General features: G+C 40.0%; 3 protein-coding genes across 6 annotated transcripts; all 3 read right to left on the bottom strand.

The window, feature by feature from the left end:
- Positions 1-1,597: 1,597 nt before the first annotated feature.
- On the bottom strand, positions 1,598-5,122 carry LOC119809441 (tripartite motif-containing protein 43-like). The gene is made up of 5 exons (XM_038322250.1): positions 4,712-5,122; positions 4,052-4,147; positions 3,294-3,524; positions 2,501-2,523; positions 1,598-1,688 (listed from the first exon to the last, which is right to left on the bottom strand). Exons 1-5 carry the CDS (start codon positions 5,120-5,122, stop codon positions 1,598-1,600), a joined length of 852 nt encoding a protein of 283 aa, XP_038178178.1.
- Positions 5,123-23,539: 18,417 nt separating this feature from the next.
- Positions 23,540-29,924, bottom strand: LOC119809440 (tripartite motif-containing protein 43-like). Its single transcript, XM_038322249.2, has 6 exons — positions 29,284-29,924; positions 28,641-28,736; positions 26,648-26,878; positions 25,831-25,853; positions 25,332-25,429; positions 23,540-24,039 (listed from the first exon to the last, which is right to left on the bottom strand). The coding sequence occupies exons 1-6, from the start codon at positions 29,692-29,694 to the stop codon at positions 23,540-23,542; spliced, it is 1,359 nt and encodes a 452-aa protein (XP_038178177.1). The 5' UTR covers positions 29,695-29,924.
- Positions 29,925-42,448: 12,524 nt separating this feature from the next.
- LOC119810426 (zinc finger protein 73-like) lies at positions 42,449-60,095 on the bottom strand. 4 transcript variants are annotated; one of them, XM_038323886.2, is made up of 7 exons: positions 59,669-60,095; positions 59,390-59,494; positions 56,475-56,539; positions 55,204-55,375; positions 49,751-49,877; positions 49,419-49,511; positions 42,449-46,414 (listed from the first exon to the last, which is right to left on the bottom strand). In XM_038323886.2, the coding sequence occupies exons 4-7, from the start codon at positions 55,216-55,218 to the stop codon at positions 44,838-44,840; spliced, it is 1,812 nt and encodes a 603-aa protein (XP_038179814.1). In that variant the 5' UTR covers positions 55,219-55,375; positions 56,475-56,539; positions 59,390-59,494; positions 59,669-60,095; the 3' UTR covers positions 42,449-44,837. The 4 variants fall into 4 exon arrangements, with proteins under 4 accessions (XP_038179814.1, XP_038179813.1, XP_038179817.1 ...); XM_038323885.2 differs by lacking the exon at positions 59,390-59,494; XM_038323889.2 differs by lacking the exon at positions 59,390-59,494 and having other exon boundaries at positions 49,428-49,511.
- Between the last annotated feature and the right edge of the window lie 11,994 nt (positions 60,096-72,089).

Below are 72,089 nucleotides of genomic sequence, written 5' to 3'. Positions count from 1 at the left end.
TCTAAGTTCTCTGGGATTGTGGTTTGTAGGCTGGCTTTCTTGGATTTATGTTTAAAACCCATCTATGAGTGAGTACATGCAATAATTGTTGTTCTGTGTCTGGGTTGCCTCACTCAAAATAATGTTTTCTAGCTCCATCCATTTTCCTGCAAAATTCAAGCTGTCATTATTTTTTCTGCTGTGTAGTACTCCATTGTGTAAATGTACCACATTTTTCTTATCCACTCTTCAGTCGAGAAGCATTTAGGTTGTTTCCAGGTTCTGGCTATGACAAACAAAGCTGCTATGAACATAGTTGAGCACATGTCCTTGTGGCACTATTGAGCATCCTTTGGATATATACCCAAAAATGGTAGTACTGGGTCTTGAGGAAGGTTGTTTCCTAATTTTCTGAGGAATCACCACACTGACATCCAAAGGAGTTGTACCAGCTTGCATTCCCACCAGCAATGAGAAGTGTTCCCTTTTCCCCACAACCTTTTCAAAAACACTGATGACAGTGTTTTTGATCTTGGCCATTCTTACTAGTGTAAGATGGAATCTCAGAGTTGTTTTGATTTGCATTTCTCTGATGACTAAGGATATTGAACGTTTCCTTAACCGTCTTTCAGCCATTTTAGATTCCTCTGTTGAGAGTTCTCTGATTAGGTCTCTACTCCAATTTTTTTATTGGACTATGCGTTCTTTTGGTGTCCAATTTCTTGAATTCTTTTTATATTTTGGAGATCAGACCTCTGTTTGATGTGGGGTTAGTGAAGATCTTTTCCTATTCTGTAGGCTGTTGTTTTGTCTTCTTGACCATGTCCTTGGCTTTACAGAAGCTTCTCAGTTTCAGGAGGTCCCATTTATTCATTGTTGCTCTCGGTGTCAATGCTACTGGGTTTATATTTAGGAAGTGGTTTCCTGTGCCAATGTGTTCAAGTTTAATTCCCACTTTCTCTTATATGAGGTTCTGTGTGGTTGGCTTTATGTTGAGGTCATTGATCCACTTAGACTTTAGTTTTGTGCATGGTAATAAATATAGGTTTATTTTCATTCTTCTACATGTTGATATCCAGTTATGCCAGCAACACTTGTTAAATATGCTTGCTTTTTTCCATTTGATATTTCTTGCCTCTTTATCAAAGATTAGGTGCTCAAAGATTTGTGGATTGATATCCGGGTTTTCTATTTAGTTCCATTGGTCCTCCTGTCTGTTCTTATGCCAATACCAGGATGTTTTCAGTACTGTAGCTTTGTAGTAGAGTTTGAAGTCAGGGATTGTGATGCCTCCAGAAGTTCTTTTATTGTACAGGATTGTTTTTGCTATCCTGGGTTTTTTGTTGTTGTTTTTGTTTTTTTGCTTTTCCATATGAACTTGAGTACCGTTCTTTCGAGGTCTTTGAAGAATTTTGCTGGGATTTTGATGGGCATTGTGTTGAATCTGTGTTCATTGCTAGTTCTTTGTTTGCATGTAAAATGATCATGTGAATAAATAAGATTAAAATGTGACTAACATAGAAAAATTTGGGGAGAGCTATATTTGTGTTTGCAAAGGTTATCTCATTGTTGAAAAGTACCTTTGGTCATTTCATAAATGAAGACACTCACCTTGGAACTAGTTGAATCTTTCAGTCAGTCCACTGAGGGCAAGGGCATAAAGTTCTGGTTTCATAGCCAGGGGCTTGCTCAGTTGAATTGACTCACTCCTGCAAGGAAAAGAAAATATTGACTTGCATGGTGCTAAATATATCATCACAATGATTGGGGAAAAACCTCACTCCAGGTCAGCCAAATAGCTCAGGCAATAAATCCCTTGGTACACAAGCATGACAACTTGAGTTTATTCCTTGGAACCCATGGTGGAAGGAGAGCACTGTTTGAACCCTCAAAGTTGCCCTCTGACCTCCACACACGTGCAATGGCTCTTGTACATTCACATGAACAAACATTCACACACTCATCAATATAACAAATCAAATAAAAATATCCTGTAGTGATGTGACGAGCTGGCCTGCTTTTCATCCTGCCCGGCTCACACATGGCTAGCTTTACACTCGAAACAACAACACACAAATTGTATTCTTTTAAACACTGCTTGGCCCATTAGCTCTAGCCTCTTACTGGCTAACTCTCACATCTTGATTAACCCATATTTAGTAATCTGTGTAGCACCACAAGGTGGTGCCTTACCGGGAAGATTCTAGCCTGCATCCATCTTGGAGAGGAGAGTCATGGCAACTGCTTCACAGTGGTTGCCTCACTTCCCTTCGTCCCAGCATTCTGTTCTGTCTACTCCACCCACCTATGTTCTGACCTACCTGGCCAAGCAGTTTCTTTATTAATTAACCGATGAAACAACAGATAGATAGAAACACTCCTATATCAACATCCTAAACACATCATACACAAACAATTGAGTATCTTCCATATAAAATATATCTGCACTTTGCTAAGGCACCTTAGTCAATTTTATAACATATTTCAGAATATCATGGCTTGCACTGATAGGTAAACTCACCTTCTGAATATGTCATCCAAATCCTGCAAAGAAAGCAAGAAAAATTAGATTACTGAAGAAATGGCATACAAGGTTTGTTTACAAAGTTCAGATAAATGTCAATCACCATAACAATAACCATCCCCTATGTGCCCTGAAAATTTTATTATGTCTTAGGATAATGCCAATGAAGCTAATTAGCAGAATTTGAATTCTTAATGAAATCAGATGGTAAGAACAAAATTTGAGAAGTACATTGGTATTAAATGTACATTGCTTTTGAGCCCCCAAGTATCTGCAAAGTTAATATTCCCTGAGTTTGAACACAATATATAGAGGGATACTTTAACTAAGGGTACTTCAGAAGTATGATGTCACACCTGCGTGGTGCCTCATGCCTGTAATTCTAGAATTGGGGGATTAGAGGCTAGATTACTGTTGATTGGAGGTTAACATACACCACAGAATAGGATTGCATCTCAAAATACAAACCTCTCAAAGAACTCTCAAAACACAGCTTTCAAACAGAAGAAATTAGTTTTCTCTAAAATTGTTCAAATAACCAAGTAGAGATAATGAAGTGTTAAGACAGAAAGCCCAGAATTTGACTTTCTGAGAAGCAAGCTACAAAACCAACATAGTCCTTGACACTGCTTCAAAATGTGTGTTCTTACAAGATTATTACAGAATTTAGTGTCTCCAGATAGTCATGAAAGGGAAATCCCCTAACAGAAATTCAGGGAATATTGGAAGCTATCTTAAATCAGTGTTGGCTTAACGCAATAAAGCCTTTTCCTGCAAACCTCATGCTCACCTGGAGCAGTACCACACACGGCTCCTGGGACATCGCCATCAGCTCTCGATACACTTCTCTTAATTCTTTGCTTTTTTGGACCATCATGGCTTCACTTTTTCTGAGTTTCTTTAAATAATAATTGGCTTCTTTTTTCATACACTCAATATGTTCTTCTTCCTGTTTACTGGGGAGTGGATACCATCTCCTGTACTTTGCCCTTATCATTTCTTCTCTTATAATCAAGCGGATCTGAAAAAAGGACATTATCAATTATATTAGCAAATATTTTTTATCCTTCTAATTTGACAAATGATTTATATCACCATGCTCATAGACTCTGGTGGACTGTGCCACCACTTACTAGAAAATGTAAATTCCTGGGTTTCATTTCTTTCTTCTTCATTAATTACACAGACAACAAAATCCTAAGCATTTTTGCCTATATAAGAGTTCCAGGGTGCCTGAAGATATTTATTGATAATTCATATTTTACTCAAATATGAAACTCTGCATGTAGCAATTACAATTCACAGTACGGTCCTAGAGTCTAATGCAGCATGCTGAACTGTCAGCAATTCACTCATTAGTCTCAGACTCTTCTGCCACACAGCCAGACCATTATTTCCACATGCAGAGGTATATTTTACTCTCAGAATTAGAGAGCGTCAGAAAATGTTTTCCTAGTATCACATCCTATGCCTTATACTCAAATCTTGAATGATGATTTTTGAAAATAACTGCCTCGACCAGAGTTTCTGCATGAATCTCATACTCACCTTCCACAGAGTTATCAATCTTTTCTCTGCCTCCAGATTTTCTTCATTTTCTTGGATCTTCTCCCATAATGATTCCATTTGCTTCAGAAGTTTCTCCTGTAAGAAACAATGAATATCAAATTTTGATAAACATTAATGATGGACAGACTCATGGACAATAAATACAATAACTTTAGTGAAAGAAGAAGGACCACAATGGTTTTTTTTTCTACATTGCAACTGAGAGTTTTCAATTTAAGAACATAGAAATAGAAAAAAAAATGCCTTTTGCTCAGGTAAAGGGATTAATAACTATGACTATTATCTGATGAATTTGCATACAATTGGGATTCCCAGATGTTTCTCCCTAGCTGACTCCAACATACTTTTTCCAATTTAGTCTCTAGTCTCAGACAATTTAAGTATATTAATAATATTAGTATATATTAGCATTTCACTTCCCAGAGACTTGGGCAAAAGGTATCATAAAATACAAGAGATCTTTACACTCATGGGTCTTCTACGAGATGTTTACATTTATAGTCACTCTTTCTTAATTAGCTTTTAATAAAATCTCACCACTCAGAAAACAGTGGCTTTGTCATAATCAGGACCAGCATCTTCCTGTAGTCTGCTAATCCTCACTCTTCAGATTTCATGTTCTCTAAAAGCATCACTCACCAATTGACCCTCAGCAGCTGCTTCAATGGGACAGTGTCTGTGACCTCTGTGCTCATGGGAGTCAGAGCAGAGCTGACAGAGGTAGATCCTGTTCTCCATGCAGAAGATCCCCTTGGTCTCCTTGTGGGTCACACACTGATGCTCCTCAGAGCTCAGATACTTCACGAGGCCGGCTTGTCTGGCAATGGATACCAACTTCTTCAGAACAATGCTGGTTCTGAAGCCCTTCTGCTGGGATGGTTCCCTACACATAGGACATTGGAAAGGGAGCTGGCTGTCTTCCCAGGAAAGGTGGAGGCAGGCGCGACAGAAGCTGTGGCCACAGCTTATGGTGACTGGGTCTGTAAGGTAGCTCATGCAGATGAAGCAGGTGAGTTCTTCCTGGAAGGCTTGTGAGAGGCCTGACTCCATCTTTCTGAAGGAAGAAAAGCAGAATTGCTATTATTGGACCCCAGAGAAGGAAAAAACTGCACCAAATTTGATTCAAGTTGTGATTTGATTCTGTGTATGTCAAAACAGGCTTGATTTTTCCATGACAAAATTTCAAGTTAAGTATAAGATTATAGTTACTAATATTTCTCTTCTTGACATAAATACAAATTGATCTGATAACCTTCTGTGCTCTAATATCTTCATCTTTTTTGGAGACTTCATTAAGTTGTCATATTTGTTAAATTTGTTAAATAACAGGCTCTCTCAGTAATTATGAAAAATATACACTGGAGTGAACACACTCCTTCAATTCCAGGTGTTCACCTTCACTCCAGATATATATAGGTTAAACACCTCACTTTTTTTGTCTTTCCAAGAAAATACTCCCTACTTCACAAAATACCTAGTAAATAATTTACTTTGGATTTTTGGTTTTAGCATCTTACTCATTCACATCCCATTTTCCCAACCCTTGATACATGAAGCCAATAATAATTACTTGTGTTCCTTCTGCTGCAAATACCTAACATGAATAAGAATTTATTTTACTCATAATTCAAAAAATATTGCCCATCATGGTGGGGAATAAATGGTGCAGGAGTCTTAGATACCTGGTCTTATGGCCTCCAACATCAGGAAACAGAAAGCAAGCAACACTTGTTTATTCAATTCCTCCTCCCTTTTTTTCTTCAGTTTTTTTCTCTAACCATGGAATTGTGAAATTATCTCACAAGTGTTTAGTGTGGTTCTTCCAAATGGCAGGAAATCTATCCCAAATAATTCTTCACAGACATGCCCAGAGGTTTCCATGTCTATATTAAAGCCCATCAAGTAGAATACTAGGGAACTCTCTGGGGAGACTTGTATGCTTACCAAAGATACAATTCCTGCTTGAGTTTATAGGATGAATCCTCTCATGACTATTTGAATCTTGGTTTACTATTCAACAGGTGCCCATTCCCCTTCTCTTTGAATACCTACACAAATCAAGAATCTTGGTTTGAATGAGGCAAATATTCCAAAATAACTTAAGCGTCCAGGTTCTAAAGCAAATAGAGTCAGTGGCTTTAGTTGGTTGTCCTGGGTGCCTCAAAATCTAGGACTCATACTCATTATAGAGATTAATTTAGAAGAGACTGTGATTCCAATGCTGCCTTGCTTGACTGATCGTCATCCTTCAGAATTCTATGCACTGTAATAGGTACTTCAATCCAAAATAATTTATAAGCACACAGATATAATGAAAAGTGAACACAGAATTGAAAAAGTGTGCCAGATTTTAACTAGACTCTGCTTTCATGAATAGAATAGTGTGATTAGTTTTCTCTATTAAATTAGAGACATAAATCACACGTATAATTACAAATTTATAAATCAATCACTAGCAGGAAAAGCCACTTCTTCCAAGATGGTAAACTCTAACAAGCATTATTTTATACTGTGGTATTGCCCTATAGTTTATAACAGAAAAATACAAAAAAAAATCTTAACTAAATCTTGAGTTTTCACTTTTATGAATAACATTTATGGAAAATATCTCTAACTACTAATAGTTTTCAATCCATTCATAGCATTTAATTTTTATATATTATATGTGTACACTTAATTTAGAGGTATTGATACATCATGCACCTATGACGTACATAGCGAAAGGCTCTAAAAAGTCTTAGAATTTGGACAACGATCAAAATTGAAAAAGTTGCACCTAAGCACCTCTGAGCATAGTACCTCATGACAACAAAAAAAAACTGTATAAGGATAAATCTAAAATTTATCTATCCCTGTAACTCACATTATATTTACAAAGAAAAATGACCAAATGTGAGCATTATCTTTTTTGGTAAGTAGCAAATGGTCATTCCTTTTAGAAACCTCAACTTGGTAATAAATTTTTAAAAAGGAAATATCCTGCTATAAACTGTACACTCACCCAAGGAATTGTATCTGGCCTCAGCAGGGTTTACTGGGGACAATACAATATTAGCTCAGCTCTGCGGTTGGATCCCTAATGTGTGGGGTGATAGATCTAGCAGTCTCTGGGGCCAGAATGTGTAGAAACACACTCTGCTTGTTCTGGTGAAGAATGGACCTGGCTGGGCCCTGGAGTGTCCTTATATAGTCTCTAAGGACCACACCCACTTCCTTCCATGATTGCTTTAACTAATGCTTCCAATTGTTAGTTGTTGACCTTCTGTGAGTAGCAGTATTCTGAATGGATGGAAGATTGAATTAACTCTGTGTTAATTAATGTTAAGGCAGTAGGAGTTTTAGTTCAAGGCCTGCCTATGATATACAGTGAAAACCTACCAAAGAAAAGTTAGCAATTTTCATATATTTCACTGTATGTTAATATTTTGAAATCATTTTTATTTTCCTCTAGTTAGTATAACAAATGATGTCATCAATCTGTGAATTTAGCAAATATCAACTTTAAAAAATTCATAATAATTCTTTGAGACTTTTGTACACTTGTTTTGATCATATTCACCTCAAATGCAAGTCCTTCCACATCCTTCCTCTTTCCTACACACTCAACTTAATCTTTTTAACAAAAAACAAAAATAAAAATCATTCCATATACATCATTCTAACTCAGTTCCAATGGGGTATAGTGACATCAGATTCCAAATATGCCTAGCTCAGACTGTCCAGAGTCCAAGTTAACCAACTAGAGAACTGTGTGGAAATTCAGATGTGAAACAGTTCAGAGCCTGCAAAATTTGTTTTAGACTGGATTTTTCAGTGTCACCTTGACTTTCCTGGAACTAGCTCTGTAGATCAGGCTGGCCTGGAACACACAGAGATCTGCCTGTGTTTGTTTCTGAAGTGCTGGGATTAAAGGTGTGTGTCATCACTGCAAGGTAGAACCTGCAGGATCTCAGCCAGGCACTATCAATTGCTTTGCACCCGAATGCCTCATTGTCATCCTTTATTTCTAATGTGTTGTTAGTTGAAGTCAACTTACATCATTTTCTCCCCCTATTACTTTTACACATCCTTGTTCTAGCATGGCACCAGAAGGTGTGGCCAAATATGTAAAGTAGACTCTCATACTTCAAAAGACTGGGATTTATGTGGTTCTGTTCATTTTAAACAATTCAACCAAGAAAACCCACTTGGCAGGGCGTGGCGGCACACACCTTTAATCCCAGCAGCTGGGAGGGAGAAGCAGGATGATCTTTATCAGTTTAAGGCCAACCTGGGCTACAGAGTGAGTTCCTGGACAGCTGATGAACAGAGAAAGCCTGCCTTGGAAAAGCAAAGAAGAAAACAAACAAACAAACAAAAACCTAATAAACAAAATAAAAAAAAATCCCACACAAGCTGTCACCAGAAGGTATGGTGGAAATTTAGCTCCAAAGATTTGAATTTAGGTGAATCTGTCAACTTCAAATGATTTGATCAAGAAAAATCCCTCAAAAGAAAAGTCACAGCTTCTTGGGTTTTAGTTAATTCCATATATAGTCAAATCACAACCAAGAATAGTCATGTCAAGAGCTCACCACACTGATTGTGTAAACAGTGAGTGATCTCATCCCTGATAGAGCTTACTTCTTGGTATACCGGTGAATCTCTTCAAAAATTTCCCACTTCTACACATCATTGTTCTTTTCGATTTATGAAGCCATTTTTAGGAGAGAATTTCATAGCAGACTTCCTGGTATTCTGGCTCTTATCAACTTTATGACCATTATTCTACAATGATTCTGGAACCATTGATGCAGGAGCTAGAGTATAGATACATCATGGGGGTTGGGATTCCTGTGATCTGTCGATTTTTTGCATTATGTCCAGTTATGGTGTTGGACCCTCGAGTCCAATCACTGAGAGGGAGTTGCCCCAAGAAACCATCTCTCACACCACAGCTGATGTAAAAGCATGAGGATTTTATTAATTCCATCATGACAGGGTCTTTCAGCATTAGAAGCCAGAAAGACCCCAAATAACTGGTACAGGCTACTTTTAAAGGAAAAACCCACAGAAGCAAGTGGGGTGTCTGGGGGTTGTTCTTTGACTATTATGATTGGCTTATTCAAAAGAGCTATTACCAATAATTGGCTGGAGAGCAGTTGCCAGGTAAGAGGGAAACATCTGAGGGTCACTTTGACCCCTTTCCCAGGGGCTAAGTCAAATCAAGTCTCCGGGAGGCCTCCCACCTGGCACATACATCAGGAACTGAGTCAACAACTTAAAGGTTATCTTGCCCCAATTTCTGGAGAACATTCACAAAGATTAATTGTTAGATTTCTGGTTCCCGGGGGGGGGGGGAGGGGGGCACTACTGTTGAGAGGCCTCAGAGTTGTCAGAAATGGCTTTAGAGTTATTTTAGAGTTCTACAGTCCCTCCTCTTTTTTGTCAAAATTCCAATCTGGAATTTTAGTAAATTTGAGGGACTAATTGGATCAGTACACAGAAATTAGCAGTAGAAGTAGAAACACAAAGGGTTAAATCAGAGCCGGGCGGTGGTGGCGCACGCCTTTAATCCCAGCACTCAGGAGGCAGAGGCAGGCGGATCTCTGTGAGTTCGAGGCCAGCCTGGTCTACAAGAGCTAGTTCCAGGACAGGCTCTAAAGCTGCAGAGAAACCCTGTCTCGAAAAACCAAAAAAAGAAAAAAAAAAGGGTTAAATCAGTGTTTTAGGCCCATCATACCAGGTACCAATTTCCTGTTGTCCTGGGACATGGGAGAGTTAGGTTACACAGGTGTAACATTTTTGTTGCCCCCAATTACAGGATGTATGAGAGGTGCTATTGTTGAAACTGCCAGATGAGGTTATTTCCTCATAATAAAGAGGTCCTGCTGACAGGCATAGCCAGCAAGATTGTCACGGGCTCTCTGCATGTCCTATTCCTTTTCTAGGAACCTGTAAACAGCATTGCTAGGCATTTTTTCATAGATTTGCAATCTCAGGTTTTGTTTACTTTTGTAGCAAACTAAATCAATGATACATTAATGTATGAGAGATCATGAGATCAAGGGAATGATAGGTATGACTATTAAGGGAGGCTGTAGGGAAAACAACTTATTATTACTTATGTGGTATGTCTGGTTTTAGATTCAGTTCTGTTTAGAATTTACGGACCAAAAAAGCTGTAAGTATGTTATTGGATCACCATGGCTTAAAATTAGAATTCTACAGTAACACTAATTTCGGAAAGCCCACAAAGACATGGAGATTGAACAATGCTCACCTTAATCACCAATGGGTCAAGAAAGAAATAAAGGAATTAAACACATCTTAAAAATCATCAAAAATGACTGCAAAACATACCCAAACTTATGGGACACAGCAAAAGCATTGTTAAGAGGAAAGTTCATAACACTAAATGCATACATACAGAAGCCGGAAAAAAATCCCACACTTGCAAGTTAACAGAACACATGAGAGCACCAAAACAAAAAGAAGCAAACTTGATGTGGGATTCCCCTCTGTATGCTGTGACTACCATTGGTTAATAAAGGAACTGCTTTGGGCCTATAGCAGAGCTATAGAGAAACAAAGCTAGGCAGAGAAAACTAAACTGAATGTTGGGAAAAAGAAGGGAAGGAGTAAGAGAGAAGCTGTGGAGCCACCAGAGATAGACACTGAGAACTTTGCTGGTAGGTCAGGCTGTCCTTGAACTCACAGAGGTCCATCTGCCTCTGTCTCCTAAGTGTTGGGATTAAAGGTGTGTGCCACCACACCTTGAACTCACAGAGATCTGTCTGCCTCTGCATCCCAAGTGTTGAGATTAAAGGTGTGTGCCACCACACCCAACTACTCTCTGTCTTTTTTACTTCATCTTTTATCCTTTTTTTCTTTTCTCTCCCAAGCCTACATATATTTTTAACACAGTGTAAACCATTTAGAGGTTTTCTTCATCTTTGAATCTCTCTTTACTGTATATCTCTCTTTTTCTGGCCACATGAGCCTTTAATTTACTAAGTGGTGTGGCTAGTATTAAAGCCGCAACTTTGATGGCTGGATTCATGCCATTTTTTTAGCTTTCTGAGAGCCTAGCTTCATGGCAGAGGTACTGGCTGGAGCCATGTTTATTGCCACAATTCTGTGCCATTTCCAGGTTCCTGCTACCACCAAAAAGCATGCAGTCATTTTTTTTATCAACACCATTCAAGTGTTTTGTGACAGGACCCCTGCAAGGTTTTCCAGCTAAAGCTGAGTCAGGTAGCCTCTTTTAAATGAGAGAGCTTGTCTCTAGCAAGCAGAGACCACCCGAGAAAGTGCTACTATCAAGAAGCCATGCTTAACACTATTATTTTGTTTCTAGAATTACTTCCCATGCTCTCTCAGGTTTTATGTGGATGCAGTTGTCCATACATTGGGCACCAATTTGTTGACTGAGTTTTCTGGCCTGCCTGGTTCCCGCAGTTGTTAAGTCCCAAAGAAATCACACAGATGTTTACATTAATTATAAACTGATCGGTCTAGTGTCTTTGGCTTCTTATTAATTCTTATAACTTATATTAGCCCATAATTCTTGTCTGTGTTAGTCACATGGCTTGGTACCTATTTTGGAGAGGCAGTCACATCTTGCATTCACTGCATCTAGGTCATAACTATAGAGTTTTTAGCCATTTTGGGCAAGAAACTGCTCTTGCTTGTACTGCTTCATGAACTGGACATGCAGGACCTACAGAAAAATGACTACTAAACTTGCCTAAAGGTGAGATGATCCTTCTGGATTCCTGCTTCATAAAAGACTCTACTAGACATTCTGCAGGATACAAAAGAAAGTGACTGGCAAACTGTCAATATAGGCAGAACTGTCTTTGAAATTTCCTGCTTCATGGAAAAGTCTTCTGGATACTATGGACCTGTAGGCTAAAGATGGATGCCCCAATGATACAAAAGAACTTTAGGTGACTGTCCAAGCAGCAAAATGTTTCTGTTAATTCTAGAGTTTTGGAAGTTGTTTACAATACACTTCTGTTGGACCCTAAAGTCCACTTACCGAGGAGGAGTCGCCCCAAGAAACCACTCTCACACTGTAGTTGCTGCAAAAGCAAGAGGAAGTTTATTGACTGACACATCAGGATCCCTCAGCCTTGGGAGGAGAAGGACCTACTTTTAAAACAGAAAACCGCAGGGGAGGGGGAGGTAAATGGGAGGCAGAAATTTTTAATATAAAAAGTAATAAATAAATAAATAAATAAATAAATAAATAACCACAGAAGCAAAGGGGTAGTTCAGGAGTTATTTGTCAACTATTGTGATTGGCTCGTTTAAAGGTCATGGCAGAGGTACTGGCTGGAGCCATGTTTATTGCCACAACTCTGATTGGTCTTGACTATGATTGGTCAAGGCCATGGTGGGACAGGAGGTTGCTGGATCAGGTGAGCAAAAGAGGAACATCTGCAGGTCATTTGGCCCCAGTTCCAGGAACTGAGCCTATAGGGAGAAAACCCACAGAGGGATGGAAAGTACTCGATGTTTCAGTACACGTGTAGATAATTATCAGGTTTCTGGTTCCCAGGAAGTGGGGACAGTAATGCTGAAATGCCCCAGAGTCTTTCACTTCCTGTTTACTTAGGTAATATTATATCCTTCTAGAGTCTTTCACGGAGTTACAGAATTTATAATTATAGTTTTCCTTAGTTATGATAAATGATAAAATAGATATAAATATTGTTATTTTAATTCTTGCTTGATGCCTATTTTGTTGTATGTAATCTTGCTATGTTAAAGTTAAAACCTTCCTTTTTTATTTAAACAGAAAAGGGGAGGTGAGGTGGGATTTCACTCTGTATGCTGTGAATATCATTGGTTAATAAAGGAACTGAGCTAGGTGGGGAAAACTAAATAAAATGCTGGGAGAAAAGAGGAAGAGTCAGAAAGAACAATGCTGAAATTCATGTAGAAAAATGGAAAACCAGGATAGTCAAAGCAATCCTGTACAACAAAAGAACTTCTGAAGATGTCAGAATACCTGACTTCAAACTCTACTATAGAGCTACAGCAATAAAAAAACAGGTTGGTATTAGCAGAAAACAGACAAGAGGACCAATAAAATGAAATCAAAGATATGGATATCAACCCATACACCTACAGCAATAAAAAACAGTTTGGTATTAGCAGAAAACAGACAAGAGGACCAATAAAATGAAATCAAAGAGATGGATATCAACACATACACCTACAAACACCTGATTTTTGACAAAAAGTAAAAAATATACAATGGAAAAAAGAAAGCATATTTAACAAATGGCATAACTGGACAGCAACCTGTAGGAGAATGCAACTATTTACATTCATAGATTCATATCTATTGCCATGCATAAAATAGGACTCCACGCCCAGCCACTGTTCATAAAATCCATCGAGGTCTATCCAACAATCCCAGAGTGCATACACACACACACACACACACACACACAGAGAGAGAGAGAGAGAGAGAGAGAGAGAGAGAGAGAGAGAATCCCTCTTCTGGTTTTCTGATTTACCATAGCCCAGGTTGGATCTAGGGTCCCCAGGTTAAATACTACACTGCCCACTAACACTCTGTAAAGCTTGCTAAGCAGCACCAGCCTGTACCCACATTTTGGGTTCCACAGTAGGGCACACAGCCCCAGCTGTCTTACCAGAGGCCAGACTGAACCCCTCTACTGGGCTCCATATTCTTCACTGAGGTTTCACAGGATACCATGCTGGTCCTACCAACACAGGAAATGCACTGCTTTCAAGGACCAGCCAGGGTAGAGGCCACGGGGATTTAAAAATATATTAAAGAATATGAAGACATGAATGAAAATAATAAAATGGAGTAACATGTAGAATAGTATTGAGAAGGAATTCCAGAGAGTACTGAAATTTCACCTGTATTTAATTTTCAACTGCTTAAAATACCCCTAATCACAAAAGGTAGGAGTAAGACAAAAGACTACATTAACATGATACAAAGAAATGAACATACAAACTGAAGGTTGTGGGCTAGAACATGCATGGGTTTGTACATGCTAGAACAAAACAAGTCATGCTCACACATTAGACCAAAACATTTTGTAGGCTAACCACACCCTGGGTTGAATACCCGGTTATCTCCAGAAAGGCAACTGGATCTTAGTTGAATCCTTTAGACTCTTGTTTGAGGTAGGAACAATCACTTCTCAATTCCTGGAGTACAAGGTTTGGCTACTAGCCACATCTGTTGACAGTAACTTTAAGAGAACAGGACTGTCTGATCTGCATCTAGGTGGAAACCTTGTTTGAGGTAGAAGCACAATAAATCCACAGACTGCCCACTGCCCACCACCCACAGAATTTCTTTAAGCCTGCCCAACAACCCCAGACTGCACAAACATACACACATAGACACACACACACACACACACACACACCAGGATCCATATCCTGGTCTATAACTTTGGAAGAAGACTTCTGCTTTACCAGACCACATGTGGGATCTTCAGACTCCCGTTATAACAATTTTACTGGAATACCATGTTAGTTGTAGAAACCCTAGAGGCCAGATCTAGGGACCATCCTAGGCCCAAAATCCTAGGCAGGATTCTCTACTATAACTGGATACTTGCTAGTCCCCAGAACCATTAGCCATTTCAGCCAGCAGGCAAGAAAGGAAAGAGAAACGAAGCAATATACTACCCATCCAACAAAGACAAACATCATAATCAGTACCTAGACCTACAATCATTCCAAGTCCGGATGCCAACACCAGTGTAAGAGCACAGTCATAACAAAAAGGGCAATATGGCAGCACCAGAGTCCAGCTATCCTACATGAACAATCCAACACAGCTGAAACACAAGAAAATGACCTTAAGATGACTTTATAAAGATGATAAAGATCCTTAAAGAGGACATAGAAGAAACTCCTTTGAGAAATTGTGGAAAAGACAAACAAGAATTGCAAGAAATCAGTAAATCTTTAGAAGAAAGCCAAAAAAAAAACTCCCACACAAACAAAGGAAGGAAACTGTTCAAGATCTGAACATGGGCCATCCACCCAAAGGGGTCAGACTCTGGCCTCCAGGCAGGTCTGAGGATTCCTGCGGAGGGGTGCGGGCTCCTTCAGATTGTGCTGTCAGTGTTTTCAGGTGTCCTGCTCCTGTACTAAGGCCATCCACCTAAAGGGGTCAGACTCTGGCCTCCAGGCAGGTCTGAGGATTCCTGCAAGGGAGTGTGGGCTTCTTCAGATTGTGACGCAAGGAATAGGTCCTCCTCTGGCACTGGGGAGATCCAACCAGATTCAGTCACAGCAAAGATTGGTCTAGGACACCAAGTGCCTCCCAGTTCCACTTGAAGGAAGAGATGGGCAGGGGGCAATGCAGGAGCTCCTCCAACAACATGAAAGGCAACATGACGTCACCACAAGCCAGACATCCCGAAACAACAAGAATTGAACACCCTACCCCAGAAGATATAGAAAAAACCGACCTTAAACAGTACTTTATGAAAATAATAGAGGACCTTAAAGAGAAGGTAAAAAACTGCCGTAACCTGGACCTGGGGGGAGTTGGGAGGACCCTGGTCTTAGCATAGAATGGGGAACCCTGATGGCTCCTTGGCCTTGAGAGGGAGGGAGGGGAGGTATGGGTGGAGGGGAGGGAAGGGGGAGAAGGAGGGGAGGGGAGGGGAGGGGGAGGAGGAGGGGAGGGAGGGGAGAGGAGGAGGGAAGGAGATGGAAATTTTTAAATATAAAAAAAAAATAAACCATGAGGAAAAAAAAAACTGCCATAAAGAAATGGAGATGACAAACAAAAAAGTAGATGAAATGAATAAATCTCTCAAAGATAATAAGAAGGTGAACTCCCAAAAAAAGATATAGTAATCCTCCTGGATATTGGAAGTAGACATGATCGCCAGGCAAAATTGGGAACTTGAGGGTTGGGCAAGACTGGGCCAAGGGAAGATGGGGAGAGAAAAGTGTGAAGGGGAGAACGGGGGGAGCTCGGAGGAATGGGGTGCTTGGGATATAGGAAGGGTGGATATGGGAGCAGGGAAGCATATATCTTAATTTAAGGAGCTACCTGAGGGTTGTCAAGAGACTTGACCCTAGAGGGGTTCCCAGGTTTCCAGGGAGACGCCCCCAGTTAGTTCTTTGGGCAGCTGAGGAGAGGGAGCCTGAAAAGGCCAGTTTCTATAGCCATACTGATTAATTTCTTGCATATCACCATAGAACCTCCACCTGACGATAGATGAAGAAAATGACAGAGCCCCACATTGGAGCACCGGACTGAGCTCCCAAGGTCCTGATGAGGAGCAGAAGGAGAGAGAACATGAGAAAGAAAGTCAGGACCGTGAGGGAACCTCCATCTGGCGACAGATGGGGAAGGTGACTGAGCCCCACATTGGAGCACTGGACTGAGCTCCCAAGGTCCTGATGAGGAGCAGAAGGAGCGAGAACATGAGGGAGAAAGTCAGGAAAGAGAGGGGTGCGTTCACTCATGGAGACGGTGGGACAGAACTAATGGGAGATCACCAACTCCAGTTGGAATGGGACTGATGGATCATGCGACCAAACCCGTCTCTCTGAATGTGGCCAACAGCGGGGGCTGACTGAGAAGCAAAGGACAATGGCTCTGGGCTCGGATTCTTCTGCATGGACGGGCTCTGTGGGAGCCTTCTCAGCTTGGTCGATCACCTTCCTGGACCTGGGGGGAGTTGGGAGGACCTTGGTCTTAGCATAGAGTGGGGAACCCTGATGGCTCCTTGGCCTTGAGAGGGAGGGAGGGGAGGTATGGGTGGAGGGGAGGGGAGGGAAGGGGGAGAAGGAGGGGAGGGAAGGGGGAGGAGGAGGGGAGGGAGGGGGAGGAGGAGGGAAGGAGATGGAAATTTTTAAATATGAAAAAAAATAAACCATGATAAAAAAAAAAAAGAATTTAGGCTTACAAAAAAAAAAAAATCTCCCTACCAAAAAAAGCCCAGGACCAGATGGTTTCAATGCGGAATTCTACCAGAACTTTCAAGAAGACCTAATACCTTTACTCCTTAAGGTATTTCATAATATAGAAACAGAACAGTCATTGCCAAATTCATTTTATGAGGCTACAGTTACCCTGATACCTAAACCACACAAAGACTCAACCAAGAAAGAGAATTACAGGCCAATCTCACTCATGAACATTGACGCAAAAATTCTCAATAAAATACTGGCAAACCGAATCCAAGAACACATTAGAAAAATTAGCCACTACGATCAAGTAGGCCTCATCCCAGAGATACAGGGCTGGTTCAACATACGAAAATCTATCAATGTAATCCATCATATAAATAAACTGAAGGATAAAAACCATATGATCATCTCATTAGATGCTGAAAAAGCATTTGACAAAATTCAACACCCATTTATAATAAAGGTCTTGGAGAGATTAGGGATACAAGGGTCATTCCTAAATATAATAAAGGCTATTTACAGCAAGCCGACAGCTAACATCAAATTAAACAGAGAGAAACTCAAGGCCATCCCACTAAATTCAGGAACACGACAAGGCTGTCCACTCTCTCCTTATCTCTTCAATTATGGTGCTTGAGGTTCTAGCAATAGCAATAAGTCAACATAAGGGGATCAAGGGGATTCGAATTGGAAAGGAAGAAGTTAAACTTTTGTTATTTGCAGATGATATGATAATGTATATAAGCGACCCCAAAAAATCCACCAAAGAACTCCTACAGCTGATAAACTCATTCAGTAACGTGGCAGGTTACAAGATCAACTCCAAAAAATCAGTTGCCCTCCTATACACAAAGGATAAGGAAGCAGAGAGGGAAATCAAAGAAGTATCACCTTTCACGATAGCCACAAATAGCATAAAATATCTTGGGGTAACTCTAACCAAGGAAGTGAAGGATCTATTTAACAAGAACTTTAATTCTCTGAAGAAAGAAATTGTAGAGGATACCAGAAAATGGAAGGATCTCTCTTGTTCTTGGATTGGGAGGATTAACATAGTAAAAATGGCAGTTCTACCAAAAGCAATCTACAGATTCAATGCAATCCCTATCAAGGTCCCAACAAAATTCTTCACAGACCTTGAGAGGACAATAATCAACTTTATATGGAAAAACAAGAAACCCAGAATAGCCAAAACAATCTTATACAATAAAGGTACTTCTGGAGGCATTACCATCCCTGACTTCAAACTCTATTACAGAGCTACAGTATTGAAAACAGCTTGGTATTGGCATAAAAACAGAGAAGTCGACCAATGGAATTGAATAGAAGACCCAGATCTTAACCCACAAACCTATGAACACCTGATTTTTGATAAAGGAGCCAAAAGTACACAATGGAAGAAAGAGGGCATCTTCAACAAATGGTGCTGGCATAACTGGATGTCAACCTGTAGAAGAATGAAAGTAGATCCATATCTATCACCATGCACAAAACTCAAGTCCAAATGGATTAAAGACCTCAATATTAATCTGAACACACTGAGCCTGATAGAGGAGAAAGTGGGAAGTACTCTACAACATTTGGGCACAGGTGACCGTTTCCTACATATAACCCCAGCAGCACAGACATTAAGGGCAACATTGAATAAATGGGACCTCCTGAAGCTGAGCAGCTTCTGTAAAGCAAAGAACACTGTCACTAAGACACAAAGGCAGCCTACTGACTGGGAAAAGATCTTCACCAACCCAGCAACTGACAAAGGTCTGATCTCTAAAATATATATGGAACTCAAGAGACTAGACTTTAAAATGCTAATTAACCCATTTAAAAAATGGGGCTCTGAACTGAACAGAGAATTCTCAACAGAAGAAATCCAAATGGCCAAAAGACACTTAAGGTCATGCTCAACCTCCTTAGCTATCAGGGAAATGCAAATCAAAACAACATTGAGATACCATCTTACACCTGTCAGATTGGCTAAAATCAAAAACACCAATGATAGCCTTTGCTGGAGAGGTTGTGGAGTAAGGGGTACTCTCATCCATTGCTGGTGGGAATGCACACTTGTGCAACCACTTTGGAAAGCAGTGTGGCGGTTTCTCAGGAAATTCGGGATCAACCTACCCCAGGACCCTGTAATTCCACTCTGGGTATATACCCAAGAGATGCCCAATCATACTACAAAAGCATTTGTTCAACTATGTTCATAGCAGCATTATTTGTAATAGCCAGATCCTGGAAACAACCTAGATACCCTTCAGTGGAAGAATGGATGAAGAAACTGTGGAATATATACATATTAGAGTACTACTCAGCGGTAAAAAACAATGACATCTTGAATTTTGCATGCAAATGGATGGAAATAAAAAACACTATTCTGAGTGTGGTAACCCAGACCCAAAAAGATGAACATGGGATGGACTCACTCATAATCGTTTTTTAGCCATAAATAAAGGACATCGAGCCTATAATTTGTGATCCTTGAGAAGACAATAAGAAGGTGAAACCAAAGAAAATATATAGTTATCCTCCTGGATATTGGAAGCAGACAAGTTTGCCAGGCAAAAATTGGGATCTTGGGGGTGGGTTGGGGTGGGGGCAAAGGAAGATGGGGAGAGCAAAGCGTGAAGGGGAGGATAGGGAGAGCTTGGGGGAATGGGATGCTTGGGATATAGGAAGGGTGGATATGAGAGCAGGGAATCATATATCCTAATTAAGGGAGCCATCTAAGGATTATTGAGAGACTTGACTCTAGAGGGGTTCCCAGGTATCCAGTGAGATGCTCCCAGCTAGTTCCATGGGCAGCTGAGGAGAGGGAGTCGGAAAAGGCCAGATCTTATCGCCATACTGATGATTATCTTGCATATCACCATAGAATCTTCATCTGCCGATGGATGGAGCTAGAGACAGAGCCCCACATTGGAGCACCGGACTGAGTTCCCAAGGTCCTGACGAGGAGCAGAAGGAGGAAGAACATGAGAAAGAAAGTCAGGACCGAGAGGGAACCTTCATCTGGCAATGGATGGAGATAAAGACAGAGCCATACACTAGTGCACCGGACTGAGCGCCCAAGGTCCAAATGAGGAACAGAAGGAAGGAAAACATGAGAAGGAAGTCTGGACTGAGAGGAGTGCTCCTACCCACTGAGATGGTGGGGCTGATCTATTCGGAGCTTACCAAGCCCAGCTGGACTGGGACTGAAAAAGCATGGGATAAAACCGCTCTCCCTGAACATGGCAGACAATGAGGGCTGCTGAGAAGCCAAGGACAATGACACGGGATTTGGACCCTACTACACATACTGGCTTTGGGGGGGGGGGGGCTGGCCTGTTTGGATGCTCACCTTCCTAGACCTGGATTGAGGGGGGAGGAACTTGGACTTCCCACAGGGCAGGGAACCCTTACTGTTCTCTGGACAGGAAAGGGAGGGGTAGTGGAGGAGGAGGGGAGTAAATGGGAGGCGGGGAAGAGGTGGAAATTTTTAATAAAAATAAAAAAGAGAAAAAAAAAGTAGTGCTTAGCATTTTAAAAACCTCCCCTGGACAGTAAAAGAATTATAGATATGCAATAAAGACAAATCCATATGAGTCATAGTGTTGGGTAAATGTACATAGGCTTGGAAGAGAAAACAAAAAAACTATAGAGTCATAAAATAAAGGTAATGCTTTAAAAAAAAGAGTAAAGTCTTTAAAGAGACAGAATACAGATAGTAATAGATTAAAAGGAATAAAGAAAAGTCACATAAAAATGGAAAATTCACAGAGTCTGGATTGTGCATATTATTGCATTATCTTTAAATTTTTTACTGTGAATGAATTAAATACAGACATTTTATTGTATTGGCTGCTAAGCTAAAGCAGCACGTATATTATAAAGGTATCATGACTTCCAAATTTGGGTCTAAGGATATGTTGCTTTGGAAAAGAGGTTCTTCTCTTGTTCCACAGAGGTTGAAAACCTGTGGATTGCTTCCACACCGGTGTGGTTTGATAGACCACACCCCCTGAGAGGTCACTATGAACACCCCCAAATAATTACTTTGCACAACCGCTGACTGAAATGAACCTACCACACAGGATACACCATGAAAGACCTGATTAACAGCACCCCCAATCAGCAGGAAATAATATGGAGAAACTACACCAATATCCCCAAATATTGTTTATAAATATTTATTTACATTTAAAGGGGATATGCTATAGAGATTTGCATTGGAATGGACCTTGGTTTATTGATACAAATGTAAGGTCAATTTTGTTATATGTATATGTATATGTATTTCTGATCTTGATTAAGGTATTGTGCTTGTCTAGCTCACTTAAAATGTAATGCATAATTAAGAAATGTAAGTTCATAGATAATCATCTATAATAGTCAAGTTTGTAGTCAAGTTAGTTAGATTTTCTAGATATATAGAGATATATTTCAGATGGATAGGTATTCTTCAAATCTTTCAAAGACCTTCAGAATATGGCATTTAAAATGTTTTAAGAACTTAAGACTTTTCAGGACAATGAGGCACATCTGTTCCTGGCAGCACCAAGCTACTTCAAGAGGATGATGGGCATTGAAGAGACTCCTTATGGAGTTAGTTGACCATTTGGCAAGAAACTGCTCTTGCCTGGACTGCATAAATAAACTGGAAATGCAGGACCCAAAGAGAAATGACTGCTAAACTTGCCTAAAGGTGAAACAATTTTTCGGATTCCTGCTACATGAAAAAGTCTGCTAGACATTTGACAGAACACAAAGAGAATGTGTTGGACAAACTGCTATAATAGGTGGAACTGTCTTTGAAATTTCCTGCTTTGTGAAAAAGTCTGCTGGATACTATGAGCCGATAGGCTGAAGGTGGATGACCCAATGGTACAGCAAAAACTCTGGGCAACTGTCCAGGAAGTAAGATGTTCTCAATTCTAGAACTTTAGAAGTTGCTTACAATGCACTGTCTGCTTACTTAGGTAATATTATATCCTTCTGGAGTCTTTGATGGAGTTGAAAAATAGATAGTTATAGTTTTCTTTTTGTTGTTTTTTTTTTGTTTATTAAAAATTTCCACCTCCTCTCCTCCTCCCAGTTCCCTGCCCCTCCCCCTCCCACTCCAGTCCTAAGAGAAGTCAGGGTACCCTGCCCTATGGGAAGTCCAAGGACCTCCCCGCTCCATCCAGGTCTAGGAAGATGTGCATCCAAACAGACAAGGCTCCCAAAAAGCCAGTACATGCAGTAGAAACAAGTCCCAGTGCCTTTATCAATGGCTTCTCAGTCAGCCCTCATTGTCAACCATATTCAGAGAATCCAGTCTGATCACATGCTCATTCAGTCCCAGTCCAGCTGGCCTTGGTGAGCTCCCATTAGATCAGTCCCACAGTCTCAGTGGGTGGACGTACCCCTCGTGGTCCTGACTTCCTTGCTCATGTTCTCCCTCCTTCTGCTCTTCATCTGGACCTTGGGATCTCAGTCCAGTGCTCCAATGTGGGTCTCTGTCTCTATCTCCATCAGTTATGATAAAAAAGTAAATAGAAATATTGTAACTATAATTCTTGCTTGATAAATGGTTTGTTATATGTAATTTTGCTGTTTTAAAGCTTTCCTTTTTGTTTAAACAGAAAAGGGGAAATGGTATGGGAGGTCCTTCTGCCTGCGTGTTGCTTTTATTGGTTAATGAATAAAGAACTGCTTTGAGCCTATGGCAAAGAAGAACAGAACTAGGTAGGGAAAGCTAGGCTGTGTGCTGGGAGAAAGGAGGTAAGTCAGAGAGATGCCATGTAGCCCCACCAGACACAGACACTGTTACTTTAGCCGGTAAGCCACAGCCACGTGGTGATACACAGATTAATAGAAATGGGTTAAATTAATATGTAAGAGTTAGCCAATAAGAACCTAGAGCTAATGGGTCAAGCAGTGATTTAATTAATACATATCTGTGTGATTATTTTGGGTCTAAGCTAGCCAGGCAGCCTGGAACCAAGAAGCGTCTCCCACTACAATAGAACCCAGAACCTCCATCCCAGGGAAAGCCCTGCCAACAATAGTCTGCTCCCTTCCTCATCAATAACTAGGCTTGCCCACAGTTAGTTGTTATGGGGCATTTTCTCAATGCGGTTCCCTTCTCTCATACAACTGTAGCTTGTTTCAAATTGGAATAAAAATAAACAGCACATCTGTGCTTCTACTTAGCACCAATAGGATGGTAAAATGTTATATAGCACATATAAATGATTGCATGTATGTATATAGAGCTAAATAGATTTTATCATGTTAGAATTCAACTGAGGGTCTTGTGCATACTTTAAAAAGGGCTCTAACACTGATCTCAAGTCGTAGTCCCGAATGAATAATTCTGACAAGTTTGCAAAAACAAACAGATACACAAGACAATACCACTATGGAAGGAAGTGTTCTTTGTGGAATATGGAGTCAGCAGATGAAAATGCAATGTATTCAACTCTCTTTTTCATTTAATAGTATTTTAATATTTAATACAATAAAACTTATAGCATTACAATAGGAAATACTTAAAAACAAGGAAAACTCTATTACAACTTCCTATGATATTGTTTGACCGTAGGAGAAGAAAGGCCAGACACCGTACTTAAAAGTCTTATGAGGATATTTGTATATGAGGGAACTCTTGGCAATATTCAGGAAACTTAAACATCTAGCGTCACAATCAAGGAACACGCCAACCCTGCCCAGTGGCTTCTCTAGATAGTGTTGGATCACTGGGTTAGTGGTGAGGAGACTGTAATGATTACCCTCCTTCACACAGAAAAGAAGGAATGCACCCTTAGTCTCAACTTCTTTGTTTCTACTCGTTAACCAGGAATTGGTACAGACTCCTACAGCCCAGTCCGAAGAGTCCTTCAAATCCACTTCCCAGTAATATTTCCCTGAGATGAAGCTCTGTGATCCCAAGGAGGCCAAATAGTATCCAACAGGATCCACAGATGTATCCTGATGGTGAGGTGTGAAGCTGGCTCTTCTCATGACATTAAATAGGTTCTTCTTAAAATGCAATCCAAACAGCCTTTCAAAGAAAACATGCACTGTGGAAAGAATAAACATTTTAGTTAAAATGACCATTTGTATTTCTGAGGTGACAGAGATCCTGAGAATTGTCTTGGTTTTCAAAAACTGGCTTGGATTAAAGGTTAAATTCATCAAAGCCAAGAATTAGTGCAAGAAACAGTGGTAGCATGATGAAAAGCTTTATGAAACATTTTGTAGATGCTGTAGATGAGGGAGCCTCAGTCTACCTCTGACAGGTGACTTTTAGTTACACCTGACAAAGGGAAGATGTGTGTATTGCAGTCAGGGCCACAGCAAAGGCTGTCCTCTTTGGTCTACATAAAAAGTTATTACTGGGGGCTGGAGAGATGGCTCAGGGGTTAAGAGCATTGCCTGCTCTTCCAAAGGTCATGAGTTCAATTCTCAGCAACCACATGGTGGCTCACAACTATCTGTAATGAGGTCTGCTGCCCTCTTCTGGTCTGCAGACACAAACAGAGTATTGTATACATAATAAATAAATAAATAAATTTTAAAGAAAAAAAAAGTTATTACTAAGATATGACCAGGAATTGCTTTCATATTGGTGTTTATTCTTTCCATGGAATTTTTATACTTATACTAAAGGAAGAGCTAAATTTACTTTAGAAGTAGTTCCCTATTAGCAATTGTCCTCCTTTAACCTCTAGTTCCTCTGGTACTCTTTCCCTATGAGGTTGAAATTGACTTTTAGATATACAAGGGGAATTGAGACATTGCCTCATGACCCATCAATTAGTTTTGTATTCATTGTTCATGATACATGGCTTTATCTGTTTAGTTATTTTATGATTTTTCTTTTTCACTTACTTTTAAGATAGTGTATTACTATTTAAACTTGACTGGCATGGAACTCACTATGTTGACAAGATTGCCTTCAAACTCTCTCCATGATATTGATGGGATTACTACCGTGCACCACTATATCTTGTGTATTTTTAATCAATGAGCTATAATGTAATATAAAAAATCAATTGCTAAAATGTGTGAAGGAACATAATCAAATATCTCCACCAGTGGGTGCTCTTAATTTGAATTAGACTGTCCTCAGATAATTAACCATTCTGTATGCCTCAATGAAAAACTGATACTCTCTGTTCAGACAGTATCACACACAAACTGATATACTGGTATTCGTTTTTGTTTCTTTGTTTGTGAGATAACCATGAAATTAAGAAGATTACAATATGACTAACTAAGACATATTTCTCAGGCATTAAAATATATATGTTTGCAAAGGTTATCTCATGGTGTAAGGGTCCCTCTGCTATTTCCATCATTGCTCACTCACCTTTGAAGTGGTTGAAACTTTCAGTCAGTCCAGTGATTGGGAGAGCAGAGAGTTCTGGTTTCATAGCCTGGGGTATACTCATCTCCATTGACTCACTCCTGCAAGGAGCGGAAAATAATGATTTGTATGGTGCTAAAGATATCATCACAGTTATTCAGAAAAACCTCACTCCAACTTCAGCCAAACGCTCTTGGGTCGATTCCCTTGAAACACAAGCCTGACAACTTGAGTTCAATTTCTGGAACCCATGGTGAAAGGAAAAAACTTCCTCCTGTAATGTCCTATGATCTCCACACATGTGCACTGCTACTTGTGCATGAACATGAACACACATACACTCCACATGAATATGACAAATAATATTTTAAAAATCCATAACAGATACTATACAAAAATAGAATATTCTCTCTATAAAGTATATATGCACTTTTCTAAGGCAGTTTAATCAATTTTACAGCAATTTCAGGGTACCCCAACTTGCACCAATGGCTAAACTCACCTTCTCAATATATCATCCAAACCCTGCAAAGAAAGCAAGAAAAATTTAGAATCCTGAAGAAGTGAAATACAAAGTTTGTTTATAAAATTCACATAAAAGACAGGCCGTGTCATGCTATCTAACCTGAAAATTTATATTTCATTAGCAGGTTAATGCTAACAAACAGATTAGCACAATTCTAATTCTTGATGGAATCAGGCTGTGAGAGTAAATTATGAGAAGCACATAGATATTGATTATACATTGATGTTGAAACCCCAGCTATCTTCAAAAGGTGAAACACAAAGCACAGAGGGTACTTTAACTAAGGGTACTTCAAATGTATGACCTCTCCCATGCATGCTGCCTCATGCCTCTAAGAATGGAATTGCCAGGTTAGATGCCCCAAGATTACTGTGAGTTGTAGGTGATTGTGATCCACAGACTAGAACCCTATCTCAAAATCCCATCCTATTTATATCTCTAGAAATTACAACATTCAAAAAGAGGAAATTAAGTAATATCATTCTTTGAAATTATACACAATTACCAAGGAGAGGCTATAGTGTAAGAAATTGCAACATTGAATTTCAGCTTTCAGAGAGGCAAGTTACAAAATCAAAAATTAGGACATATTTCTTGGAGAATCTACTAACACAATTTTTATTAAAAAAATCTTGTTCTGGCAAGATTATTACAGAATTTAGTTTCTCCAGATTATTACTGAAAAAGAACCTCCTAAAATAAATGCAGGAAATGTTAAAAATAATCTTAGTATAACAATCACCAGTGTGAGCTTAAGACACATAAACTTTTGTCTGCATTCCTTCTTGCTAACCTGGAGCAGTACCACATATGGCTCCTGGGACATCGCCATGAGTTCCTGAAGCATTTCTCTTAGTTGTTTGCTCTTTTGGATCATCATATCTTTACTTTCTCTGAGTTTCTCTAAAACACAATCGCCTTCATTTTTCATGCGTGCAATGTGTTGATCTTCCTGTTCAGGTGGGACTGCATTCCATATCCTATACTCTATCCTGATTATTTCTTCCCTTATGTTCAGGAAGTTCTGAAGAAAACAAGACATTGTCAGGGATTTTTGGAACATATTTAATCCTACTCCATTGCATCCTTCTATGCTTAAATTTGACAAAGGACACCTATCACTGTGCTACATACACTCTGAAGGACTTGTCAGAAATGGAAATTCCTTGGTTTCATTTATTTCTTTCAAATTTCCTCATTAATGAAAATGTCTGCTGGATACTATGGGTCTGTAGGCTGAGATGGATGCCCCAATGTTACAGAAGAACTTTGGGTGACTGTCCGTCCAGTCGGCGAGATGTCTCTGTCAATTCTAAAGATGTGGAAGTTGTTTACAATTCATTTCCTGTTAACTTAAGTAATATAATATTCTGGGATCTTTGATGGACTTGAAGAATAGATAGTTGTGATTATTGTTTTGATTATATTTTGTTGCCATTGGTTAATAAGGAAGCTTCTTTAGGCCTCTGGCAGGGCAGATTAAAGCAAGGTAGAAATTAAAAGCAGAGATAGAAGTGAAAGTAGCCAGTGTCAAGGAGACACCATGTAGCTACCAAAGGAGAAAGACACAAGCCACCACTGAGAACCTTACCAGTAGGACATGAGCCTCAAGGTAATATATAAAATAATAGGAATTGGTTAATTTAAGATGTAAGAGTTAATAAGAAGCCTGAGCTAACCAGCTGAGCAGTGTTTTAATTAATATAGTTTCTGCATGATTACTTTGGGTCTGGGTAGCCAGGAATGAACAAGTAGCCTCCATCAATACAAAGACAATGATATCCTAAGCATTTCTACCAATATAAAAAAATCATACAAATAATTATTTCACTAGTAGAATTAAAAAAGGTAGATATGTGAAATTTAGTAATAAATGTGGTAAAGTTTTTATATATATACTCTAAAATAAATAAAATTGATACAATTAACACAAAAAAAGAAATGAATAAATGGAGGGAGAAAAGAAGGGAGAAAGGGAGGAAGGGAGAAAGGAAAATTATGTGGGAGAGTCTTCTGTTTGTGCTGATTCCAATAAAGAAACTGCCTTGGCCCATTTAATAGGCCTGCCCTTAGGTGGGTGGAGTAGACAGAACAGGAAGAAGGAAGTGAGGAAGATGGCTCAGTCAGATGCCATGCCTCTCCTAAGTGAGACAGACTGCCATGCCTCTCCTCAGGGAGAGAGATGCGATGAAGCCAGCCACCAGGTCAGACATGCTGAATCTTTCCCGGTAAGACACCGCTCATGGTGTTACATAGATTATTAGATATGGGTTAATCAAGATGTGAGTAAGAGGCTGAACCTAATGGGCCAGGCAGTGTTTAAAAGAATACAATTTGTGTGTTGTTATTTCGGGGCATAAGCTAGCCAGGAGGCCGAAAGCCAGGCAGCAGGAACGCAGCCCGCAGCACCTCACTACAGGAAAGGAATAAAGCAGTTCAAAATGAAAAAAAAAAAAAACAGGGCTGCCTGAAGGAATGGTATTGATTGATAATACATATGTTCATGTAAATATGACACTCTGTATGCATTCATTAGAATTCATGGGACGATCCTAGAGTCTAATGCACTGTGCTGCACTTTCAGCAATAAACTCATTAGTCTCAGAGTCTTTTGCCACACACCAGGCCATCTTTCCACATGCAGAGCTCTATTTCACACTCAGAATTCAAGGCCATCATGACATGTTTTCCTAGTATCATATCCCATGTCTTATACTTAAACCTTGAATAACGATTTGGGAAAATAAGTATCTCAACCAGATTTTCAGCATAAATCTCATACTCACTATAAATGAAATTTTGATTCTGCTCTCTGCCTCTAGATTCTCTTGAATTTCTTGAATCTTCTCCTGTAAAGATGTCATTTGCTTTAGAAGTCTCTCCTGTAAGAAACAATGAATATCAGCTTTTAATAAACAGTAATGATGGGCAGATTTTCAAACATTAAATAAAATAACTTTATCAATAAAAGAAGGATCACTATATTCCTTTTTTAACTTAGGTAACTTTGAATTTTAATTTTAAGAACACATAAATAGAATATGGCATATCCATTTGTTCAGGTAAAGTGATAATTATGAGTGATATCTGGGTAATTTACATAACATTGGGTTTCCCACAGGCTTCTCTATAACTGACTCCACTGTATTTTCTAATATAACCTCCAGTCATAGACACTTTTAAAAGATATGAATAGAGCATTTCACTTCCCAATGACCTGGAAATGATGTGTAATAAAACACAACTGATCTTACACCCACGGGTCTCCCAAGGAGTGTTTACATTTATAGTCACTCTTTCTTCACTAGCTGCTAATAAAGGGCCACCATTCAGAAAGGAGTGGATTCCTCATCATCAGGACCAGCATCTTCCTGTTGTCCACTGAGCCTCACTCTCCAGGTTTCATGTTCTCTCAGAAACATCACTCACCATTTGATCCTCAGCAGCTGCTTCAATAGTTCGGTGATTGTGACCTCTGTGCTCATGGGAGTCAGAGCAGAGCTGACAGAGGTAGATCCTGTTCTCCATGCAGAAGATCCCCTTGGTCTCCTTGTGGGTCACACACTGATGCTCCTCAGAGCTCAGGTACTTCATGAGGTTGGCTTTTCTGGCGATGTACACCAGCTTCTTCAGAACAATGCTGGTTCTGAAGCCCTTCTGCTGGGATGGTTCCCTACACGTAGGACAAAGGCCTGGATAGAGACTGTCTTCCCAGAAAAGGTGGAGGCAGGCTCTACAGAAGCTGTGGCCACAGCTTATGGTGACTGGGTCTGTAAGGTAGTTCATGCAGATGAAGCAGGTGAGTTCTTCCTGGAAGGCTTGTGAGAGGTCTGACTCCATTTTGCTGAAGGAAGAAAGTCAGAATTACTATTATAAGACCAAGAGAAGGAAAAAACTTCACAAAATTTGATTCAAGTGGTAATTCTGTTATGTCTAAAACAAAGCATTCTTCATTTTTTGGTGTCTATAAATTAATATAAGTATATAGCTAAGTTCCTAATTTTTTCTTATTCACTCTTCTTCACATGAATACAGATTGATATGATGAATTTCTGTGCCCTACAATCTGCATCTTTTTCAGAGACTCCGTTGAAATTAAGAACTGTGTTCAAGGTCTGAAACAGGCTCTCTCAGTGCTTATGAATAAATTTACACTGGAGTGATCAAGGTACTTCAAGTACACAAGTTGGTCTTTTACTACAGACCTATTTGGTTTAACTCTTCCCTCTTTGGTTGTCTATTCAAGAGAACAATCTCCAAATAACAGGATCCCTAGTAAATGTTTTGCTTTCTGATTTTAGCATCTTACTCATTGACATCCTATTGTCCCTTCCCTTAACACATGAAGGCAACCTTAGTTACTTGTCTTCTTTCTGCTGCAAATGCCTAAAAGAATAAGAATTTATGTTGATTCATAATTCAAGAAATTATGGTGGCACAAGCTTGAGTTAGTTGGTCTCATGGTTTCCAAAATAAGGAAGCAAAAAGCACGGAATTCCTGTTTATCAGCTCCTTCTCCCTTTTTTCCTTTGGTTTGAGATCTCAGACCTTGGAATGGTGAAATGAATTCATAAGCACTTCATGTGGATTCCCAACTATACTGAATCTACCTCAAATGAACCTTCAGACGTTCAGACAGGTTTCCCTGTCTATAAAAAAGCCCATCGAGATGAATACTATGGGAGTTTCTGTGGAAACTTATTTGCTTACAAAGATACATTCTTGGTTTGAGTATGGAATGAATCCTAGAGACATAAATGAGACTCTCAAGACTATTTGAGACTTGGTTATCTAATAAAAGGGGCATATTCCCCTTTCTCTTTAAATATCTAAACAAATACAGAATCTTGTTTTGATTGAGGAAAATATCCTCCAAATAATTTAAGCTTCCAGGGTCTGAAGCAAATGGATTCAATGACTTTAGCTGATAGTATGTTGAAAACCAGTACTAATATTCACAGTCAAGATTAGTTTAGAAAAGAGACTGTGATTACAATGTTGGCTTTCTTAACTTATCTGATGGTCCTCTTTTGGTAATTTTTGCTGTAGATTTATCACTTCAAAATACTTTATAAGCACACAGAAAAAAATAATATTCAAATTAGAATTTATAAAATTGTGACAGATTTTTAACCAGAACACTAGTTTCATGAATAGAATGGTCTGGTTAATTTTTAGAATTTTTTTGGTTTTTCAGACAGGCTATCTCTATGTAGATTGGAAGCCCATCCTGGCATTCACTCTGTGGAAAATTTGGGCTTGAACTCACAATTATCTGCCTGTCTGTCTCCCAAGTGCTGGGATTAAAGACATGTACCACCACCACTGGTCTAAATTTCAGTAATTTAAATGCATGTGTACATCAAATCTTATAAATCAATCAATAATAGAAATAGCCACTTCTTCCAAGATCATAAGGTATGATCAAGGATTGTTTCACACTAAAATTTTCCTATAGTTTACAACAGAGAATATCAAAATAAATTACTTGACTACATCTTGAGTCTCTGCTTTTTACATAATATCTACAGAAAATATATGTAAAGGCTAGTAATTGGCAATGAATTCAAAGCATTTAATTTTTATATATTACATAGGTATATTTAATTTACAGGTATCAGCATCTCTTGCATTTATGAATTACACACATATTTGCTCTAGAAATACTTTTAGAATTTAGACAACAATATAAATTGAAAAAGAGTATGTAAGTACCTTGAGTATTTTACATCAGAGCATCAGAAGAGTGTGTATGGATGAATCTAAAATTATCAATCACTCTAGGTCATGTTATATTTACAAAGAAAGATGACCACATGGAACACAATCTTTTTTGGTAAGTTGCAAACGGTAATTTCTAAGCAGAAATCTCACTTGGGTAAAGAATTATGAATAGGAAATAACAAGGATTTTCCTCCTGTAAACAGTGCGCTCACCCATGGAATTCCAACAGTCAAGGAACCAGAATGTATAGAAAACACACTCTGTCTGCTCTGGTAAAGAATAGACCTGGCTGGGCCCTGGAGTGGCCTTATATAGTCTCTAAAGATTACACCCAGTTCCTACCATGGTTGCTTTCACTAATACACCAAATATATGACCATTTGTCAGTACCAGTATTCTGATTGGATGGAAGATTGAATTAACTGTGGCCAGTCCCCACAAACAAATCTTCACAACAAGCTTCCCTGAGTGACTGCCTAGCTGGGTGTGGCAGCTCACATGATTAATCCTAGAGATCTAGGGACTGGGCTGCTGAAGCAGGGGGAGTTTTAGTTCAAGACCTGCCTAGGATATGAACTGAGAACTTGCCAAAAAAGTTAGTGACTTTCCTACAATGTTTGAAAATATCTAAATACTTTGTGGTGCACTTATATTCTGCTCTTGATGATGTAAGAAATCATCATGCCAACAATCTGTGATTTTACTAAATATCATCATTAAAAAAATTCTTAATAAAAAAGTAAAAAATAATTTTAAAGGGGCTCAGAGATGGCTCAGAGGTTAAAAGCACTGAGTTCCATACCAGAGGTCCTGAGTTCAATTTCCAATTACCTAATGGTGATTACAACCATCTATACTTAGATCTGATGTCTTCTGGAGTGCAAGCATGTCGGGACAATGGTTTTACCTTGTAAAAATTTGTTTCTTGTACTTGTTTAATAAAATGTTGATTGGCCAGTAGTCAGGCAGGAAGTATAGGCAGGGAAAGCAGGCAGCAGGTGATAGAGACAGGGCAATGAGAACAGGAGAATTCTGGGAAGAGGAAAGATGCAGTCTGCAGTCTTTGCCCAAACACAGAGAATGCAAGATGAGAATAACCTTAATGTAGACCTCTCTGAGTTTCCTTTAGGAGTGAATGGGTGCATTACTGGGCAGGACAAAAAACTCAGTCAACAAGTGGTGCCCAACGTGAGGCAACTGCATCCACAGAAAACCTGAGAGTGCTTAGGAACTAATGCTACACACAGAATAATGGTGTCTAGCATGGCTTTTTGGTAGCAGCAATTTCTTGGGTTTTCCCTTTGCTAGAGGCAAGTGAATCTCATTTAAGAGAGGCTTCCTGAACACCTTTAGCTGTGAAACTTTGTGGTTCTTATAAGATGCCCTGACACCAAACACTTAAATGGTGTTTATGAATTGCCAACAACATGCTTCTTGGTGGTGTCAGGGACCTTGTAACTCCACAGAGTTGTGGCAATAAACATGGCTCCAGACGGTACCTCCACCATGAAACTAGGCCCTCAGAAACCTAAGGAATGGGATGGATCCAGACGTCAAAGCTACAGCTTTACTCTTAGCCATATCATTTAGAAAATTAAAGACTCATGTGGTCAGACAAAGAGATATACATTAAAAAAAGATTCAAAGACAAAAAAAACCTCTGAACAGTTTACAGTGTGTTTAAAAATATGTGTGGGCTTGGGAGAGAAAAGATAAAGGATAAAATCCTTAAATTAAAAAGAAAGAAAGTAGTTAGGTGTGGTGGCACACACCTTTAATCCCAGCACTTGGGAGGCAGAGGCAGATGGACCTCTGTGAGTTCAAGGTGTGGTGGCATAACACCATTAATCCCAATACTTTAAAGGCAGAACAGGCAGATCTCTGTGAGTTTGAGGTATGGTAGCACACACCTTTAATCCCAACACTTTGGAGGCAGAGGCAGGCTGATCTCTGTGAGTTCAAAGTATGGTAGCACACACCTTTAATCCAAGCTCTTGGGAGGCAGAGGCAGGCTGATCTCTGTGTGTCAAGGACAGCCTGGTCTACGGAGTGAGTTCCAGGACAGCCAAAGATACACAGAGAAACCCTGTCTCAAAAAAGCCAAAAATTAAAAATAAATGAAATAGAATTTAAACTAAAACCACATAAAGATGGAAAACACACAGACAATCTGGATACTATATGTTATTATGTTCTCTATGAATTGTTTGAATGCCAAAGAAGGAGCAACAGCTGCTAAAAAACATTTGATTATAAATGTTGCTGGATTAATCCAACATACATATTTTGAAAATGCTTTTACTTCAAAATTTATGTCAAAAGATATGTTACTTTGAAGAATAGATTTTGTTTTTGTTTCCACAGGAAATGAGAGGACGTGGATTCATTCTGGGCTAAGAAATATTCAGGTTTCATCAAGGAAGAGCCGGTGAGAAATCTCCATAGGAGCAGAGGGCCCAGATGATCCAATGTTTCAGAGGACCTCTGTTGGAGTTTCCTCTGAGTTCTACATCCAGAACAGTTCCAAGACTGCTAGCTGAGATAATCAAGCCTCACAGAATTTTTCAGTCAGGACTTGACCATAATTCTAAATTATCTTTAGGTCCTGTAAGATTATCAACACCCCCAATCAGCAGAATGTATTCTGGAAAACTAAGCCTGCATTCCCAAAATATGGTTTATGGACGTTTTTCTTTGTTTAGAGTGTTGTTACAAGTTGTATGGATAATGGTCAGGAAGAAAGCTAAACAAGTGAGATTTGATTCAGAGACTCACACATCTATGAAGGGCATAAATAAATGCTCTAAAAATATTCTTTAAATTTAGACAACAATCGCTTTTCATCAAGATGGCGCCGAAAGCGAAGAAGGGAGCTCCTGCCCCTCCCAAGCCGAAGCTAAAGTGAAGGCCTTGAAAGCCAAGGATGCAGTGCTGAAAGGCGTCCACAGGCACAAAAAGAAGATCCGCACATCACCCACCTTTCCGCAGCCCAAGACCCTGAGGCTATGAAGGCAGCCTAAAGACCCCCCCGGAAGAGCGCGTCAGGAAAAAAGCTAAACAAGTGAGAATCGATTCAGAGACTCACACATCTATGAAGGGCATGAAAAAATGCTCTAAAAATATTCTTTAAATTTAGACAACAATCAAAATTGAAAAGTGAAAGGTAAGTTCCTTGAGCGTTGTAACTTTAGGGCAGTGAAAAAGTGTGTATAGATAAAACTAAAATTATCTATCGCTGTAACTCACATTATGTTGACAAATAAAGATGACCAGATGGGAACAGAATATTTTTGGTAGTGACCAACAGTCATTTCTAAGCAGAAAACTCAGTTTGGTAATATATTAAGAATAGGAAATATTAAGGAACTTCCTCTGTAAACTGTGTACTCACCCAAGGAATTGTCTCTGGCCTCAGCAGTGTTGAATGAGGACACCACACTATTTCTTCAGCTCTGGGGTCCAGTCCTCAATGTGTGCAGAAGACAGATCCAGCGGTTGAAGAGCCAGAATGTATGGAAACACACTCTATCTGCTCTGGTGAAAAATGCACCTGGCTGACCACTGGAGTGTCCTTATATACTCTCTAAAGACCACGCCCACTTCCTCCCATGGTTGCTTTCATTAATACATCTCATTTGTGGCCATTTGTCAGTACCAGTATTCTGATTGGATGGAAGATTGAATTAACTCTGAGGCCAACCTCCACAAGCAAATCTCCACAACAAGCTTCCCTGAGTGACTGCTTAGCTGGGTGTGGCAGCTCACACCTTTAATCCTAGAGACCTGGGACTGGGCTGCTGAAGCAGGGGGAGTTTTAGTTCAAGACCTGCCTAGGATATGAACTGAGAACTTGCCAAAAAAAGTAATTTTCCTACAATATTTTACAGTACCTAAATATTTTGCATGTACTTATATTTTGTTTTTATAATGTAACAAATGATGATATCATAAATGTGTGATTTTGTGTCAAAATTAAAAATTTGTTAATAGAAATCTAAAAAATTATTTTTTTTGTTTTCTTGGGACAGTGTTCCCTGTGTAGCTATGGTGCCTGCCCAGAACTAGCTTTTGTAGAACAGGCTGGCTTTGAATGCAAAGAGACACCTGCTTCTGCCTCCCAGGTGGCTCATAGATTAAGAACGCTGACAGCTGATCCAGAGGATCTGAGTTCAAGTCCCAGTTACCACATAGTGACGAAAACCATCTGTAATGAGATCTGGTGTCTTCTGGAGTGCAGGCAGAAAGCTGTATGCATAATAAATAAATAAATCTTCAAATAATCTTAATAGCTCTATGGAGATGTCACCAGCTAGTTCCTTGGGCAGCTGAGGAGAGGGAGCCTGAAATGGCCCTTTCCTATAGCCATACTGATCTTGCATATCACCACAGAAGCTTCATCTGGCGATGGATGGAGATAGAGACAGAGACCCACACTGGAGCGCAGGACTGAGCTCCCAAGGCCCAAATGAGGAGCTGAAGAAGGGAGAACATGAGCAAGGAAGTCAGGACCATGAGGAGTGTGCCCACCCACTGAGACGGTGGGGCTGGTCTAATGGGAGCTCACCAAGGCCAGCTCGACTGGGACTGAAAAAGCATGGGATCAAACCGGACTCTTTGATCGTGCGGGACAATGAGGGCTGACTGAGAAGCCAAGGACAAAGGCACTGGGTTTTGATCCTACTGCACGTACTGGCTTTGGGGGAGCCTAGTCTGTTTAGATGTGCACCTTCCTGGACCTGAATGGAGGGAATGAGGACCTTGGACTTCCCGCAGGGCACGGAACCCTGACTGCTTCTTGGACTGGAGAGGGAAGTGGAGGGGAGTGGAGCAAGGGGGAGGGAATTGGGCGGTGGGGAGGAGGCAGAAATTTTTAATAATAATAATAATAATAATAATAAATTAAATAATAAAATAAAATCTTAATAGCTCTTTGAGAATTTTGTACACTTTATTTTGATCATATTCAACTCAACTTCAAATCCTTCCAAATCCATTCCCTTTACTTAAACACTCAACTTTCTCTTTTAAAAACAAGGGAATGGATATGGAAATTTCCAATACTGAACTTTCAAACTGTAAAAGCACATCATAGTACTTCCATGCTGAGGCCACATAACAAATCCCAAATATTTCTCCCATGCATATGACCTGTAGATATGATTAAATTCTTCTATTTTCTGCTTCTTCTAATTTTATTCCAACATGTGACCACTTTAGGTCATGTGGGTTAAAGTCAGACTTTGTATGCTTAGATTCAATGCTGTCTCTGAGAGCGTGTCACAACAAGTTAAATGAGAATCACTATGTAAGATGTCCCAGTAGGTACACAATCAATTGCATCCAGATAAAATAGGAAGACAGACTCTCTTGAGTGTAAACCTGTGGCTATGACCATTTCAATATTTTCAGCTTTTTCATTATAAGTTTTCCTACCTTTTAAAAAATATACAAATCTAGAGATTATGTGGATGATAAATAAATGAAATGTTAGTGGTGAGGCTGAATCTTTCTTTCCTCAACAGATAACACAATGTATGCGTTCCTGTTGAGTCCTAGATCTAGCCCGACTACTATTTGATTCTATTGTTAAGACATGATGTGGGATTCCCCTCTGTATGCTGTGAATACCATTGGTTGATAAAGGACTGGCTTGGCCTGTGAAGGGTAGAAAATAGGTAGGTGGGGAAAACTAAACAGATGCTGGGAGAAGAAGGGCTGAGTTAGTGAGAAGCTATGGAGTTAAAACTGGAGACAGAGGCAAAAGTGAAGCAGAGTGTACTCTATTCACATAGGAAAGCTCTACAAGTTTGACAATACCAGCTTTCTCATTTAGGGTTTTATGGGTAAGTTACATGTCATTTTGATATTTTTCCCATCACCATTTTACACACCCCTTGGAATTTGCCTTTACATACTCATGGTTGTTGTGCTTTCTCAACATCTCAAAAACTGACATACCACATAAATAATGATAAAATGTTTTTGCCTCAGCCCTCCTTATTATTTATATCTCTCATTCTTTTGATATCAGGATTGCTCAAACATTAATTTATCTTTGATTTGCTTTTCTACAAAAGCAAACAAAACATGAGATTACAAATCTAGTTTAAAAAAGCCTAGTAATGCTCATTTCATAGATATTAGAAAAGAAGCACTGGGCCATCACAGAATCCCACAACTGTACAAATGCAGAAGTCAACAGCTCATGGGGATCCCATCCATATCTATAGAGAGATCTATATCCTAGCTCCTGCATCATGAAACATTGTGGAAGAGGGGGGTCAGAGAGACAGTATGAGGCAGAACACTAGGAAGTCTACTGTGAAACTCTCTCTCTTAGGAATGGCTTTATAAACCAGAACAGAATAATGAATATGTAGATGTGGAAGCAGAAAACTTTTTGAAGAGATTCACCCCTAGACCAAGAATTATTCCCTATCAGGGATGAGCTCACTCACGGTTCACAAAATACAATGTGGTGAGCCCTTGTGAAATTAACTAAAACCCAAGATGTGACTTTTCTTTTGAGGGATTTTTCTGGATTGAATCATTTGAAGTAAACAGACCCACCTAAATCCAGATCTTTTGAGTTGTGAGAATCCATCTAAATCTTGGCCACACTTTCTTGTGTCAGCCTTGCAAGGGATATTTTCCTTTTTGTTTTTTCAAGACAGGGTTTCTCCATGTATCTTTCATTGTACAGAAACTCTGTCTGTTGACCAGGCTGGCCTTGAACTCACAGTGATCCATTTGTCTCAGCCTCCTGAATGTTGTGATTAAAGGTGTGTGTCACCACGCCCAGCCTATGGATTTTTCTTGGTTGAATCATTTGAATTGGACAGATCCACCTATAAACCAATCTTTTGAGCTGTGTGAATGCACCTCAAATCTTGGTCACACCTTCTGGTGTCAGCCTAGAAAAAGGATCTGTAAAAAGAATAGAGGGAGAAGATGATATAATTTTACTTCAACTAACAACATATTAGAAATAAAGGATGAAAATGAGGCATCCAGATGCAAAGCAATCCACAGTACCTGGCTGAGATACTGTGGGTTCTATCTGGTGATGGTGTCACACATCTTTAACCCCAGCACTTCATTGGCAGAGATAGGCAGACCTCCGTGAGGCTGGCCTGATCTATACAGCTAGTTCCAGTAAAGTCAAGGATGCACTGAGGGTTCTGAAGTGCCTCACACCTGAATTTCCACACAGCTCTCTAGCTCCTTAATTTGAAATCTAGTCAGCCCGAACTAGGCATGCTCGAACTCTGATGTCCCTATATATTGTTGGCACTGAATTAGAATGTTATATATAGAATGCATTTTATTTTGTTTTTTTTTTTTTTTACTGATTTATTAAGCTATACATTTTTCTCTGCTCCCCTCCCTTCCTCTCCCCTTTCCTTCTACCCTCTTCTATGGTCTCCATGCTCCCCTTTATCACAAGAGATATTGTTTTTTTCTACTTCTCATGTAGATTAGATTCATGTTGTCTCTCTTAGGGTCCTCATTATTGTCTAGATTCTCTGGCATTGTGAATTGGAGGGTGATTTACTTTGCTTTATGTCTAAAAGCCACTTATGAGCAAGTACATACGATGTTTGTCTTTCTGGGTTTGAGTTACCTCACTCAATATGATGCTTTCTAGCTCCATCCATTTGCCTGCAAATCTCAAGATGTCATTATTATTTTTTTCTTTTTTTGCTTTGTAGTACTCCATTGTATAAATGTAACACATTTTCCTCATCCATTCTTCAGTCAAGGGGCATTTAGGTTGTTTCTAAGTTCTAGTATGATAAAGAATGCTGTGATGAACATAGTTGAGCACATGCCATTGTGGTACGATTGAGAATCTTTTGGGTATATACTCTAAAGTGGTATTGCTGGATTTGAGGTTGTTTCCTAATTTTCTGAGAAATCACCATACTGATATTAATGTGATTGTGCCAGTTTGCACTTCCACCAGCAATGCAGGAGTGTTCCCTTTATCCCACATCCTCCCCAATGTAATTTGTCACCAGTAATTTTGATCTTGGCTATTCTTACAAGTTTATGATGGAATCTCAGTCTTGTTTTGATTTGATCCAGTCTCTTTGATGCTCTGTATGCTTTTTGTACCTTGATAGGCACCTTCTTCTATATAGGTTAGGCAAATTTTCCTGTATGATTTTGTTGAAAATATTTTCTATGCCTTTGAGTATTTGACCTGGGTTTCTTCTTCCTCTATTCCTATTATTTTTAAATTTAGTCTTCTCAGAAGTGGGTGGTGATAGCACATCTTTAATCCCACACTTGGGAGGCAGAGGCAGTCAGATCTTTGTGAGCTGGAGTCAGCCTGGTCTACAGAGCAAGTTCCAGGACAGTCAGGGCTACACATGGAAACCCTGTCTCAAAAAATAACAAGTCTTTTGAGTGTCTCAGCTTTAATATTTTCTTTGTTCAAGATATCCATTTTTTCTATCATTTCTTCTATGACAATTCGCTCTTCTATCTCTTATATTCTGTTTATGAGCCTTGCTTCTAAGTTCCAGTTTTTCCATAGTTTGAGTTATCTTTGATTCTATTTCCATTTCCAGATCTTAAACTGTTTTTATTCATTTCTTTCCACTGTTTCCTTGTATTTTCCTCAATTTAAGGGATTTATTAATTCCCTCTTTAGGGACTTCTATAATATTTATAAAGGCTATTTTAAGGTCTTTGTCTTGTGTTTCCCGTATGTTGCAATTCTCAGGGCCTACTGTGATAGGGTTGCTGGCCTCTAGTGAAGGCATTTTGTCATGGCTGTCATTGGTTGTGAGTTTATGCTGGCAGTTAAACATCTGGGTCTGGCAAGACTTTAGACACAGATATCTAACCTTGTCTTTGTTGGATGCGTATTTTGTTCCCTGTTTTCTGTTGCCCTGGTTCTTAAGAGGGTGTGGTGGCTGTGTGTTGGCCGACAGAGAATTCATCCAGAATTCTGCTAGGTGAGACCAATGGGGTTCTCAGCAAAACGTGTTTTCTAAGTACTAGGAGCTGATAAGTAGTGCTGGATATGCTGGGGTGGGGAATTAAGGGAGTCCTCAGGAGGGAGAAAAGCAGGTGCTCTACCAAGATCTAATTCATCCCCTGGAAAATGGGGCAGCAAGTGAGGAATGTGAAGAGCAGGTGGTCTTCAGAAATGGGAAGAGACTAGGAGATTGGATTTGGAGAGAAGGGAGCATGAAGGTCCGCAGTTAGCCTACCTACTTCGCTAGCCTGCTTGCTTCTCTGGCAGACTTCACTGAAGGGTTGGTTCCTAGGGAATGCATGCTGGTGTTGGTAGGCTAGGATAATGTGATGAGCAGGGCAAGGAAGGTGGGAGGGGAAGATCTGTGTAATCCACTAGAGGTGGAGGCAGAGAGGAAGGGGAGGCCACAGCAGGTGTCTGCTACAGAACTGGAGCCAAGACGAAGGGGTTGGATCTGGGAGAGGAAGAAGTGAAGATCTGCAGTCATCCTGCTGTTTCTCTGACTAAAGTCTCTTAGCTTTATTTTCTGTTAAAACACCTACGTGTTATATGTTAACAGTAATGTTTTGTAAAACGTATCCTTGTGGGCAGATTTTAGACAGGCTTCATTTTAGTCATCCTAAGCAAAGTAGGCAAAGAAGCAGAGGCTTAGCCCAGGTAATGCTGGTCTCTGGCAAACTGTAACTCAAGTTTTTACATTGTCATGCCACATTCTCTTTTTTTTATCTTTTTTTCTTTAAAGTGTGGTGGAAACAATGCTTACTAATGAAGTAGCTGTTGGTAGGCATGTACCTAGCATTTCATAACTAGAGATTTAATTATACAGAGTAACTTGTTACACATCCTTTGACATACATACCTATACCTGTGCAGGTACCAATTTCAATAATATTAGAAATTCATCTTCCAGAGACTGCATTTAATTCAGTGGAATAAAATATTACCACTGTTCATAGCTATTTGAGGTAATTCACAGTTGATCTGTTCAAAGTAATGTGCCAGGATTGTACATTTCTACAAAAATGTTTGTTTTTTGGTTTTTTTTTGTTTTTTTTTTTTTAAGATTACTGGGTGTCACTGTGTATACTGAAGACATTGGGGGGGGGGCATGTTTTGCTTAAAGCTTAGGTAATAAAAATAAAAACTGGCTGTCGGTGTTGGCACACGCCTTTAATCCCAGACTTAGAAGGCAAGTAGATAGGGGAATTCAAGGTCAGCCTAGTCTACATGGCAAGTTTCGAGGTCAGATGGGCCTACACAGCAAGTTCCAGGACAGCAAAAGCTACCTAATAAAGAGATCCTGTCTCAAAACAAAAAATTTTAAATAAATTAAAATTTTACATACATTAGTAGAAAATGTATAGTATAAGTCTTTTATGTTTCATACTTTAAAAAAATATGATCTTGCAGTGGCATTTAGTGTAACAATCCTTTCAAAATGTTATGTGCTAAGTAAAACTTGGGCCACTGTGTGGTGATGACAAGTGAGTGAACTTCTGCTCGATGATGCTGACAGGAGGGAAGTAGTAACCGGATCAAGGTGTAGTGATGAGACAAGCAGGCCTGCTTTTCATCCCGCCTGGATCCCACATGGCTAGCTTTACACCCAAAATAACAACACACAAATTGTATTCATTTAAACACTGCTTGGCCCATTAGCTCTAGCCTCTTATTGGCTAGCTCTCACATCTTGATTAACCCATTTCTAATAATCTGTGTAGCACCATGAGGTGGTGGCTTATCGGGAAAGATTAAGCATGTCTGACCTGGTGGCTGGCTTCATGGCGAAGACCCAGAGAGGAGAGGCATGGCGATTGCCTCACTTCCCTCTTCCTCCCAGCATTCTGTTCTGTCTACTCCACCTACCTAAGGGCTGGCCTATCCAATGACCAAGGCAGTTTCTTTATTAACCCACAAAACAACACAAAACAGAAGACCCTCCCACATCATCAAGGGAAAATGCCACAAAAGAAATTAATGCTAATCTTAATCAGTCTCATAATTTTGCACTATTTTAAATGTGGGACCAAAGTACATTTGCTCTCTCTCTATACATAGCTTGCTCCCTTTCCAACTCTTCAACATGTTGCAAAACAGCAAAGTAGACCCACAGTAGACACAAAAATGATAAACCTACTTGCTCTTCAATTTTCAACCTAAAAGAGAAACCGTCATCAAAATAAATTTAATTTCCTGAAAAAGTTCTAAATATCAAGTGTTTCATTACAGCAATAGGAAATGACAAAGCACACTATTTGTCATATTTATTATATTAGCTGTATGGATTATCATATCATAGTTAAGGGATCATTAAGAAAGATCTCTAACATAAAGTTCTAACCTGAGGTGGGTATTCAGTGCTTCTTTTTTTTTAAATATTTATTTATTTATTATGTATACAATATTCTGTGTGTGTGTGCCTGCAGGCCAGAAGAGGGCACCAGATCCCATTACAGATGGTTGTGAGCCACCATGTGGTTGCTGGGAATTGAACTCAAGACCTCTGGAAGAGCAGGCAATGCTCTTAACCTCTGAGCCATCTCTCCAGCCTCTATTCAGTGCTTCTTAAGCAATGTATCAGAACCCTGGCCTCTACCCAGGAGCTGACAACCAGCAGCTCCCAACATCCAGTTAAATAAACAAGAATGTCTCCAGACTTAGTCCAATGTATCCTCAAAGACTGTTATCACCACTCATGTTTTATGCTTGGTGAATACGCAAATATTTGCTGTTAAAGTTGTTAATGTTTAACATGACCCATATTCATGTGTATAATATATACATTGGTAAGTCTTTCTTCATTATAAAAATGAAAATACTATAAAAATATTTGGCAATTATCTAATTTATTTCTTCAGTGAGATACCCCTGCATGATTAAAAAGCATTCCCAAAAATGATTCATTGTAATTTTCTTCCACAATTGATTCTTCTAGAATTAACCTAGAAATGAAAAATGACAAGGCAGGCTTCTCTTCTGTATGAATGTGCTGATAAAAAGTTATTCACATCCCTCAGAAAGATTCCTTGTATTCATAAAATGAATTGTCAAGAATGACCTGTTAGTAATACAATGAGAACAGATCACACTTGGGGAAACTAAACATTACAAACATTTATTTCACACGAATGTGCCAGGCATAAAGGACAAAAAAAAAGGAGGAAAGATCACTGTTTTCTTCAAACAGTTCTTAAATCCCAATAAATTTCTTCCACCTTTATTTGCAAGAATGTCCTTAGGGTCACCTTCACTTTTCTTTAACATAAAGTGGAAAACTGCTTGCTGTTTTATGGGTTGCCATCAGTGAGTTTCATAGTGTCCCAGCAGAGCTCACTTAACTTGTAAGGGCTACAGTGGAGGCAGAGAATTGCAGACTATGTCCAGAGATAAGAAGATGGTCTCTGCGGGACTCGTGGCCACTTTACTACACAGCATTATTTCTCTGTACACATTTTGTGATGTATGTCAATGCTTAATTTCTAAATGGTCTTGATGTTCTTCCATGCCTTAAGACTTCCCTTAGATTGTACTGTCAGATGCTTGCCTTGCTGTAATACATGGGCTTCCAATATTATTAAAGGCTTTCCTCTCTCAAGGGGGTTCTCTAATGCATACTGTGGTGAATTTCTACTGGAAAGCTCCCACAATAACCCCATTCCCAGAGGCCTTCCTCACAGGACTATTTCATATTGAACAAGCAGTGACTTCCAGATAATTTTCTAAGGGTTACATTTCTTGAAGAGATTTTTGCCAGTGTGGACTTTCTCAAGCATATTAAGGCATGAATGATGCCAAAACGGTTTTCAACTTTATTATATTCATAGATTTTTCTCAATTATGTTATAAAAAGTATTTACCACACTCATGGCTTTCACTGAGTTTCTCTCCAGTCTGAGTTATCTCAAATATACTGAAGAAAAACATGTTTAAAACTTCTATATTCTTTACATTCACGTTTCCTCCTATGTAAATACTTAGATGCATTCCAAGTATAGACCTGTAGTGTGGGATATTTTTCCACATGTATTACATTTATTAAAATTTCCTCTTGTGTGGGTTTTCTCATAACATGTTAAGGGCAGGTTCTGGTGGGACTTCCCCTCACATCCATTCCAAACTCTTGTCAGCCCTGTGTAGGTCCTCTCATGTTAACTGAAAGCTGTTCTACAGAAAGAACACCTACCCCACTCACACTCAAGGGAATTCCTGGAGTATTGCAAACATTCTGAGGCTTAAACGTCAGGCAAACATCTTTCTGTACCCTTCCCCATCACACATCCCGATGTCTATGAGTTCTCTGATGCCTAATTAGGTTTGATTTCTGTGAAAACGTTTTTCTACATACAATACATTCATAGGGTTTCTTCCCAGAATGAATCAACTCATGTACAATGAGAGATGATTTGTAGCCAAACATTTTCCCACACTGACTGCATTCATAGGGCTTTTCACCTGTGTGAATTCTATAATGCTTACTGAGAACTAACTTCCACTGAAATGTTTTCCCACACTTACTACATTCATAGGGTTTCTCACCTGTATGAATTATCTGATGCTTGTTGAGATATGACTTGTTTTGAAAGGCTTTGCCACACTGTTTACATTCATATGGTTTCTCACCTGTGTGAACTTTCTGATGAGTTTTGAGGTATGACTTATTTTGAAAGGCTTTTCCACATTCTTTACATTTGTGTAATTTCTCACTGTTGTGGATTCTCTGATGCCTCCTGAGGTCTGACTTTTGGTAAAAGGCTTTTCCACACTCGTTGCATGCATAGGGTTTCTCACCAGTGTGAGTTCGAAGGTGCACGTTGAAGTATGACCTGTTATGGAAGGTTTTTCCACATTCTTCACATTCATACGGTTTATCTCTCTTGTGAGTTCCCTGATGCATTTTGAGGTATGACTTCTTTAGAAACGCTCTTCCACAGTCTTGACATTCGTATGGTTTCTCACCTGTGTGAGTTCTCTGGTGCATTTTGAGGTACCACTTATGCTGGAAGGCTTTACCACACTCACAACATTCAAAGGGTTTCTCACCAGTGTGAGTTCTCTCATGTACAACGAGGGCTGACTTTTGTCTGAAGCTTTTATCACATTTATTACATCCATAGGGCTTTTCTCCTGTGTGAATCCTCTGATGAGTAGTAAGGGAGGATTTAGTGCTAAAGAGTTTCTCACACAGGATACATATGTGGGCTTTCTTCTGGTCATGTGTCCTCTGATGAACTGAAAGGTCTAATTTGCTAGTAAAGGTTTTCTTTCTTTTAAGGCATTCACAAGGTTTGCTCCCTGAGTATGTTTCTTGGTGTTCAGTGAGGTTACATGTTTTACCAAAAGTTGCCTTCCCTACCTTAACCATGACATCTGACTCAACAGAGACTTGCTCATATTCATTATGCTTATACAAAGTCAGTCCCATTTGAAGTCTGTTAGATGGACTAATTCTTTTCAATACTTTTGCCTCCTTTGTATCTTTTCCTTTTCCACTGTGTTCAAAATCCTGCTGCCCAGTTTGATTCTTGGAATGTTGACCAAATTGACCAGGACACCTGAGGGATTTCCCTGCTACACCACAGTCATTATATTGCTTTAAAGTGTATATGCCATGAGACTCAGAAGGAAGACATGTATTCTGGTATCCATTCAACTCCTCAGGCTTCACTCCTGAACATTCTCTATTATTTACAACAAAATTTGAAATTTTCATGGAGCAAAAATAAAAAGTGTTTTCTAATCCATCTGTTTCCTCAGTTGCTCTATTGTTGCTATTGGCAGTAACTTGCCATAAATGTCTGTCTTCACATTTCTGGTTGTTCTCAATTATGCCATCCACATTGTAGAAGCCTAAAAGGACCAAAAAAAAATTTTTTCTGTAAATTACACTTTAGGTTTTCTAGTGGAATCCCCATGTTCATGCCAAGAAATTTTTTTTCCTATACCACTAGCATAATGATTCATTAAGATCATATTAAGTACTAGTTTATAAACTTTATTTATTCTTTTGATAACATACTGAAACACACTGATTAACATATTTTTCCTCACTTTACTTTATTTTTGTGAAGCAATATTTTGTTAAAATATCCACCAATTTCTATGACCTTTTCTTTCTGGCATTCTCTTTTTTTCTGGTCTAAAAGGGGCAATAATTTCTACCTCTTCTTTGCAGATTATGAGAAAAGTCCAATAGGCTGCCTCCTAACCTGAGGTCTCCCTTATGGCCACACATTTACATCTTTATTTGTTTAGAGTTATTACTTCAGGAGTGATCATGGATTATGAGTTTTCAAACATGATATTCCTTTCTTTCCACTTCCACACAAAACAGATATCAGTAATAGAGGTCTTAATTGAACAACATGTCCTGCTCTTTTCAGAATCAGAATAAATACAAGGGAACTCATGCCCACCACCAACCTGGAGAAATGAGAATGCTGTACATCAGCTCTAAAATGTCTGGCTACTTGTGATATCAAGAGCTCTGACATTCACCTCCAAATTGCTGATACACCCTCCTATGTCTGATAATCCATAGATTCTCAAGGATGTTATCATGTTTACAGAAAAATTACTTCTTTTAATTTCATAGAAGATGGAATCTTCTGCCATTTCTTATTATCTTTGTTGCTTTAGAACGAGAGAAAGAAAATAGAGGGAAGTACTGCATTCAAACTATAACCCCCATTTAAAAAAAAAACCAGCTTGGGTTCTTCAATATGAAAACTTGTTTCACTTCTCCTTGATTCTTTCTCAAGTGGGAACACCCCTTTCTATGCTGGATCCTCCTTATGGTTTCTTAGATCATGCCTCACAAGCCTTAACTTGTAGGTCTCTTCCTGTATTTTATTATCAACTACCTAAGTGAAATACTCTATAACTTTAAACGCCATCTGTTATTCATTCTATTCTGGTTCAACATTACATATAGTTGGTTGTGACTCCCTAGTGTAAATAAACTTATTTACACTATTAATTAATATTAATTCCATGACGTAAAGATATTATTTTTACATTTTTATCAATGAACAAATATAAAATGACCAGCACTTGAAATCTGTCTCAATAAAATGTGCTAAAACGATGGGGCTAGAGAGATGGCTCAGTGGTTCTAACCCAAACCCTAACCCTAACCCACTGGCTGCTCTCCCAGAGGACCATGGTTCAATTCCCAGTACCCACATGGCAGCTCAAAACTGTATGTAACTCCAGTTCCAGGGGATCTGACACCTTTACACCAATGCACAAAAATAAATTTAAATAAATTATTTTTTAAATGTGCTAAAACTGATAGCTTATGCTGGAGAGGATGTGGAATAAGGGGTACACTCATCCATTGCTGGTGGGAATGCAAACTTATGCAACCACTTTGGAAATCAGTGTGGCTGTTTCTCAGAAATCAGTGTGGCTGTTTCTCAGAAAACTGGGAGTAAACCTACCTCAGGATCCAACAATACCACTCTCAGGAATATACCCAAAAGATGCTCAATCATACTACAAAAGCATTTGCTCAACTATGTTCATAGCAGCATTATTTGTAATAGCCAGAACCTGGAAACAACCTAAATGCCCCTCAACAGAAGAATGGATAAAGAAAGTGTGGCACATCTACACATTAGAGTACTACTGAGCAGTAAAAAACAATGACATCTTGAATTTTACATGCAAATGGATGGAAATAGAAAACACTATCCTGAGTGAGATAACCCAGATCCAAAAATATGAATATGGTATGTACTCACTCATTAGTGGATACCAGCCATAAACAAAGTATATTGAGCCTATAGTTAAGATCCTAGAGAAACTAAGTAATAAGGTGAACCCCCCAAAAAAAAAAACCCATCTGGAAATTGGAAACAGACGAGATCACCTGACAAAATTTGGGAGCATGGGGGCAGGGGGTAGGAAGAAGGGGAGAAGGGGAAGAGGAAGGGAGAAGGGAAGGGTTGGGAGAGCTTGAGGGAATGGGATAGTTGAGATGGAGGAAGCACAGATATGAGAGCAAGGAAAGAGATATCTTGATTGAGGGAGCCATTTTGGGGTTAACAAGAAACCTAGCTCTAGAAAATTCTCAGGAATCCACAAGGATGACCCCAGCTAAGACCCTAAGCAATAGAGAGAGGGTACCTGAAATGGCCTTGCCTTGTGGTCAGACTGATGAGTATCTTAAATATCACCATAGAACCTTCGTCCAACAACAGATGGAAACAGAGACAGAGAACCACATCGGAGCTCTGGACTGAGCTCCCAAGGTCCAGCTGAAGAGTGGAAGGAGGGAGAGTATGAGCAGGAATTTAAGACCATGATGGGTTCACCCACTGAGACAGTGTGCCTGAGCTAATGGGAGCTCACCAATTCCAATTGGACTGGGATCAAACTAGTCCCTCTGAATGTGGTTGACAGTTGGGGCAGACTGAGGGGCCACTGACAGTGGCACTGGGATTTGTCTCTACTGCATGTACTGGCTTTTTGGGATCCTATTCTCTTTGGATGTATACCTTGCTCAACCTAGATGTAGTAGGGAGGCCCGTGGACTTTCCACAGGGCAGGGTGCCTTGCTCTCAAGATTGGAGGGGGGTGGGAGGAGGATATGTGGAGGGAGTGGGAGTGAAGTGGGAGGAGGGATGGAAGTGGGAACTTGGATTGATATTTTTTTAAAGTAATAAATCTTAGAAAATTTTCATCAAATTGAAAGGTAGGAACATATTCAAGAGAATTCTTCTTGTAGACTATGTCTTCTTGTAGACTTCATTGAACAAGTCTGAGCCCTTAGATATGGAACTTAGGATAAATTAGTAAAACGGACAGCCTGTGCTAGACATGATCCTCCCATTCATGAGTACCGACTAACCTGACATACTATGGTTTGTAGATTCGTCTGCTGTCCATGGCTCTGCTCCCTGTTCCAATCTGAAGATTAACTCAGGTTTAGGGGTGCATTGTCCTGTTAATTAGAAATAATATAGAACTTAGAAAATTATGCTAATAGGGTTCTTTGAAGAAAGACAAAACCAGGTTTTAGTATCTATGCACCAAAAATACAAATGTGAACCTTTCACTAGAGAGCAGTGACAATCATGGAACCCGTGGCCCAGCATCTTATTCCTGAACAGCTTTGCATCTCACACTTGCTCACATATTGACTGCAGTGAAATAAATGCCTTGCTCCTTAGACAGACTTACCCAGTGACACCAGGCTGTTGTATGTCTCCAACATCACATTCCTGTACAGCACCCTCTGAGCATCATCGAGATTCTGCCACTCCTCCCAGGTGAAGTTCACAGTGACATCCTCAAATGACACCAAATCCTGTAACAGTACATTTCTCCTCGATTACTCTATGCTTATAAACAGGAACCTGAGGTCTCCTAAAGAGTGGAAGGCTCTCATGTGCATTTTACATTATAATTTGTTTTGCTTATGTAGTAGAGAAAAAGAAACATCAAAGAATTATCCTGAGGTTATTAATTTATTAATGGACTACAATAATTACCTTATAGATTAAAACCTTAACTGTTGGTATAAGAGAACCCAGGCCATTCAGGTAACCAGGCCTTAATCACATAGGGCTGTATGTGAGACATGAACACATACAGGCCTCACTCTGCCTCGTAGAGGTTGGAGGCAGCCTGACTACTATTATGCTGTATGGGTCATGAAATAATAATCCCTACACCCCAAAGAAAGAGTAACCCTTGTCCCTAGGTTTGATATGCCCTACTCCCTACCTCAATCATGCATCAAAAGTCATATATTTTTTTCTTTAGTTGGTTTGAGGTTTTTTTGGGGTTTTTTGGTTTTTGGTTTTGTTTTGTTTTGTTTTGGGGAGTGGGGGTTATTGAGACAAGGTTTCTATGTGTAGCTTTGGAGCCTGTTCTGGCAATAGCTTTGTAGACCAATCTGGCCTTGAATTCACAGAGATCCGCCTACCTCTGCCTCCCAAGTGCTAGAATTAAAGGCGTGCACCACCACTGCCTGGCTCAAAAGTCATGTGTTAACCAAGCCTGCTTTGTGCAAGACCTCCCCTTTCTCAGAAACATTTGAAAGTTTAACCTTTGCTTCACTTGGCATGGCTGAAACTCCCCTTGAGAACCCTGTCTCAGCCACACAAGCAACCATACACCACAGTAATAGTCTTATAGTCCTATACATAGTATCATATATACATACACCACAGTAATAGTCTTATAGTCCTATACATAGTATCATATATACATACACCACAGTAATAGTCTTATAGTCCTATACATAGTATCATATATACATACACCACAGTAATAGTCTTATAGTCCTATACATAGTATCATATATACATACACCACAGTAATAGTCTTATAGTCCTATACATAGTATCATATATAGATACACCACAGTAATAGTCTTATAGTCCTATACATAGTATCATATATAGATACACCACAGTAATAATCTTATAGTCCTATACATAGTATCATATATAGATACACCACAGTAATAGTCTTATAGTCCTATACATAGTATCATATATAGATGAATGAACCTGTACTGCGACAACAGGAAAACACAAAACTGAAGGAACTGGTCACAGAGTGAATGACTCTGCAGTTACATATCTAGACTAGTAGTGTCTTTTCTTTTTTTTTTTTTTTTTTTTTTTGGTTTTACAAAACAGGGTTTCCCTGTGAAGCTCTGGCTGTCCTGGAGCTATATATTTACTATATAGTCCAGACTAGCTTAGAACTCAGAACTGAGTGCTGGAATTAAAGGCGTGTGCCACTGCCCCGCTTGATATCTAGACTAATTTCAATGGTAAGTGCAAGTCAGAGGAGCAGCAGGTGGCAACTGAAGTTCAGGAGGTCTGCCCGCCAGGAGCAAAGCTCTGATGGGTGAATCTCAGATAGGCAAGGCCCCGAGGGCTTCGGTCCCATAATGTCTCTTGCTACTGCTGTGCCTTTACGTGTTTGCTGCTGCTATTTTTCTCTGGTATTTGGCATGGTGTGAATGGGCATGGATAAATCCCCACTGCCTTTAATGTAGTGTGATTGTCTCATGGAAATATCCTGTTCTGCTGGGCATTTTCCCCTGTGGACTATTGTGAGATGATTTCCTCCTAAGCTCTACTGTTTAACTGAACCAGTGATTTTTAAACAATAAACAATAATAGTGTTAGTTTAAATAGGATTTTGATGATTGAGGGTCTTTAATAAATATAGTAAGGGATTATAGTTTATTAAATATAGTAGGGAAACTAATATAGGTAAAAGCAAGATATGGTGTAGCTCCTGCCTTGGATAAAGCAGGGGCTACAAAGAACAGAAAATATCCACACTGCTACTTTCTCTTGAGGAGCTGTACAGACTGTGACTTAGGTTAATGATTAAGAAAAACAACTGAGTCCCAGAAGTCCAGCTAGCTCAAATTCTTTTAATCTTTATGTTGGGAGATGTGTTCACAGGTTTCAGTGTGCATCATAGCTAAAACAAAGCTTTAAATAATGACTTAAGGTTAGGTTAAGATGTTTTTGTTAATATATATATATATATATATATATATATATATATATATATATATATATATTAGAAAACAATTTAAAGGCATAAAACAATTTAAAGGCATAAAACAATTTAAAGGCATACTTTATTAATTAGTTCACTGACTCTGTGGCTTCCCCTTCAATCCCTGAGCTGCTGGACACTGGTCCTTAGCAGCAATAGCTAAGTTTTATATGCCTCTTGGCCCTGTCCCTCACTGGCTACAACACTAGGGAGAACTGGTCCTGCACCTCACCTGGCAAACACAATAGAGCTGATCCTGTTAACAGGGTGCAGGTGAGCTTGTCTTGAGGTCATGAGAGTGGGAGAGTTGATCCTGCCCCCCTCATCTGCCATGCAGTAGTGTGGGAGAAAGATGCCCTCCCCTCTAACCCCTTGGCAGCTGCGGCAGACAAGAGAGTTGATCCGGCACCTCTCCTGGGCAGCACAGTAGAGCTGACCATGTTGATGGGGGTTTGGATGAGCCACCGCAAGAACCTGAGCATGGGAGATCGGGCCCTGCTCCTCATCTAGCACACAGTGGCATGGGTAAGGAAGAGATTTACACACACACATACACACACACACACACACACACACACACACACACAGCATCTCACTGCCTGTGGCAGGTGGGAGAGCAGGCCCTGAGGTCATGAGAGCAGGAGAACTAGCCCTGTCCCTCACCAGCTGCATCACTCAGACAACAGGCCCTTCATCTCGCCTGGCAGCACAGCAGAGCTGAAAGCATGAGCGAGGGAGAGCTGGCCCTGCCCTCTCTGCCATGTGGTGTAGAAGGCAAGGGAAAGATTTTCTCGGCTCTTCACTCCTTGCCACCTGCAGCAGGCAAGAAAGCTGACCCTACTTACACCTCACATGGCAAGGACAAGAGACCCTGCTGATGCCTGCACAGGTGAGCTGGCCCCAAGAATGTGAGCATGGGAAATATGGCACCACCCCTCACATGCCATATTGGGAGAGATGCCCTACCCACCAACCCTTGCCTGTGACAGGAGGAAGAGCTCCTTGTGACAGGAGGAAGAGCTGGCCCTGCCCCTCACCATCTGCAGCACTTGAGAGAGTGGCCCCTGAATCCCACCACCTCGGTAACACAGTACAATTGGCCCTGGTGGGGTAGGTGTGGGTGATCCCTAGGGACGTGAGAGCAGGAGAACCAACCCCACCTCTTGCTGCTTGCTACAAAGGATGAACTAGCCAGGGCAGTGCTAGAGCAGTGAGGATGAGGGTGAGTTTAGCAGGCTGACCAATCCAGCAACCACCCAGACCCAGAATCGGGGCTATAAGTTGGTCCATCCTCAACTCTCTGGGTAAATATCACTTACCAAAAGTAAGCAAATTAAATACACCTATAACTGCTAAAGAAATAGAAACAGACATCAAAAGTCTCCCAACCAAAAAAAGCCCAGGACTAGATGGTTTCAGCTCAAAATTGTTTCAGCTTACAATTCTACAAGATTTTCAAAGAAGAACTAATACCAATACTCCTCAAATTGTTCCATACAATAGAAACAGAAGGAACATTGCCAAACTTTTTATGAGGCTACAATTTCCCCGAAACCCAAACCACATAAAGACATAACATCTTGAAATTTGCAGGCAAATGGATGGGGCTAGAAAACATCATATTAAGTGAGTTCACCCAGACCCAGAAAGACAAATATCATATGTGCTCACTCATAAGTGGCTTTTAGACATAAAGCAAAGAAAACCAGCCTACAATTCACAGTCCCCGAGAACCTAGACAACAATGAGGACCCTAAGAGAGACAAACATGTATCTAATCTACATGGGAAATAGAAAAAGACAAGATCTCCTGAGTAAATTGGAAGCGTGGGGATCATGGGAGAGGGTTGAAGGGAAGGGGAGAAAAAGGGAGGGGAGCACAGAAAATATATAGCTAAATAAAATCAATTTTAAAAGCTTAAAAAAAAATAAAAAATTAAATAAGTTGGTCCATCCCATCATTCACCCCCATCTATGATCTGCTGAAGGACGTGAAGAGGCCAGTCTTACAGATCCAAAGCTGCAGGATCCACACAGCACAGAGCAACAACAGGCTATCTAAGTAGAGGGCCCAGTGTCGATAATGTAGCAGAAACCAGAGGCTTCATGGCCTCTGACTCTTGATGTGTCTCTGACTCTTCATGACCTGACCTTTGATGACTCTGACTCTTCATGGCCTCTGACTTGCAATGAACACTTGCAAGTAAAGATATATGGACTAAAAGGTATCCTGTGTGACTCAACATGCCACACGACAGCTTCCACAATGAGATTTTTCTTTCAATTCCTTTTAAATTTTATTTGGGGGAGGGAGGGGCAGGTTGTAAGGACAGAAGGCAGATATGAAGGAACGGGGAGATGAATGGGACTGAGATGCATGATATGAAATCCACAAATAATAAATAAAAAGTTTTTAAAAAGAGAGAGAGAGAAGGAAAAAAAAGAAGGCAAGGAAGGTAGGAGAGTAGAAATGGGGACAGTTCAGGGAGTAGTTCATAATAGGTAAATGCTTAATGTTCATGGGACACGGGGTTCAAGCCCAAATGTATACAAACACATAAATTAAAAGTAAAAAGAGTCTGAGTATTTGGCTGACATTAGACGGTTAATTGCAAATGGAGTCATTTGCTAGAGAAAAAGACTATCAGTTGAGAGAGTTTCAAGAGCCAGAGAGCAGAATGAAGACACATGAAGCATGGCCCTGGACTAGGCTTTTAGCAAAGAACTGTCATGGCTGTCTAATGGGAATATATGCCCAAGTCAGTATACACAGGGTAGCCCTACATCCCACCACCCTGTCTTCTCCTGAGTGCTGGATGAGTATGGAAGGAGGTTAACAGGCACTCAACCATGATTTCATCCAGTTCCTTAACTAGAAAAGCTTCATAGTGGAAATGACAGTGATCAAAGATATTTTCAACTTGAGAGAAATATGAATAATGTGCAGCAACAAGAAAAACCATAATTTCTTAATTGTTGCCATAATTACTACTAATAGGAGTTGAAGTCGAATTCTCTCCATAAATTTAGCCAGGTCTTATTGATGGTCAGACTGTAAATAAAATAGCAATATGTAACCAAGTGGGGAATAAACAACTCACCACATATTCATTCATGATGTTTGAAAGTTGCTTGTTTGTGGGTTTGCCCTTGAAAACAAACAGGTGATACCGGAAGCACAGTTGAGAAAAGGAGACTAGGGTAGAGTCATAAGAGTGAGAGGATATCCATGGTTTGGTCCTAGATTTTCGGCTCAAAACACTATGCAATTAGCTGAAAAAGAAGAAGAAAAAAATAAAATAGTAAGAAAATTTCCTAGGGGCTGGAGAGATGGCTCAGTTGTTAAGAGCCAGAAGACCCAGGTTCAATTCCCAGCACCCACATGGTAGCTCACAACTGTCTGTAACTCCAGTTCCAAGGGATCTGGAGCCCTCACACAGACATACATTCTGGTCAAACACTAATGCACACAAAAATGAATAAATCTAAAAAAAAAAAAAGCAAAAGAAAATAGTCCCATCTATAAGAAAGTACAACAAAGATACCATTGACAATGGACTCACAAGTACATTCAGAGCTGTTACACATGAAAGCTATGGCTGAGTTCATAAGCACTAACATCCACAAATAATGAACAATTTGGAAACAATTAACATTCCCTTCCAAAAGTACTTAATAATTGAAACCAGAGAAATTATGTCTTCCCTATCATTAACACAGAAATGCACCTATTACATGAAATATTCTATTAATACACCCAAATGGGCTCCATATAAGCACTTCCTCTACATTACTTCTTCCTTTATATAGCTCATTTTCATGGAAAATATGCAGATTGCAAGATTTTTTTTTGCCCATGCTTATACAGGAAAAAAAAAAAAAAAAAAAAAAACGAACATTGGTACAGTAATGTTTCCAAATGGGGCATCTCTATGTGTCCACACCCCCATTTAGTTCCCATGATTACTATGAGCCGTTTGACTCATTTGACCAAGTGAACTCAGTAAATATGAAGACAACCTAAGCTTGAAAAGTATTTCCTGCCAGGCAGTGGTGGCGCACGCCTTTAATCCCAGCACTCGGGAGGCAGAGGCAGGTATATCTCTGTGAGTTCGAGGTCCGCCTGGTCTACAAGAGCTAGTTCCAGGACAGCCAGGGCTACACAGAGAAACCCTGTCTCACAAATTAATTAATTAATTAATTAATTAAAAGTATTTCCTGCCTAGTATTTGCCTACTAGGCACGGTTGTGCTGTGAAGAGCTTTGGTGACAGCTTGATGAAAATAGAGTCTTGAGAAGACTCAGCAGGAACCACTAAATGTGAGACAGAACACCCTGAATGAAGCAGTCTGAAAGCACCGATGATTCAAACCTCATTAGTCACTGAAGGCAGGAAAATACAGCAACTTCCCAGCGGAAACCAGTCCAGATATCGACCTACAGAAATGCGAAAAAAAATTAAATTGCTCTTTAAAGCAATATTTTTGTTGATGTGTTGTACAAGAAAGGCTTATACATTTAATGATTTAGAATTCAATTATTTTAACATATAATATAATAGGAAATAGTTTCCAAGCATGACAAACACAATAAAAAGTATTCTGTGGCCAGAAAACTAAGGTTTGAAAATCACAGTAAGAATAGCTGAAGTCGCGGGGGGGGGGGGGGGGGGGGGGGGGGGGGGGGGCGGGGGCACACCTTTAATCCCAGCACTTGAGTGGCAGAGGCAGGTAGATCCCTGTGAGTTTGAGGCCAGCCTGGTCTACAGAGTGAGTTCCAGAACAGGTTTCAAAGCTACACAGAGAAACCCTGTCTCGAAAAACCAAAAAAGAAAAGAATCATGAAGTCACATGATTCAAACAAGTAGTATCTGGCTACAGAGAGAACATCTAAGCTTTTAAACAGAAAGGCTGCCACTTTCATGTGAGTGTGGCATTTTGTAGTATTTACATGTATAGGTTTAGAGCTTAAGTTTCATGTGATCTCATTTTGCATTTTACAAAACTGAGACTGATTCCTATTATTTTCATTCTTATGAACTTTGGTTAACAGAGTGCTAGCATTAAGTAAAACACTTCTGTATTTAACCTTTAAGGTTCCACAATGTACAGAATGTATTGATGATAACAAGGGTAGGAAACTTAAGACAAGGTATTTGGAAAGTGTTTGAAAACTGGTGACCTTGTTCTGTGGTAAAGCATTTGCGGATCACATTCAGACACTAGATTTAACACCAAGAACAGACGCACACAAATCAAGACATGTATACATGGTAACTACAAATCAGTATTAGAAAAAACACAGACATTAGTTTTTGTTAACTGCATGGTAAACAGACATACATGCAGACAATATACTCAGACATACAAGATTAATTGAAAGAGCTTGCACACTGGAAACACTGAGGAGGAGGGGAAAAACAAACCAACCAACCACTGATTCAGCCCCGGTGTGATACAACAAATATTTCCCAGGCCCTTGCCCATCTTTTTCAACTAAGCTGGTAGAAGAAAGCTAACTTCAGCCTCCTGAAGAGGATCAAGCCCCTACCACCCATATATTGATAGCTTCTGTGAAGGTGGTAGCTTTAAGCAAAGGGATCAGCAGTTGCTTAGGTCATGCAAAGCTACGAGTTGCACCTACACTCTGCCTCTGCTCAAATGCATTCATTAACAGTAGATCTTGCCTGCTGTGGAGCAGGTCCCCATTAGAGAACCTTCACAGGACTGAGACTGTTCACATTACCACTACACAGCTGAACTGCATCCACAGTAGTTCTTGCTTAACTCCCTAGAGATGAACACTGTCTTATGTGGACTGATCTTCACACATCATGTATCATGTGCACACAAAGAATCTCCCTCTAACTGAACAAGTATATCCTGGCCTCCGACCTCACCCACAGCTCATTAGCCTATGAGGCAGATGGTACTACAGTCGCTGCCCAGCTTGCAGCTCTGTTGCATTATACTCAATAAACACACTTCCTATTCTGGTCCAAAGGGAAATTCATTCACAGCTCAGCAATCCTTCCCTATTCAGGCCACCAACATAGTAAGCTGAGCATTAGGGTAATGAGGAAGGAATCAGTAGTCCAGATAGGCCACTATACAGTTCTGAAACGTGAATGTGTCATGATGTACAGGTAACTTCCAATTATGCCATCTCTGCCCTGAAGATGTGGACAGACCCTGTTAATCAAAGTAAGTTTTAGTCAGAGGGAGCTGTATGACAAGGTCCTGCAGTTCTGTGGAGTCAGGCTGCAGCAGTCTAAGGCCTGGACCCAGAGCTAATTCCCTACCGGGACCCAGCACTTCCTGGTCTCTTATTAAAGGTTTTCCTCCACACTAGCAGGATAGAGTTCTTACTAATGAAACACCCTCCTTCAGAACCTGAAACCCCCTACTTTGTTCCCAAGAAAATGTTCCTATTTCAATACTTGAATCTTCTTGTCTCTGGTGACTTGCAAAAAAAAAAAAAAAAAAAAAAAAAAAAAAAAAAAAAAAAAAAACAAAACCTTCTAAGACAGTGGTTCTCAACCTTTCTAATCCTGCAACCCTTTAATACAGTTCCTCATGTCATGGTGACCTCCAACCATAAAATGATCATCGTTGCTACTTTATAACTGTAATTATGCTATTGTTATAATGTAAATATCTGATATGCAGGATGTCTAATATGCGACCCTTGTGAAAGAGTCGTTTGACGCATAGGTTGAGAACCGCTAAGAACTCAAACCTATGGTGCCAAGCTGGCCATTGTCAAGCCCAAAGAAAGTCACTTTGTGAAGAGACAGGAAATTTAATGAATACAATTGTCAATACGCGACAAGATCTACAGTCACTACGTGAGAATTTCCCCAGGAATTTCGGGTCAATTCATTAGGATAACAAACACCCTTTTTCGTACAGACAGTGGGTCACAGGCCCTGTTAAGTTGGGAGCGTAGGTCTCACTCCCTCGCATCTATCCCAGCCCCCAGGCCTGGTCTGGACTTCAAATCCCAGCAGGCCAAGTCCTGACCCCACCCCCAGGGTACTTAAATGATCCCCCAAAAGAAGAACACAGTGGTCTCCCTTTCTTCCTTCTGGGGGTCGCGTTCCTGTGGCTTCCCGTTTCCCCCTCGGGGCCACCCTAGAGCACAGATCTCCCATTAAACCTGGATATTTCTTAATTTGGCTTGTTTTGATTTGGCTTGATTGGGAATTTTTGCGTCGTCAAGGAGCTAATATTAAAAAATATTCCTAACAGGCCCCCTTCTCGCTCCAGCACTGTAGTGTCAACTTACACTTTCCCAAGATCGCAGTTTGAGATTTCTGGGTCATTCTAGTGGAAATTCCCGGTTCTGTAGTCTGGTCTCCTATTAGTGGTCTTTTTCCACCCCCAATCCCGCCTCAAAAAAAAAAAAAAAAAAAAAAAAAAAAAAGCCACACAGGTAACAGGATTCATCACTGGCAGCAAGGACTGGAATGTGAACTCACACCGCAGCCCGCCCCGGAAACCCTCAGCCCGGCAATCTGAAGACACGCACCGCCCTCACCCCCCAGTCGCCATCTTGGGCTCTCACCTCCTTGGCAGAGCTTCTGTAACGGCACTTTGTTGGGGTCACAGACCCGGACACCTCCTAGGGCAGTCTTCTGACCAGCAATCGTGAAAGCACTGTCCAGGTCGTCTGATCCAACTGGGCACGGTGGGTCCCGAAGTCTCCTTCCAGACCCGCTCGGCCTGCCCTCGCACTGCGTCTCAGTCCCACCAAGATCCACCTATATTTCTGCTTCCAGCGAGCCAAGGGGTTCGGGTCGGCTTCCGAGGATCGCGACTCTCCCCTTCCTATTTCGCACCCTCTCCAGGAAGCCGGCACCAAACTCGCAGCCAGAGAGATTGCGTGAACAACGCCAGGCCGCGACTTTCTAAGCCATAGTTCCCAGGAGAGTGCTTCACAGAGGAGCCTACCCACTGCCAGAAGCTAGCAGTTTACCTGAGCCCCAAGGGATGGCCTCGTAGGTGAGGGACTACATTACCCATGAGCCTCTGAGTAACTATGGCAAGTGAAAAAGGACACTTCCCTCCAAATCCACAATCGTAATTACCAGGAATAGCGGATTTCTGAATAGGTACCCGCTTTGCAACAACGATGTGACATTCCTTCACCTTTCTCTCATTCGAACCCCAGGTGTCTAAAAGCAGTATAGAACCTGAGAAGGAAGCTCCAGTATACTCATTATAGAAACTGACCAATTATCTCTGTGGGAGGCTCTGAGAAAATCTGTATGATATTGTGGGATATTCACCAGGGAAGATTGTATTCTATAGGTTTAAACCAATAGAAAGTCTTTATTTGCCGGCTGGCGACTACCCTGAGTGTTCAGAATCCCAGTGACACCCCAAGTCTTCCTCAGGATGAGATTTAAGCACAAAAACCATGTCCTTGGTTACTTCAGTTAACAAGAATAGTTACCCAGAAGAAGTACAGAAGCCAAAAACCAAGGTTAGTACATTTAGAGACTTTCCCATAACTATGGGCTTTGATAAATTAGGCCTTTGTTTTAGGTTTTTCAGGCGGTGTTGTCTACGTTCTGAGTTTAACAGCCTGAATGGCACTCCCATCATGGAATCAATTGTGCTACGGTCTCAGGGCCTACTTACGTCTGGGGCCCTGTTACAACATCTTTTTGTTTTTTTTTTTTTTTTGGTTTATCGAGACAGGGTTTCTCTGCAGCATTTTTAGAGCCTGTCCTGGACCTAGCTCTTGTAGACCAGGCTGGCCTCGAACTCACAGAGATCCGCCTGCCTCTGCCTCCCGAGTGCTGGGATTAAAGGCGTGCACCACCACCGCCCGGCCTGTTACAACATCTTATGTTGGCTGCCCAGAGCACCGCAGGAAGCTAAATGCTTAGTGATCTCCAAAGCCTATGAACTACTTCCAACATCACCAGTCAATTGTCAAATTCAGCATTCTGCTTATAACACACAGTAATTTTCCACCATTTTGGACCTTTTAATAGAAGGAAATAACAAGAAACTATGTAAATAGACAAGAGACAAAAGTCAAGACATTTCCTGTATAGGAATAATTGAAATTTGAAATGGAAAAAAAAAAGAAGTCACTTCCTGCCAGGCAGTAGTGGTGCATGACTTTAATCCTAGCACTCAGAAGACAGAGGCAGGCAGATCTCTGAGTTCAGTCAGACTGGTCTACAAAGAGAGTTCCGAGACAGCCAGGGCTACACAAATAAACCTTACTTCAAAAAAACAAAAAAATTCACTTCCTAAAATTTAAATTATTTTCAAAAATCTTCAAAAGTGAACTAATTGAAGCTGGGAGTGGTGGACATATCTTTAAACCCAACAGAGGGATTAAGGGAGGCAAATGTAGGTGGATCTCTGAGTTCTAGTCTATCCTGGTCTACAGAGCAAGTTCCACAACAGCCAAGACTACCAGAGAAAACCTGTCTCAAAAAAGAAGAGGAGGAGGGGGAAAAGAAAAAAGAACTCAGAAACCAGAAAAACATGAAATGAGTCAAACACAATCTAAAGAAATGTAGACATTCCTTGCTCAGAGTTGAATTGATAGGTTCCACATTATTAAGATGAATTTTTCAACATAATCTAAACATTCACTATATAATCTTAATAAAGTTCTCATGAAAGTATTTCTGTCTATAAAGTGAAAGACATATGCCTCAAACTTATAGGGGTCCACCTGTCTCTGACTCCAGAGAGTTGGGATTAAAGGTGTGCACCACCTGTCCAGGCCCTTAATAATTTATTCCTAACAAAGTAATGAAGCATCATCCTGAGGATTATCTTATAAAGAAATTGTAGCCTCCATTTGCATATTCTTTCTTCCTCCTACACCATTTGGTTTGAAGGAAGCCAAATGCCACTTGTCGGGCTGTACTGTAGAGTGGTCCATGTGAGTGAGTGATCTTAGAAGCCAATTATACAACTCAAAAGGAGTTTGCGATGACTGAACCCTGGATAAGAACTTGACTTAGAGCCAAAAGCACCGTAAAAAACTGATGTTTCTGGATCCCAGAAATTAAAATGAATTACTGAGATTTTACACCACTAAACTTTAGAAATTTGTTATGCAACAATAATAGATAATACACTGCCAGGCATAGTGGGTCAAGCCTTTAATCCCAGTAGTTGGAAGTCGGAGGCAGATGGATTTCTGTGAGTTCAAGGTCAGCATGATCTCGTGATCCAGGCCAGCTAAGGCTATTTAGTAAAATCCTGTCTCAAAAACAACAATGACAAGAGCTGTTGATATGTAACACCAACAGCTATTAAAGTCATCATCTGGGCCTTGTAGACAGAAAGGTTCATGGGTGAAATCCTTGCCATACAAAAATGAAAGCCAGAGTATGAATCCCCAGAACCTACATAAAACCAGGTAGATGGCCACTGTTTTTTGTTTCATTTTGTTTTGTTTGGAGGGATTTGTTTGTATGTTTTTAGAGACAGGGTTTTTCTGTATAGCCCTGGCTGCCCAGAAACTCGCTCTGTAGACCTGTTGGCCTCAAACTCAAAGATCTGCCTGCATCTGCCTCCTGAGTGCTGGGATTAAAGGCATGTGCCACTACCAGTCAGCTCATGATAGCCACCCTTAATCCCAGCACTCAGGAGATTGAGACTGGGGATCCACAATGGGCCAGGTTCAGCGAGAGACCCTGCCTCAAATAAAGTAGAGAGTGTAAGCAAGGTGCAGGGAAACCACTGAACTGAACCACTCCACGGGTAGAAAAGAAAAGGTTTACTGGGGATCAAACTGCCATAGCTACTGAAGAGAAAAATGAAGGAAAAGCAAGTGGATTTTATATGACAGTCAGCAGAGTGATATCTTTGAGCTAATGCTGGCTGGTTGGACTGACTGGGAATTAGTTGCTGTTGCTAAACGTAGTAGATTTTTGAGGACAGGATTAAGGGAAGTTCCTAGGTAAACAGAAACTGGGTCTTTAGGCCTATTTATCTAACAACAATCCTCTCTTTACCTGTCCAAAGTCTTTCTGTTTAGGATATTGTCACTAGCACTGCCATTTTTAGGGGCCGCTTCTGACCTAACAGAGAGCAATGAAGACACCTGATGCCAATGTCTGACCTCCATACACATATGCATGAGCACAGGCACTACATGTGAACCACAAATATAAAATATACACCACACACACACACACACACACACACACACACACACAACCATTATTTTAAGTGGATACACTATGTAAAAAAAGAAGTAAATTCTCTGGTCCAGCCAGCCAGGCGGCAGTGGCACACACCTTTAATCCCAGCACTCGGGAGGCAGAGGCAGGCAGATCTCTGAGTTCAAGGCCAGCCTGGTCTACAAGAGCTAGATCCAGGACAGGCTCTAGAAACTACAGGGAAACCCTGTCTCAAAAAAACAACAAAAAAAAAAATTCTCTTGTCCAAAGAATTATCCACCTCCCGGCAAGTATTTGTATTTTGTATAATCTTTAAAAATCCTTTTATAGCCGGGCAGTGGTGGTGCACGCCTTTAATCCCAGTACTCAGGAGGCAGAGACAGGTAAATCTCTGTAAATTCGTGGCCAGCCTGGTCTACAAGAGCTAGTTCCAGGACAGGCTCCAAAGCTACAGAGAAACCCAATCTCGAGAAACCCAAAACAAAAACAAAAACAAAAATCCTTTCATAGCCAAGAAGTGGTGGCTAAAGCCTTTAATCCCAACACTCAGGGAGGCAGAGGCAGGCGGATCTCTGTGAATTTGAGGCTAACCTGGTCTACAGAGCAAGTTCCATGGACAGCCAGAGATACACAAAGAAACCCTGTCCCGGAAAAACAAAAAACAAAAAATCTTTTTATAGCAGGCTGTGGCAGGCAGCCTGGTCTACAAAGTAAGTTCCAGGACTGCACAGGGCTACACAGTGAAACCCTGTTTCCAAGAGTCTAAATAAATAGATATTCTTTTTTTTCCCACTAGGTCCTGAGATGGGAATAAATAGATATTCTTTTATGAAATTAATAAATTTGCATGAGCAGAACTCCCAGTGCTGTCGGATAATAGCCGTCCACTGAACTCCTAATTCATTCTGTGGGTCCAAACTGCGTTTCTTTGATCATCCCTCTGGATTCATCATTCCTGTCTAGTTTCAAACCCTAGACAAATAAATGGCTGAGGTGCCTACTTAACATATCAAAGCAGACCTAGCCACCAGGTTCTCCCAGCATCCCTCACGTCCCTACCTCTCTCAGGGTCTTACTGGCATACTCCACCCGCTACCCTCCACTCCAGGGACTGGGCTGCCCATCCTCCAGAGGATCTTCCCTGTGTAATCCAGACATTTTGGTTACCCACCCTTTTTGTACCTTTGGCTTCCTGTCCTGACTGCTGTGACCTGGTTTCTCTCTTTCCCTTCTCCTAACCACCCACACACACAAACACATCATGGCCTAGCTCAGTCTCTTCATGTAAACTCTGGACTCTCCCAGATGTCCCTGCCCCTGCCTCTACCTGCACTCTCCCTTTTATCTACAATAAACTTTCTCCTCCACCACACCTAGGAGAGTCAAGTTCTTTCTTTTCCTTTTCGTTTTTTTTTCCATTCACTACCCAGAGCAACATTCACTTTAAAGAATGGGGCAAGGGTGCCCTCTTGTGACAGGCTAAGGCATATACATTTGTCTGTACATATTTTTCAGTAGCATATGAAACAGTTTGAAATCAAATCATTTCACAAACATAAAACGTCCTGCACTTCTAAACCAGTTTGTACCAGTACTTTAAGTAAAAGAAGGTCACAGTCCCAGAGGACTTGATAATGTTAACTGCCTGTATAAATAATTCACACTAAAATGTTCTTCCTTAAATTATTCTGATAGGGGCTGGAGAGATGTCTCAGAGGTTAAGAGCACTGGCTGCTCTTCCAGAGGTCCTGAGTTCAGTTCCCAGCAACCACATAGTGGCTCACAACCATCTATGAGACCTGGTGCCCTCTTCTGGTGGGCAGGCATACATGCAGACAGAACCAATGTACATAATAAATATACATAATAAATAAATAATTCTAAAAAGATTATTCTGATAGCTCAAACAAAATCTTAGTGGAATGGAGGTTGATCACCACTCAACTGGATAGCAAAGGTTCCCCCTTCCGATTTTGGTTTTTTTATTTTTTTTATTGATATTTATTGAGCTCTACAGTTTTCTTTGTTCCCCTCCCTGCCTCTCTCCTCTCCCCTTCAACCCTCCCCCAAGGTCCCCATGCTCCCAATTTACTCAGGAGAGCTTGTCTTTTTATATTCTCTGCTTCCCATGTAGATTAGATCTATGTAGGTCTCTCTTAGTGTCCTCATTGTTGCCTAAATTCTCTGGGATTGTGGTTTGTAGACTGGCTTTCTTTGCTTTATGTTTAAAAACCACCTAGGAGTGAGTACATGTGATAATTGTCTTTCTGTGTCTGGGTTACCTCACTCAAAGTAATGTTTTTTAGCTCCATCCATTTTCCTGCAAAATTCAAGTTGTTGTTATTTTTTTCTGCTGTGTAGTACTCCATTGTGTAAATGTACCACATTCTCCTTATCCATTCTTCAGTGGAAGGGCATTTAGGTTGTTTCCAGGTTCTGGTTATGACAAATAAAGCTGCTGTGAACATAGTTGAGCACATGTCCTTGTGGAACTATTGAGCATCCTTTGGATATACACCCAAAAGTGGTATTACTGGGTCTTGAGGAAGATTGTTTCCTAATTTTCTGAGAAATTGCCACACTGTTATGGCAAAGGGGTTATCCAAAGGGGTTTTATCAGCTTGCATTCCCACCAGCAATGCAGAAGTGTCCCCTTTTCCCCACAACCTCTCCAACATAAGCTGTCATCAGTGTTTTTTATTTTGACTATTCTGACAGGTGTAAGATGAAATCTCAGGGTTGTTTTGATTTGCATTTCTCTGATGTTCAGCCATTTGAGATTCCTCTGTTGAGAGTTCTCTGTTTAGGTCCGTACTCCATTTTTTTATTGGATTGTGTGATTTTTTTTGGTGTCCAATCTTGAGTTCTTTGTATATTTTGGAGATCAGACTTCTGTCTGATGTGGGGTTAGTGAAGATCTTTTCCCATTCTGTAGGCTGTCTTGTTGACCCTGTCTTTTGCTTTACAGAAGCTTTTCAGTTTCAGGAGGTCCCATTTATTAATTGTTTCTCTCTGTGTCTGTGGTCTCCTGTGCCAATGCATTTAAGTGTACTTCCCACTTTCTCTTGTTCAGTGTGGCTGGCTTTATGTTGAGGTCTTTGATCCATTTGGACTTGAGTTTTGTGCATGGTGATAGATATGGGTCTATTTTCATTCTTCTACGTTTTGATATTCAGTTATGCCAGCCCCATTTGTTAAATATGCTTTCTTTTTTTTCCATTTATATTTTTTGCTTCTTCATCAAAGATCAGGTGTTCGAACATGTGTGGATTGATGTCCGGGTCTTCTATTTGGTTCCATTGGTTCTCCTGTCTGTTCTTATGCTAATACCAGGCTGTTTTCAGTACTGTAGCTCTGGTGTAGGAGGTCCTTCTGTTTATGTGTTGCTTTCATTGGTTAATCAATAAAGAAACTGATTGGCCTGATAGGGCAGAACTTAGGTAGGCAGAGAAGATAGAACTGAATTCTGGAAGGAAGAAAGCAGAGTCAGACACCACGGAGCTGCCAGAAACAGACGTACCGACTCTTTCCTGGTAGGCCATTGCCACGTGGTGATACAGATTAAATAGATATGGGTTAAATCAAAATGTGAGAGTTAGCCAATAAGAGGCTAGAGATAATGGGCCAAGCAGTAATTTAATTAATACAATTTCTGTGTGGTTATTTCGGGTGTATGCTAGCCGGGCAGCCAGGACCAAAAGTAGGCCCTCTCTCCTTCAACATAGCTCTGTGGTAGAGTTTAAAGTCAGGGATTGTGATGCCTCCAGGGGTTTTTTTATAGTACAGGATTGTTTTTGGCTATCCTGGGTTTTTTGCTTTTCCAAGTAAAGTTGAATAGCGTTCTTTCGGGGTCTTTGAAGAATTTTGCTGGGATTTTAATGGGCATTGCGTTGAACGCCCTTCCAATTTTGAAATACACACAAAGTCCCAGAACAAGAGGATGTATTATTGTTATACTAAGGAAATCATCTGAGCTATGCTTCTACCCTGGAGGTCTCCCTGGAGGAAGTGTCTGCTTTTCAGCAGTCAATTGGCTCCATTATGTTAAACAATTAAAAACTGGGGCAGTAGAAAGGACTTAGTGATTAAGAGCACTGACTTCTCTAGAACACACATGGTGGCTCACAACCATCCTTAAATCCATTCCCAGGGGATCCAATGCCATCTTCTAACTTCTGCAGGTATTACATGCACATAGTACATAAATATGCAGACAGGCAAAACACTTACACACCTAAAATTATATTAATTTAAATAAATAGAATAAACATACCTAAGCATTTTTAAATAAAGCCAGGCAGGTGGTGCTCACCTTTAAGCCCAGCACTTGGAAGGCGGACACAGGCAAATCTCTGAGTTTGAGGTCACCCTGGTATAAAGAGGGAGTTCCAGAACAGCCAGGGCTACACAGAGAAGCCCTGTCTTGAAAAACAAAACTAAAAAATTAAATAATGAATAATATGTAAAACATTTATTACTAAAAGAGAAAAAATAATTGGTATTTAGGTAGAAGAGGACTAGGCTGGACACATTGAAATGCCTTCTGAAAATAAACCTGGCAGGGAATAAACTTTTTTGAAACTGAACATGTACAAAATGTGAAAAATAGAAAACTTGCCGGGCGGTGGTGGCGCACGCCTTTAATCCCAGCACTCGGGAGGCAGAGGCAGGCGGATCTCTGAGTTTGAGGCCAGCCTGGTCTACAAGAGCTAGTTCCAGGACAGGCTCTAGAAACTATAGGGAAACCCTCTCTCGAAAACAAAAAAAAAGAAGAAGAAGAAGAAGAAAACTTTTCAGGTGTGTCACTGTTTACCTATAATCTCAGTGTTGGAAAGCTAAGGCAAAAGAACTGTGTGCATGAAGTCAGCCTGGGCTGCGTAACAAGATCCTGAGAAAGGAGAGAAGAAAGAGAAGAAGGGAGGGAGGGAAAGGAATGAAAAAACCATAGAAGAGTTCTAAATTTAAAAACTAACTTCAGCATACTTAGAATTTTAATAAAAGCATTCACCAAAGTGAAAATTCTCAAAATATTCACATATATATTACATATTATGTATATATGCATGTGTATATATTTATTACATTAAGATAAAATCATTTAGACTTATATTATCTCTTGATTTCCTTCTCCAACCAACTTTCTGATTCACTAACACAGCTGTTCCATATATATATATATATATATATATATATATATATATATATATATATATATATACATGAAAGAGAAATTAAAATATGCATAGATGGTAGCTATGTCCAGATTCTAAAATTAAAATATGCATAGATCGTGACTATGTCCAGATTCTATAATTTGGGTCCACATGACCCAAAAGTTTGACTCTCACTAAAAGTCATATTGTAGCATCTGTCACTAACGTGGAAATACTTGATTTTTTAAAATATTTATTACTAAGGAGTTACACACCTGGAGCAGTGCAGTCTCAAGGTCGACAAGCTTGGGTGCCCTCACCAACCATCTCACTGGCCCTGTATGAACCTTTGATACCTAAAAGTACATTATTCTTTTTTTTTCTGCCACTTTTGGGAACTGGACTTAGAGCCATGCATGCAAGTCAAGCACTCTACCCCAGAGCTACATCCCCCAACTGTACTGCTGTGATGATATTGCTGATCTCAATACAACATTCTTGAAGATTACTCTCTAGAGTCCTCACCAAAAGAGGGCACTCCAGGACCGTTTTAAATAAACCCAAATGTGTGCGCTGCAAGAGTGGAGTGAGCATTGATCTTCATGTCAGCAAGGTAAGGGACCGCCTACCTCATTTTTTTGTATAGCTTTTAACTATTACTGGGGAATGAGGACTATAATGAGTCCAGATGAATGTAAGTGGCCAATTTCTCCGAATTACAGCTTTTCAAGTTCTGAAGGTCTTTTATTTGGGGGAAGGGTGTTGCATTTGTTTGTTTTGTTGTTGTTGTTTGGTTTTGGTTTTTGGTTTTCTTGAGACAGGGTTTCTCTGGTAACAGCCCTTGCTCTCCTGGAATTTTTCCTTTCTTTCTTTTATTTATTTATTTTATAAACTAATCCCAGTTCCCCCCCCCTCCTTTCCTGTTCGTCTCATCTTCCCCCCACCCCATCCCCATCCTCTCCTCAGAGAAGGTAAGGCTTCCCCTGGGAAGTCAACTAAGTCTGTCCCATCATCTTGTTGAGGTAGAATCAGCTCTCCTGGAATTTGATTTGTAGACTGACCTCGAACTCACAGAGATCTGCCTACCTCTGCCTCCCGAGTGCTGGGAATAAAGACGTGTGACACCATGCCCAGCTACATTTCAAGTTTTGAACACTTACACTGTTCTTTTCTGGTTTCCCCTCAAAACTTATTTCTGGAGCCTCAGAAATCATCACACTAATCAGCAGATTTTTATATGTAACTATCCTTTGTGTTCCATGAGACACTGCAATTTACTGTAAATTACTAAATTACAAAATACATGTATCCAGACATCATTTGATAATAATTATTAGGCATCTCCTGCTAGCCAGCCCATGAATAAAACAAGGATAGGTTCCTGGCATCAGGGGACCTATGTTTCACTATCAGATCTCCTTCCCGTGTGCATCCTTTTGCATTCCTTGGACATGCCAGGTTCTGCCAGGTTCATTGTCACTGGTCTTGTGTTGAAGTCTTTGATACATTTGGAGGTAAATTTTGTGCAGGGTGATTAAGTATGAATTTATTTGCATTCTGCTACATGCAGCCAGATAGTTTAGCCAGCACTTTTTGTTGAAGGTACTGTCTTATTGCCAATGTGTGTTTCTGTCTTCTTAATAAAAATCAGGTATGTGGACATATGTCTAGTTCTTCAGAGAAAGTGGGGGAAAGTCTTAAACTCGTTAGCTAGCACAGAAAATGACTTTCTGAACAGAACACCAATAGCATAGTCACCAAGAACAACAGTTAATAAATGAGATCTCGTGCTGTGGGATAATGCTCTTGTACACTGTAAAGATTTGTCTCTCGTATTGGTTTAATAAAGCACTGATTGGCCAGTAACCAGGCATGAAGTATAAGTCAGACAATCAGACTAGGAGAATTCTGGGAAGAGGAAAAGTGGAGATGCAGATACCAGCCAGACGTAGAGGACCTAAGATGAGAATGCTGCCCTGAGAAAAAGTACCAAGCCAGGTAGCTAAATATAGAAAAGAATTATGGGTTAATTTAAGTTGTAAGAGCTAGTTAATAATAAGCCTGAGATAATAGGTCAAACAGTTTATAATGAATATAAGCCTTTGTGTGTTTCTTTGGAACTGAATGGCATGGAAGCAGGTGGGACAGAAACTTCCATCTACAACCTCATGAAACTGAAAAGTTTCTACAAGGCAAAGAACACCATCATTTAAAGCAGCAGGTTACAGAATGGGAAAAGTTTTTTTTTTCAAACTTCCATCCGATAGAGGGCTAAAATCTAAAATTCACCAAGAACTCAAAAAAAAAACCTGCAAATGAAGAAAATAACCAAATTAAAAAATAAGGTACATACTGGGCAGTGGTGATGTATGCATTTAATCTCAACACTCAGGAGGCAGACATAGTCAAATCTCTGTGAGTTTGAGGTCAGCCTGGTCTACAGAGCTAGTTCCAGGACAGCTAGGACTGTTACACAGAGAAATCCTGTCTCAAAAAAAAAAAAATGGGAACAAATCTAAACAGATTCTCAATAGAGGAAACATAAATGGCTAAGAAACACTTTAAAAATGTTCAACATCCTTAGTCATCAAGGAAATACAAATCAAAACTACTCTGAGATTTTATTTTACACTAGTCAGAATGGCCAAGATCAGTAATACAAATAACAGCTCATGCTGGCAAGGGTTTGGAGTAAAGGGAACATTCAGCCATTGCTGGTGGGAGTACAAAGTTTTATAGCCACAATAGAAATCAGTGTGTGCTTACTCAGGAAGCTGGGAATCAATCTACTTCAAGATCCAACATACCACTCTTGAGCATAGACCAAGAGTCTATGGGCATAGACCAGCATCATCCAACCACAAGGACACTTGATCAAACATGTTCATTGTTGCTCTATTCATAATAGCCAGAAATTGAGAAAAGCGTAGATGTTCATTAGTGGACAAATGGGTAAAGAAAATGTGGTACATTTATACAATGGAATATTATTCAACCATTAAAAATGAAACCATAGGGCATGAAACTGTTAAGACATAAATGGGTGGGGTCTGTGAGAAAAAAAAGAGAGGAAAAAATAAAATCATGTAATTCACAGTAAATATTCTAATATTTACTATGATATTTATGAAATGCATAAATAAATGGATCTAGAAAAAAATCATCCTGAGTGAGGTAACACAGACCCCAAAGGACAAATACTGTATGTTTTTACTTATTTTTGTTAGTGAGCCTAGCCTTTAATGGCTGAGTCATCTCTCTAGCCCATGTTTTTACTTATATGTGTATGTCAGCTATTAAATTTTCAATAAGAAAGCTATAACCCATATAACCACAGAGGTTACGTATAGAGTAAGGGACTAGAAGGCAGTGGGGATTGGCATAGTGGGGAAATAGAAGAGGTAGTTATGGATAGATAGGAAAAAGTTCTGGAAAAGGAGCATCAGACGGGAAGGGGAAAGAATGAAGAAGGTGAGAGAGGGAATATAAAGAAGGACAGCAAAAACTAAGGGTTATTTGAGTCATTGCATTAGAACTTAATACAATAGAAGCTTCTTAAAACATACATAATATGAAGGCAATCTAAATGAAGTCACCAAGTAACAGGGGAGACAGAGTCCCGACGAGGTAACTCATCCCCAAATGAAGCTTCCAGTACCAGGAATGGGTT

The sequence above is a fragment of the Arvicola amphibius genome, chromosome 3 (assembly GCF_903992535.2).
Source record: "Arvicola amphibius chromosome 3, mArvAmp1.2, whole genome shotgun sequence".
NCBI lineage: Eukaryota > Metazoa > Chordata > Mammalia > Rodentia > Cricetidae > Arvicola > Arvicola amphibius.
The sequence above is the reverse complement of the archived record's forward strand: the minus strand, read 5'-3'. Positions and strand labels throughout refer to the sequence as shown.

Excerpts from the sequence above, each read along its gene's own strand:
- LOC119809441 (XM_038322250.1), bottom strand. The coding sequence starts at position 5,122 with ATGGAGTCAGGCCTCTCACAAGCCTTCCAGGAAGAACTCACCTGCTTC. Across the intron at positions 3,525-4,051 it reads GATTGATAACTCTGTGGAAG|ATCCGCTTGATTATAAGAGA; the intron begins GTGAGTATGAGA and ends TCCTTTTTTCAG. Across the intron at positions 2,524-3,293 it reads CGTGTGTGGTACTGCTCCAG|GATTTGGATGACATATTCAG; the intron begins GTGAGCATGAGG and ends CTTTCTTTGCAG.
- LOC119809440 (XM_038322249.2), bottom strand. The coding sequence starts at position 29,694 with ATGGAGTCAGACCTCTCACAAGCCTTCCAGGAAGAACTCACCTGCTTC. Across the intron at positions 25,430-25,830 it reads TTGGATGATATATTGAGAAG|GAGTGAGTCAATGGAGATGA; the intron begins GTGAGTTTAGCC and ends CGCTCCTTGCAG. Across the intron at positions 24,040-25,331 it reads AAGTTTCAACCACTTCAAAG|TGCATGTTTTCTTTGAAAGG; the intron begins GTGAGTGAGCAA and ends TTCTTTCCACAG.
- LOC119810426 (XM_038323886.2), bottom strand. Across the intron at positions 49,512-49,750 it reads CAACAGCCTGGTGTCACTGG|GACAATGCACCCCTAAACCT; the intron begins GTAAGTCTGTCT and ends TCTAATTAACAG. Across the intron at positions 46,415-49,418 it reads TACAAACCATAGTATGTCAG|GCTTCTACAATGTGGATGGC; the intron begins GTTAGTCGGTAC and ends TGGTCCTTTTAG.